Source organism: Hakea prostrata, chromosome 9, assembly GCF_041222555.1.
Source record: "Hakea prostrata isolate BN-2017 chromosome 9, UWA_Hpros_2, whole genome shotgun sequence".
In the NCBI taxonomy this organism is placed as follows: Eukaryota; Viridiplantae; Streptophyta; class Magnoliopsida; order Proteales; family Proteaceae; genus Hakea; species Hakea prostrata.
This window is the reverse complement of record NC_142608.1, coordinates 50009289-50080424: the sequence shown is the minus strand read 5'-3', so window position 1 is coordinate 50080424 and position 71136 is coordinate 50009289. Positions and strand designations below refer to the sequence as shown.

Genomic DNA, 71136 nt, shown 5'->3' with positions numbered 1-71136 from the left:
ATATGTATATGATTTAATGCGATTACATATGAGTGCATGTGTATGTGTTCTAAGTCCCGAATTCTTCTTAGTCTTGAACTTGACTTGATCTTCATATCTTCGATGCTTTGAACTTGTTGATCATCTTGACCTTGATTCCTTGTCCAAGATTACTTGATCTTGATTTGGGCTTGAGCATCCAGTCAGTTTGGTCCACTTGTTTTAGTAATGAGTTGGACAATGACAACTTAATGTAGACATTAGAAATTTGTGTTTATTATCATCAAAACTAATGGAGGTTGATGTGGCAATGTTGACATGACATTTCCCAACAATAATGAAAAATAGAAGAAGATGAAGTGCAAAAGAAAAACAGTAAGCATCACATAAGTAACGAAATAAATGCAAGGAAAGCAAAAAAGGGGTAGGAACACTTGCTAGCTTGATCACAAATGATTTGAAAATGATAAGAGTTTGAAAACAATCAAAATGAAAAGGAGAAGCTTCTAATTCTTCAGTAGCTACACCAAAACGTGCAAAGGAGAAATGAGATGAAATTGAAGAAAAAAGAAGAAAAGATGACGGGTATTTGTACCTCTCTCACTGATCCACATCCAACAGTCAGTGAAGCAAGTGTTTGGATGGCTTAGATCTAATGTCCTTTAATTACCATAAGATACACATCTGAAGGACAAGAAGGGAGACATCCGGATGGTGGAGATTGAGGGGTTGAGATCCTCGACGGCGCGTTTTGTAGCGGCCAACCAGCGGCCGCTATAGATGAGCGCCGCGTGGACCTCCTGGAAATCGTGGCCACAGGGTTTTTAAGTTTTATATAACAGTATTAATTTCAAACCGAACCGGATTAAAACAATAAAACAACTTATACCTTAAACCGAACCAACCCTTTCGTCTCTATCTCTTTTGAAGAAGTTGCAGAAGAATGCGACGACGACGAGATCGAACAGTCCTATTTTTTCAAAACCTCGCATTAAGCAGGAGCGGATTAGGCGATCTTAGCGAATCGTAAGTATAATCTTTACTGATGTTGTGATTTTTTTTTCTTGTAAGAACTGATGTTCTGATCGATTGGTAGAAATTTTACTGAATGTTATTTTCTCTGTTTTTCTTCTTTGATTCTCCTTTAGAATCCAGACTTCATATATCTCCGTGCTCTGATCTGTATATATGCAAATTCTGCTTGCCTTTCGTTTCTTCCATCTTTGATTTTCAAAATAGATTTCGGATTTGAATACTCTTTGATTACTGGTTTTTCATTTGTTTATGCTCTTCTCTGGCTGAGAAGTAAAGCAAAAGGTGAAATTTCCAATTCTTGGAGTGACCGTAGCCTTTCATTTTCAAACAAAAGGTATATCCCTTTTTGCGTGAGAAATATCCAAAGATTCTTCCCTTTTTGTTTCATGTTTAGAGTCAGGTTTCAGGGCTACTCTGTAATCTGTATCCAACTCCGCTCTAAAATGATTAGTCACGTTTAAGTAATTTAATATAGAAATTATTGAGCGTATCTGTGTACTTCAGTCTTCAGATTTTCACAGCCTGGCCTCTGCAATCTCTTTATAAACTAAGTTCTGTAAAACTAGTACTTTGTTTAGTCTCGTCGTCGTCATCGTCTTCTACAACTTCCTCAAAAGAGGTAGAGACGAGAGATGAGAGATAAGAGGATCGGTTCGGTTTTAAGGTGTAGGTTGTTTTATTGCTTTGATCCGGTTCGGTTTGAAAGTAATACGGTTTATATAACATTTAAAGAGCCAGTGGCCACGATTTCTAGGAGGTCCACACGGCGCTCATCCGTAGCGGCCGCTGAATGGCCGCCACAAAATGCGCCGTCGAGGATCTCAACCCGAGATTGAGCAATTTTGCTTCTGTAGTGCGTAATTAATGCGCACTACGGTGGAGCGAGCCGTCCGATTAGATCGGACGGCTCGCAGCATATTTCCATTAAAAAATGATAAACCCACCTATATTACTTGGTTTTTGCTGACGGTTCGGTCCAAGTGGTATTAGGCGGTCCGAGTTGGGCGGTTCGATCAAGCGTTTTATACCTGTGTCAAATACGTAGATACGAATTCAAAAACCACTGAGATTTTCAAAATATTTTGAAAAACACAAAACCCAATCTGAAACCGCCCAACCCTCATTTCGTGATTTCGATTTCGAGGTCCGACGAATCTGGAGAAGAAGAGGAAGAAGAGGAAGAAGAGGAGGAAGAGGAGGAAGCACAAGGCAATCTGGAGAAGAAGAGGAGGAAGCACAAGGCGATCCCAACAGGCTGACTCTCAGTATTATTCATGGCGCGTCCCAACAGGCTGTTTCCAGTTGAGGATTTCTCAGAAAAGAAGAAGAGAAATTGAGAAATTTAGACGGTCTTTCCCCACGTTTTCGCTCTCCCCCATTTTCTCCCCTAAATTTAGCTTCCTTCATCTGCATGTTGCTTATCTCAGAGAGAAAGAGAGGGAGAGAAGAGAAGTCTGTGCTCTGGGTCTTTTGGGTGTTCTTCGAAGGAGAAAATTTGCATAATCGTCTGATGCAAACTTAGCAAAGAAGCAAATCATAGCGAGAGAGTGAAGAAACAGAGATGGATTTTATTAAACGAAGACCAGCAGCTAAAAATTCTGTGGTTGCTGGGTCTGTTTGGGAAATTAGAATGAAGAGCGATGCAGTCAATGGTGGGATCAAGGTGTTCAGTGGGGCAGAGAATTCAGAAGGAGTTGTTGGTGAGGATAAAGGGCTTCAATTTTACAACCGGGTGAAGCGGAATCACAATGATGGAACCTCTGGGAAGAGGAGAACTTGGAATGACAGAAACCCATCTCAGATAAGGAAGACGAAATGGGAATTGAAGAGATTAAGCGATGAAGCGTCTCGGAAGGAGCTTGATGTTTCTGTTTCATTTGATTCTCCTCGAAAAATTTTGACGGATGATGAAGGTATCGATGCTGATGGTGAGTACGAAAGAGAAGATGAAGTGGGTAATTTAGAGATTGAGGTTGAGAAGAAGATTTATGATGATAAAGAAGTCAGCTTTGCAGGACAAAAACCTAAAGAAATAGGAGAAGAAACAAAGAAGGTTCTCCAGATTCATGAAAAGCCTATGACTATACCTATCTCTGTTAATGTGAACAAGAAAGTTGCGAATGAAGAGAAGAAACCCAGGAAATTTGTGAATGAAGAGAAGAAAGTTCATCATCAGAATCGAGAAAAACCCAAGCACATTTTTTCAAGGGTGAATAATAAACAGCAAAGCCCTGTTAGATTTCCTCCTCTCATCGATCCTTCTCTCAGAAAAACAGCACCTGGTAAATTATTTCTTGTACCATTTTAGAGATTTCAACTCCTGATTCTGATTGTTTCAGTATTAAATTCTTTATTATGTCTCTCCTCAGTTGCATCCCTTCAGCTTCAAAGGTGTTCGACAGTATTCCGGATACATCACACAAGTTGCAGAACATGGGTTAGTTACCAATTTCTCGGCTAAATTGATATGATTATGTTTATTTATTTACTTGAAAAGCACCATCAATTTCACAGTGGTTCTTTCAATTTTAGTGGACTTGGTGATGTGGAGAGACGTTTCAAAATCAGCTTTTGCTTTTGGAGGGGGAATGTTCTTCCTGCTCTTATCATCCTTCATAGGAGAGCTTAATTTTAGGTAAACATTACAAGCCACAGTGATTACAACTCTCCAATAATCTCTGTTGCCATCACTTCCCATCACTGAATTCTATTTTCAGTCCTGATTTTCTACAGCTTGATTTCTGGAATTTCCTACCTGGGCCTTGTCTATATTGCTACTAACTTCTTATCTAAATCAATTCTATTCAGGTAATCCTCCCAAACAACAAATCTTCTTAGTAAAAAGTTCCCATTTTTCTGTTTCTGTCTTTTTTGAAGATATATGTAAATTTTCCTGAATAAATTCTCTGGTACTTCAGTTTATTTGCTCGTTAGAACAGGGAAAAGATGCAAGGTTTTGATTTTTGGTTTTTCTTCTTCAGGTCAGGTAGTAGCAGCAAGCACTTTACAAAGCGACAAAGAAGTACTATTAGAACTGAAGACATTCCTTCAAGGTAACAATCCATTCAACAATGGTCCATATATGAAATGGAACAACAATTCTTCCCCTTGTTTCTAGCCTGGAATTACTTGCAGTGCTAAACGGGTCACCGGAATCAACCTCTCCGTTTACAATATCTCAGGCAAGATGTTTGGAAATTACTCCTCTAAGCTTTCTGAACTGGATCTCTCCAAGAACACGATTGACGGGTCGACTCTTGTATAATTGATTGTTCTTTTCTACTGATATATTAGCTATAATGATGTGCTGGGTCCAAAACAGAGGCCTGATCATTTCAATCATGCTTTGGAATGGAATAATTTGAATAAGATGATACTGTCAAAATTTTGAACTTGGGATTTTGCCATATTTGTTGAAGTCAATTTAGAAATAAAAACAGAGACTAAAGGGCTGCCTATATATATTCTCTCTGTTCAGCCCTTCTTCCTTGGATATTTGCAGGATCTCCATGTTGAATGCATGTCCGTTATTTAGTTAGTGATGCCACTGCTCTGCCAAACCCACTAAGGGGGAAGGAAAGGCTTCAGTTGGTATTTTAGTCTGTACAAATTCATGAGTGATAGGACTAAAACGCAAGGTCTCTTTAAATGGTATAGCACAGACCAACGTTTTAGGACTTCACACCTTTATTTTCTTGGGTGATCTTGATTTACTTGGCTGCAGATAGCACCTCAAGTTTCTCCTCATATTGTTCTTTTATTTGTGTGTCTTTTTCTTTTTGCATAATCAGGAAAGGAAAGAGAACCTCTTAAGAACCCCCCCCCCCCCCCCAACTAAGTGCTATTGATTACTTCTAGGTTTTAAAATAACAGATTAGAAATGTACCCTTTTGGAGCATTCTTAGGCATACCAATCCAGACAGCTAAATATTTAAGGTATTCAGGTTGCAATGAACCTGTTATTTTTCCTGTGGATTGGTGGTGTTTTGCAAATGCATTGATATACACAGTAGTGTTCTTGATAGAGTTGATCATGATGGGGAAGAAGGAAGCTTTATTTGTATATTTGATTGTTTGACTGGTTTTGTAGTTAAATTGCCTTTTAATATTTTACCTTTCTTGAGTGATATGCTAATGAATTTCTGGTGACTTCTGGAAGGAATGCATGGCAGAGTTTGGGTGCTTTGCAGCCTGAAGAAGCAATGCGGAAGTATATAGATATAGTTGACAAGCAATATCCTTGCAGCTGGGTCTACTGGGGTGAGTACTCCATTACTTTATATGAGTGCAGTTTTTGGGCTTGTATACTTTTTTTACTGAGTTCTTTAATCATCCTCTCTTTTTTGACCATGTTCTTCACTTCTTCATTTATCCTTTCTTATGGTTGTTATAACAAGAAACGTAAAGATGGAGGCCATGATATGTTGGGTTTTGACAAACACAAGTCAATTCTCTTCATACATTTACTGATTTACATGTGGGTTTCATGAAGGATAATGAATTACTTATCAAAACTGAATCATGTTTTGACTACCATATAGTATTGTAAGAAGCATTTGAGAATGCAATTCTCTCTCATACTGTGTGTTTAGAGTTCTTAGAATCATGTTTTGACTATCATATAGTATTGTAAGAAGCATTTGAGAATGCAATTATCTCTCACACCGTGTGTTCAGAGTTCTTATCATCAAGTTTGTTAGATGCATCTAACTAAATGTTTGTAAACATATGTTAGGATATCTTATTATCACTTATAAGATAACTAAATGTTTGTAAACAATTACAGAAACAAACTTTAATTTGGGAGGGTTTGAGTGCTAGAAATATATTCACCCTTACCCACCCATCCTTTATATCGTATGCTGTGGGATTGAAGCTTGGATTAATCTATGTTTCCCTATTTCCCTCTCAAAGGAAAATCTGAATTTGGTTGGATTAGTGCTTGCTAGAAGCTTTCAGTAGGTAAATATTTTCTATGTATTCATGAATGCGCATTCTCATTTTCTATGGAACTGTTTTGACTCTGTTCAAGGATAATGAGGGTCATGCATAACCAAAAGAGCAAGTGGCGCCTCAAGTTCTCGAATTTGAAGAAGATTGGAATGTGATATGAGCTCACTTGGTAACAGGCATTATTGGTACTCTTTCCACATCAACACATTGGTGCTTAGGTGTAGTGCGCAGTTGTTGGATTTATGACTAACAAGCCCAACTGGGATTCTTTGTAGTGCTGTTTCGGGTTTTGTTGTGATTCCCATATTGTTACACATTAGTAAGTGCTTCTCCTTACTTCCACAAGGGAAATGATTGTTAGGAAAAGGGAAGCAGAATTTGTTCGTGAAAAGGGGATATTCTTGTAGCTTGAAACTGTTATCAATGTGCAATTCTCTGTGTTTTTTATTCTTTTTTTTCTTTTCCCCTCGGGTTTTTTTCTTGATTTCTCATTCAGAAACTGTTAATCTGCTGTTACTAACTGGAACTTCACATGGAACAGATGGGAGTTACATACCATGAACCTGAGTATTGGAATTTTAGTGAGGGGAGAAACAAATATTTCAGCCATGCCACAAGCCAACTTACGCGATTTAAAAAGATCTATCTCTACTTGTATCTCTATAAGCCAGTAAGGGTGACTTCTCTTTATTGAACAGGTTTATGTCTATATTGTACTCGAAATTGTATAATCCATGTATATTGTTTCTCAGGCATGTGCTGGAGAAATATGCTAATGAGGATGTTTCATTGGGATCTTGGTTTATTGGCTTGGATGTGGAGCACATTGATGACAAAAGTTTCTTTTCTAGTACCCCACCTGGCAAATTCCTAGTTCCTCATGATGCTTTACTTCTGTTTGAAGATGTGCTGACAATCAACCTTTGATCCTGTTAGAAAAGAAGAAGAAGAGAAGAGGATAGCGACTGCTGAACCAATAGAAAGTGTAAATCTGTTTTATGAATTTTAATCATATCAATGCATTTGCTGATTTCGAGTGTTTGCTTTCCTCTCTTGTAAATGTTCGACAATCAATCTAGAACATTTCTTTATGGTATTGTGAAGTTTATTTCCCCCCATTTTAGGTTTTCTATATAGGATAGTGGGAAGGTGCTGTTAATGTGAATAAGTTGGTAGTTTGAATGATCATGAAATCTTTGTAATATCTGATTATCTGAAGATTGGTTTTTCCTTGAATGGTGGTGTATAGAGATTTCATTGCGTACTACTTCTGATAACCGGTCTCTAAACTTGCATCCTGTAGGAGACCTTGCTGCTTAGATTGGCTTTTCCTTGGATGGTGGTATGTAGAGATGTTCATTGTGTGCTACTTCTGATAACAAGTCTCTAAACTTGCATGATGTGGGAGACCTTGCTGCTTCTATATTCTCTTGATGGCAAGGAACATGGATAAGATGTGCTTCCATTATTGATTGGTTGGGGCATATGAGCCCTCAAGTTATTTTAACAACTGCCTACTTGAATGATGAAAGAGATCTTTCTAGTTTCCTATGCATATGTTTGGAGTATATAACTGGATTGGTTGCTTGGATTTAATGCATGACATTCGATGATTAAGGTAATTGAACTTGTTTTGTGTTTTGCATCATTAAAACACACGAAGCATTTTAATTGGAATCTTGATCCTAGAAGGCCCTAGATTAAGAGTAATGATTTATGACCTTCAACTTTTGGCCTTAATGTGCTAGTGTAATTGGATTTCAGATTCCATTTACAACAATAATAGAGTACCATATGACCTAGTGAAAACCATGACAATAGTTTTGGATGTACAATATAGATTCCAGCCTCGTTGTCCAGTAGACAGTGAACTGATTATAAGTTTCTGAAGCATGGCTATGTTTTGGTTTTTCGATCCAGGTTAACCATCACATTCCTTCCTATGCTAGTGCATCTTCATCAAGATCAACTTGATTTTCTAATCAACTTCTTTGGGGGTAAAGGATCATCAACGGAGACCGGTCTCCAAATGTGGCTCGAGGATTTTGATGAGTCAAAAATGCCTCTAGAGAAGACGATCAGTTTGGTGGGAGTGCTATCGTAGAAGAGGCATTGCTTCCTTATTTCCAGGTGGTTTTATATGTTTCTTTTTCATTGTACGGTGTACTAATTGTGCACTCTTGTTGCTTGAGAATATTGAATCATTGGTATTATGACTAGTATTTTTTGTCTATATTTGGAGTTCCAATATCCATTCCTCACATTAGTGTCATTATTTGAGTTACAAACTTACAGTTTAGGATTGTATTATCCCCATCTTCAAATATCCAAACGGTTATTGTGATTGTTGGCCTTTTGCCCTTTTCTTGCTATTTCAATTGGTTGAGCTTATTCATCGCATTACTGCATTAAACTTGCCAGTTTTGGTCTGTCATTCACAAAGTTTGTTTAATTCAGCGGTAAACCATGATATCTACTATTTGGGTAATAAGTAGGAGCATCACTTATTTTCTCCAATATATTTATTCAAGGATTAACATCGTCAAATGTCGTATTTTTAAAGGGAACCAACCCCTTTCAACCATGCCTTTCCTCCAACAATGACTTCATTATAGTTGTTACACATTGTCTTTTGTTTTCTTGCATTGATCAGGAATCCTTGTTGCCATGCAATATTGTCATCCTTCGTGGTGTGGTATTAAGAAGTAGGAACTAAAAAGCAACCTAATTATCAAATATAGAAGAAATCATTATGTTCAATGCCATAGTGAAACAATTATGATACTTCCAATATGTCTAATTTATAAAATCCAAATTTTGCTAACACATGTTGGGGTTACGAAGGGGAATCGGCCGGGTGACTATGTTCTTCTTTGATATTGTGGTGAGAATGTTCTTCTGCATTGCAGGCGTTTCTTTAATACGGACACATTCTATTCGGATGTTGGATTTTTCTATTCATTACGTGTACTAACAATTTAGTCTTGGTTACCTTGTTTCTCTATGATAGGTGGTGCATCGATGGTGACGAGACGAGAGGAGAGAAAGTTGAACCTCCATGGAAAACCTTATGTGGTTCAATATTTGTCTTGTGGATATTTGATCAGCACTTGTGTTGCACTCGTGTGGCGAGATACAACACCACGTTGAATGACCACCCCATGAAAGGCACCACAAGTGATTCTTCTATGTGTGCAATTCGTTGTTACCCCTACGAGTTAATCTAGGATCCATTTTAATATGTTCACAAAACCTCCCCCGGTTACACCGGATTCTTTTCTTTTATATCCCCGGAGTTAATGTAAATAAATTCTCTTACATGGACTTAGATGAAACAACACATTCACATTAGTATTTGACTACATTGTACGATCGGTTAATTTCTTTGTTAACAAGTGAATTGAATATTTTGCCGCACCGATGGTTCACGCATTTTTGTTACAATGCAAATAAAGCATACATTCATATGTGAACGGCATTTTCGCCTATTCAAAGTGTTATTTTTTCATATGTATGAACATGAAAATGTGCTAGTTTTTTTATTATTTCGTAACGGGAATTTGATACTTTTTGATCTCGGGATGAAATGGGAACCAACCCCATTGGTGTATGTGTTCTCATGAAGAAAGTACTTGGTTCCCTTTTAAAGTTCGTCAACGTATTTTCTCTCTGTGTTGACGGTGTGACATAAGCTGTGTTCCCCTTTAAAGGGAATCGGCCCATTTCTCTGTGTTCCTGGGGCATGAGAATGGTGGTACGGTTCCCTTTAAAAGGGAATCGGCCCATTTGTTCTCTGTGATGCACGAAACGGGTGGGTTCCATTTAAAAGGGAATTGCCCTTCCTCGGGTTGTGAGGGGAAGCAAAAGTGGCTCCCTTTAAAAGGGAATCGGCCCATTTGCTCTCTGTGTGTGACGACGATGAAACGGGCTGGTTCCATTTAAAGGGAGGGTACGCCATTTAAAAGGAATCGCCCCATTTGCTCTCTGTGACGATGCAAACGGGGTGGCTCCCTTTTAAAGGGAATCGGCCCATTTGCTCTGTGTTGTGTTGTCCCTTTAAAAGGGTGACGAAGCAGGGCCGGTTCCCTTTAAAGGGAATCGGCCCATTTGCTCTCTCGTGTTGCAGCGGGAAGGGGGGTGGTTCCCTTTAAAAGGGAATCGGCCCATTTGCTCTCTGTGTTCATCGGAAGGGGGGCCTTTGAGGCGGCCGTTTCGCCTCTGTGTTCATCGATAGGGGCTGGTTCCCTTTAACGGGGGGGGCCCTTCTGGCTTTGGCAAACGAGGCTGGTTCCCTTTAAAAGGAACCGGCCCGTTGTCGCGGCCGTGTTCATCGGTGCATGGGGTGATTCCTTTAACGATGGCCCATTTGCTCTCTGTGTTCACGAGACGAAACGGGCTGGTTCCCGGGTTGGTTCCCTTTAAAAGGGAACCGGCCCATTTGCTCTCTGTGTTCATCGATTGGAAACGGGCTGGTTTCCTTTAAAGGGAATGGCCCATTGCTCTCTGTGTTCGTGAAACGCCCATTTGCTCTCTATGTTTGGTTCCCTTTTAAAGGGAATCGGCCCATTTGCTCTCTGTGTTCATCGGGCGAAAGGGGTGGTCCCTTTAAAGGGGCTGGCTCGTTTCGCCTCTGTGTTCATCGTTGACGGGGGCTGGTTCCCCTGGCCCAAGGACAACGGGTTGGTTCCCTTTAAAAGGGACATCGCCCATGACGAAACGGGCTGGTTCCCCTTAAAAGGGAATCGGCCCATTTGCTCTCTGTCGCACCGACAACGGGCTGGTTCCCCTTAAAAGGGAATCGGCCCATTTGCTCTCTGTGTTCCCAGACGAAACGGGTTGCTGCCGTTTAAAAGAGAATCATTCCCTTTGGTATGTGTTCACATAACAAAACGGCGGTGATCCCAATTTTGTCATCGTGAATTGATTTGGGTTCGTAGTCAAATTAATATGTTCCATCACACTGTTATAGTCACTGAAATTATAAATTGAAGACTTACAGTAATGTTTAAAGCCCACGGATGTAACACTAATAAAAGGGAATCAATAATTTAAAAAAATAAAACCATATATGGGTTGAATTATTTGTTTCATCACCGCTTAACTCTCATATGGACAATATATATGAAAGATTATATAATTGATTATGTACAATATCATACATTATAGGTGAACTTGTTTTGACAACTACTTCCAACCCTTCAAATACATTGTGATTAGTGTTTGACATAGATAGAGTACATTTTTTTGAAATAAAGTACTCAACTACCCATCCACTTTACTATTGTCCTACCGTATATGTTACAGTAGTGACATTGAACGTACGGGGGTTAAATGTTTCTTGAATAAAGTACATAACAAGAAAGTAAGAATAGCCAAACACATAAGAACAAAATTACAAGATGTTCCAATGTAATTTGGTCCAACGAGTCTTTGATTTTGCCGTTGATGATTAAGGGTTCACTGCTTTAGCATCCAAATTCATCGGATTGCGATGTCGGTCCGTCAAATATTGGTGGTAATCTCACCTCATGTCCTCGACTATTCACACTTTCGTAAGACGTTGAAGTCGTAGAACGTACATACGTTGTCGCTCTCATCGCCACACATCCGATCTACCCAAATAAAAGAAAATGGATGCTTTACACCATTTGGGCACCTATAAAATCTCCGTCCTGGATTTTTTGTTGTATTTGAAGTGAGCAGCAACATCCTCCCTTGCCCGCAATAGCATAATGGAGTGGGTTGCTCCATACTTGTAGATGACCCATCTTCACAATAGCATCCACCCATTCCGGAGTTTCGTATCACCGAACCGCAAACAAAATGAAGATTTGAAAACACATTAGTTATTGAGTTTTATATAGACCTATACAAATGTTGCCCCTTTGCGAAGACAATGTATTATTTTAAACCCGGACTTTGAAGTACACATATACGTAGATATTGCGAGTAAACCAGTGTTATGCACCAGGATAGTAAGAAGTCAAACCAAATGCAACGGGAATTGGTTTACATTATTCAAAAAGCCTACAGATTCACAACGGAAAGTAAGGGAGGATTGTTTGTACCAAAAGTGGATGTGATTGGCTCGATATCGGTAGACTTATACAGCCTAATCATAAGCAATGGTAGAGTGGCCATGCATTGTTTCTAGCCATGGACAATGACCGCCTGGCATTACCGGTGTTAGTGGCTTCCCTACTTGACTCTCCGATAGGGAAGGGGTGACAAATAGGCGGGAGATTCCGAGTGGGTCCGTCTAAACAGTTGAAGGGAGTGGTACGGGAGGGATTAATGGATTTTACGGGAGGAATGGTTTGTAGTGGCATCAGGGGCCAAGGGACTAGGGAGGAACAGTTAATTGCCAGGCTTTACTAGAGCAAGCAAAAGCGGGGTGGATCAAAGACTTCATAGTAACGACAATGGGGAGGAAGGAACCATTCCGTTTCGTCTCTGTGATCACTCTGAGAATCATATATTATAGGTAAAATTGTTTTGACAAGTACTTACAACCCTTGATTACAATTTGATCAGTCTTTCACATAGATACAATATATTTTGTTAAAATAAAATTTCAGTAATACCCAACCACTTTACTCTTATCCTCTTGTCTATGTTATAGTACTGACTTTGAACGTAGGGCGTTTATATTTTTCTTGAATAAAGTACATAACAAGAAAGTAAAAAAACCCAAACACACAAGAACAAAATTACATGATACAACATTGTGATTCGGTCCAACACTGATTGATTGTGCACTTGATGAGTAAGGGCTCGCCTTGCAGCAGCCAAATTCAGCGGATTGCGTAGTGGCTCGTCATATATTTTTGGCGATCTCACCTCATGTCCTCTACAATTGACATTGTCATACGACGTTGAAGCTCTAGAATGGACGTACGTTGCTGCTTCATTGCCACACATCTGATCTACCCAAATAAAAGAATGTGGATGCCTTACACCATTTGGGCACCTATAAAATCTCCGACCTGGATTTTTTGTTGTGTTTGAAGTCAGCAGTAACATCCTCCCTTGCCCGGAGTGGGTTGCTCCATACTTGTAGATGACCTGTCTTCACAATAGCATCCACCCATTCCGGATAAATGATCACACAACTGCACCACATTCACAGGTCCACAAGCACATTAGTGAGTCAAATATGGAGATCTACAATTCTAACCCCTTTCTTAAGACCCTACCTGTAAATTGCTGTCAAATCAATTCCATATACTTCACCCCCATTAAAACATTGTGAGACCTTCACTGTTATCCACTACACCCTCATTTGACATAAACCTTTCACTAAACCACAGTCCAATAAAATCCTAACCCTAATATGACCAAATACTATTTTTTTGGCCTAGTCAAGCCCACCTGTTCATAGCAGATCTGGTCATTAACTTCTACTGGTCCCCTACCAATCTAGAACTACATCATGTAGCCACCCTATTTGCCTGGTATAAGGCTTTCTTAAGGTTGAGTACTCAATTAGGAGACAACAAATGATAGTAAAAGTTTTAGTTCACCTTCGCACTTTAATGTGCTGTATTGGACATACTAGATTGTGTAGCATTATAGATGTTTACCATGAGTGCAAAACATGACTTCAAAATTAAAGAAAATGAGTTTAAATGAGACAAGCAAAAAGCTTCAGAGGCTGCATATTTGACATGTTCCTGCAATATCCAGTAATTCATAACTAGTAGAACATGATAATTCACTGGGGAAAATCAATCTTGTGCAAAACAGTTGTATTTCATATTTATACTTCCAAGTCAAGGTACCATCTTTGTAGTGTCTAGAATTCAGACAACATAAATTATATTGCTTGCATCACTTGTCTAAGAAATAAAAAGAGCTGCTCTTCACTGACTGCTGGTGTGAAAGTTGTGGGAGTAATTCTTCCCGTTTTCTTATATTAAATAAAAAAAAAAAAAAAAAAAAAAAAAAAAAGACACTCCACGTAGAAACCCATAGACATGCATTTGAGAAAGAAAGGAGTCATCAACCATTAAAATATGAAAGTTTTCACATGCATCCAAAGAAAATTTAAATGAGCATTCACCACCACAAGATGAACTCTCATTCAATCAGTGATTTTAAACTCAAAAATTCTGCCAAGCTGAGTGGAGTAGGCAAAACAATTTAGCAAAGATGAGGGTCAATTTAAAATTGGGAAGGACAAATATTGGTATAAAGTATAACAAAAACAGGAGGAAGGGGAATAGAATGTCATACAGGGGCAAATTTAAAGGGCATTCCTACAATCAGACCAATCTAAGGTGGAAATGATTTCAAAGTTGTTTAACAACAGAGTTTTGAGAAACAAATGCTTCTCTGTATAGTTGCTCCACCTAATCCCAATTTCCCACCACTTTTTCTACGGATAAGGTTGGGGGTGTGGGGATAGGATGGCTTTGATCCCGTGCCCGAAAGCTTGAAGTCCACATGCTTTATCAGTGACCCTACCTAACACCTTTCATAAGTGTTTCAGCTATCTAAAAATAATTGCAACCCTCAAATCAATAGATAACTTCAGTTTTCAACATTAAATACGGAAAAGCAAGTGGCACAAAAGCACACCATAAATTGTACTTTGATGGGAGGACCAGAAAATGGCGGTTGCCAGTTGGATCTCCATAACAAGAACTGCAGGCATTCCAACCAGAGTGGTGTAGTTCATCATGTAAGTAAGGCACAAGTAGTCGATGGATAACTTTTGAATAAGTAGGTGAGCTTGGATCTACATCCAAGTGTGGCCAAGTAATCGGGCTTCTCTTTCCCTCGTTCTGTTCAATAATCAATCATAATTAGAAATTGTCACATCAAAAACTTGAAACAGAAAATAACTCAAATTATTGAAACATTGAGCAGGAATAGTGACTAATAAAAGACACACAAGAAAAATCCAATTGATTGTCACTAGAAATTAAATAAAACAACTTTTTTCTCAACCATATCAACTACGCAGGCCTTGTTGTTGAGAACAGTGGAACCTGATTATCTCCTTAATAATGTTTATCAGGGTTATGTGGTTGGGGTATACATTGTGATGCCATTAAGATTTTCATGCAAAGTACTGGTTGTTTCCAAATGGTTGGGAAGGGATGCAGCAGAGAGAGATGCTCCTCGGCCGAATCAGCCTCCGCAACTCATCATTGTTCACAGGGATGCAAACCCCCGACAAGGACATTTCGATGGCTTGTCTATCAAGCATCAAATTTCTAGAGACCGAAGCATCTCGAATCGATAAACCCACCGTTATTTGCAACTCGGGAAATCATCATGGAGATTATTTATTTCATCCACTTGCGAAGTTGGGAGCAAAGGATATCCATCTACTATCCGGCTTCGGCTATTAAGAATCACAAGAATCGGATAAGTGCATCCGACAACATATTTGAGGGCATCCCATCTAAAACCATAGGACTTTGATCAGCATTTTTCCGGCAATGTGTTGTTTAGAAAGTTTATCATCTGACAACTGGACAAGAAGGAAAATGTTGTGCATCATATATAACCGCTACTAAACCATTCTTTGAGGATTGAAGTCATTAGTCAATCACTTGGCAAAGAAAGAGAAAGATTAGTCACTTCAACCAGTACAAAATACTCTGGTTAATATAATGTGATTGGGGTATATTCAGAAACATGAGTTAAAGTTACACTCACAAAATTGTAACACTAAAACAGCCTTAAAACTAAATCTCTAGCTAGTTGTCATAAGCATTCCCAGTGGATCTCCCCAACAAAGATAAGACATGGGAATATTGAAATTCACTTTTCAGTTCTCTCACAAAGGGCTTATGTGCTATAATTGGTATTTTGTCACTCTCTGCATCTGTTGCTCATCAAAATAATATCAGCCTGGAATACTAAAGACACCAACTGAATAATAGCACAAGCGATGAAAGAATTTGCTGAAAAACAAAACATAAACAACAATACACATCTGGGATCATCATCCAGAATAAGAGCGTCAAAAGAAAGGATTTCAAATAGCAAAATATTTGCACTAAAATGTGTATTTATTCATAATTGAGCTAACAATCAGACATACATGGATGAATCTTATCCTGCCTTGGAACTCATTGACAACTACGATTAACTCCGATTTACTTCACACATTATCTGAAGGAAGTTGCAAAGAAGAGATTTTTTAATTTTTTTTTTTCTTTTTCTTTTTCTTTGAGGCATCCTCATCGCATCTCATCTGACCTTTTATGAGAGCTTCAATTTATAGTGATCTAGGGAGTCCTTCAAATTAATTGATTATCATTATCTGTGATTGTCATACATTTAATATCAAAAGGTCGTGCTATCATTCACAGCATATGACTTCCAATTATTGCCTAAAAACTCTCCTTTGACTCCAATAGCCTCTTTTTCGTCGGAAAGAATGCTACGGACCCCACATTCTCCCGGTGATGCAAGAAACAAGATTACCCAGGCCCTCACACAGGTATAACCACAAGGAAGCAGCTCAATTAGCAAGGACTAGGTCCCATAATTAAAAGCACTGACCGACAGAGTTATCATCATTGGGTTTGGGAAATTGGGTGTGAACCAATGAAGAGTGGGTGCATCATATCCCATTGATTAGTCTCCAGGTCTGTTCTTGACTATTGACTGGTCTGCATCAGCAGATATTATAAAGAGAGAAAAAAAAAAAAAAAAAAAAAAAGGAGGCAATAATAGAACTTCATTACCATGAGCTGTGAGTTGATAGCCATGGCAAGACCAAAGAAACCTACCCAAAGAAGAGAAAGTGAAGAATAATTAATACAGCAACAGTAAAAAGGTTCTTCTTTGGATAGTTCAACTGTAAAAGTTTTGAACAATTCAGAAATCTGATCTAACCCAGTTTGGCCATCCCCCAAATGGTTATGGAACTTCCATATCGAGCCAAAACAAACAGCAATATTGCTAGCTGCCATTATCAAAATTTTATCTTTCTTAGTAACTCTGCTTCCTTAGAGAGAGAGAGAGAGAGAGAGAGAGAGAAAGAGAAAGAGATGTTTATTTTACACTTCACCTTCATTGTAGAGGCAGGATCCCCTGATAAGAGGCCCTTGAGATTCACTAGAAACTCATTCAAGTAAGGAAGGTTTCTGTTTAATAACTTGATTGCTTCTTCTTCTTCCACTTTACAATCCTTGTTTGATATATCCACACCTATATTTCCCCTGTTACATTTGGTTTCTCGAATAAGGAATACAAAATCAAAAAGACAGAAACAGAAAAATGGGAACTTTTTACTAAGAAGATTTGTTGTTTGGGAGGATTACCTGAATAGAATTGATTTAGATAAGAAGTTAGTAGCAATATAGACAAGGCCCAGGTAGGAAATTCCAGAAATCAAGCTGTAGAAAATCAGGACTGAAAATAGAATTCAGTGATGGGAAGTGATGGCAACAGAGATTATTGGAGAGTTGTAATCACTGTGGCTTGTAATGTTTACCTAAAATTAGCTCTCCTATGAAGGATGATAAGAGCAGGAAGAACATTCCCCCTCCAAAAGCAAAAGCTGATTTTGAAACGTCTCTCCACATCACCAAGTCCACTAAAATTGAAAGAACCACTGTGAAATTGATGGTGCTTTTCAAGTAAATAAATAAACATAATCATATCAATTTAGCCGAGAAATTGGTAACTAACCCATGTTCTGCAACTTGTGTGATGTATCCGGAATACTGTCGAACACCTTTGAAGCTGAAGATGCAACTGAGGAGAGACATAATAAAGAATTTAATACTGAAACAATCAGAATCAGGAGTTGAAATCTCTAAAATGGTACAAGAAATAATTTACCAGGTGCTGTTTTTCTGAGAGAAGGATCGATGAGAGGAGGAAATCTAACAGGGCTTTGCTGTTTATTATTCACCCTTGAAAAAATGTGCTTGGGTTTTTCTCGATTCTGATGATGAACTTTCTTCTCTTCATTCACAAATTTCCTGGGTTTCTTCTCTTCATTCGCAACTTTCTTGTTCACATTAACAGAGATAGGTATAGTCATAGGCTTTTCATGAATCTGGAGAACCTTCTTTGTTTCTTCTCCTATTTCTTTAGGTTTTTGTCCTGCAAAGCTGACTTCTTTATCATCATAAATCTTCTTCTCAACCTCAATCTCTAAATTACCCACTTCATCTTCTCTTTCGTACTCACCATCAGCATCGATACCTTCATCATCCGTCAAAATTTTTCGAGGAGAATCAAATGAAACAGAAACATCAAGCTCCTTCCGAGACGCTTCATCGCTTAATCTCTTCAATTCCCATTTCGTCTTCCTTATCTGAGATGGGTTTCTGTCATTCCAAGTTCTCCTCTTCCCAGAGGTTCCATCATTGTGATTCCGCTTCACCCGGTTGTAAAATTGAAGCCCTTTATCCTCACCAACGACTCCTTCTGAATTCTCTGCCCCACTGAACACCTTGATCCCACCATTGACTGCATCGCTCTTCATTCTAATTTCCCAAACAGACCCAGCAACCACAGAATTTTTAGCTGCTGGTCTTCGTTTAATAAAATCCATCTCTGTTTCTTCACTCTCTCGCTATGATTTGCTTCTTTGCTAAGTTTGCATCAGACGATTATGCAAATTTTCTCCTTCGAAGAACACCCAAAAGACCCAGAGCACAGACTTCTCTTCTCTCCCTCTCTTTCTCTCTGAGATAAGCAACATGCAGATGAAGGAAGCTAAATTTAGGGGAGAAAATGGGGGAGAGCGAAAACGTGGGGAAAGACCGTCTAAATTTCTCAATTTCTCTTCTTCTTTTCTGAGAAATCCTCAACTGGAAACAGCCTGTTGGGACGCGCCATGAATAATACTGAGAGTCAGCCTGTTGGGATCGCCTTGTGCTTCCTCCTCTTCTTCTCCAGATTGCCTTGTGCTTCCTCCTCTTCCTCCTCTTCTTCCTCTTCTTCCTCTTCTTCTCCAGATTCGTCGGACCTCGAAATCGAAATCACGAAATGAGGGTTGGGCGGTTTCAGATTGGGTTTTGTGTTTTTCAAAATATTTTGAAAATCTCAGTGGTTTTTGAATTCGTATCTACGTATTTTTTTTTTTTTTGGTCAAGAACTAAAAGCATGTCATTAAGTAAAAGAGTGTAAGCCAGGAGACCTGGACAATAAAGAGACATCAACCATAAATAAAGGTGGGACATTCCACCATGAACGAGAAAGGGAAAGACGACAAGCTCCCTTAGCAAGAAAATCTGCAAAACCATTACTAGACCTAGGAACAAAATTGAAGATAACTACATTAAAACTCATGACAATCCGCTGAATCTCAGAAATAAGACTAATACTAGACCAATCTAAGGAAGCACTAAATCCTTGAAGTCCCAAAACAACCGGGAGACAATCAGAGTTCACTTGGATGTGAGATATCCCAAGTGAAAGTGCCAAAGTTAAACCATCTCTCACAGCCAGAAGTTCCATCAATGAAGCTGAGGGGCCAAACCCATTGGTACATTGTGCAGCGACAAAAGATCCATTGGCGTCCCATAGAATGCAGCTCCTCCCTCCCTTTCTTGTGTTGCTCTCCCACGCACCATCCACAAAAACTTGAAAACAGCAAACATCTCCTAAGTGGTTTGCAACTGAAAGTGTTTGCTGATGATCTGGAACCTGAGAAGCATTTAAGAAATTTTGGATATCTGCAAATAAGAAAGAGAAGTGATTCATCGTGTAATGAATGGAAGCATCTATACCACGAAAAATAGCTGCATTCCTAGTATTCCAAATACACCAAATCAAAGCACTCCAGATTTGGTTTACTCGGTCCATATCTCCACAACCCTTAAATTTTGATTGAATAAAAACCATCCAATCATGAAAATGGTCACCTCTAAACTCATCCACATTAATGCGAAGAGGAGAAAGTTCCCAACAACGCTTTGCATGAGGACAAAATAATAGAGCATGACCCACATTTTCAACATTATGACCACATATCAAACATAATGGAGCCAGAGTAGCTTTTCTAGCAAATAAAGAACTACCAATTGCTATTGCCTCATGAGAAGTTCTCCAAAGAAAATGCTTGATCTTAGGGAGGGTGGGAATATGCCAAATTTGATTCCAAAAAATAGAATGGGTAGATGATGAAGCAGTATTACCATGAGCATTTGCCATAACCAAACATTGGTAATATGCAGATTTAACCGAAAACTTACCATTTCTATTTTTGTACCAAATCCAAGAATCATTAGTAATTATAGACAAGAGAGGGATGGTAAGAATGGCTTCTACCTCAATGGGGTTAAAGAGGGATTGGATAAGGGGGATGTCCCATTGTGTATCTTCCCATTTAATTAACTCCCCCACCCATGTGGGGCCAGTTGTAAGAGGAGAGCTACTTATGCTCATAAATGGAAGAGAGGGCAACCAAGGATCCTTATAAATGTGTGTGTTGGCCCCATTGCCAATCTGTCTAACCAATCCATGCCTAAGAATATCTTTGCCTGTAAGGATACTACGCCAACCCCATGAACAAGAAGAAGGGGGTCTACAGTCAAGGAAAGGGGTGTCCTTTATATATTTTGCATGCATAACTTGCGCCCACAAGGAGTCAGGGTTCGTAAGCAAACGCCAGCTTTGCTTAGCCAACAGAGCCTTATTGAAACATTGAACATCCCGAAAACCCAAACCCCCTTCCCTTTTCACTTTGCATAAAGTTTCCCATTTTACCCAAAAAATACCTTTCCCATGATCGTCCTTCCACCAAAATTGCCGGATTTTCTGATTCATTTGTTGGCATAATTCATTTGGAATGAGAAAGCAAGACATAGCATAAACCGGCAGTGAAAAAGCAACCGCTTTAATCAAAGTTTCTTTCCCTGCTGGGGAAAGAAGTTTTCCCTTCCAGCCTGATAACTTTGAGGCAAGTCTATCAAGGATAAAAGAGAAAGTTTGTATTTTAGACTTGCCAATAGATGAGGAAAGACCAAGATAAGTACCATGGGATTGGACTTCTTTGATATCCAAAGTTGATATAATGTCACTCCTAGTATCTACGTATTTGACACAGGTATAAAACGCTTGATCGAACCGCCCAACTCGGACCGCCTAATACCACTTGGACCGAACCGTCAGCAAAAACCAAGTAATATAGGTGGGTTTATCATTTTTTAATGGAAATATGCTGCGAGCCGTCCGATCTAATCGGACGGCTCGCTCCACCGTAGTGCGCATTAATTACGCACTACAGAAGCAAAATTGGAGATTGAGTGCCTGTTCGAATTCCAAAAAGGCATCATGCGTGATGCGATAGGATCGCCATGCGGGATATAGAGCGCAATTTGAGGACGGCGTGCATGAGTTGTCATGCATGACAGTTGAATCGTCATAAATGCAATGTTACAGTTTTTCGAAAAGGCGATTCATATCCATCCGATAAAACTATCGATTGTTATGATAAAAAAATAAATTTAGGCCGAGCATATGAACATCCAAATACTTTGCTCGGCCCAATTAAAGTTCTATCTTCCTAAGCATAGTCTCTTGGACCAAGCATAAAGCCATCGAGTCCAGGCGACTATGGGGCTTATGATATGGTCGAGCGAATGATGAATGGTTCGACCATGGGCAACCAGGGAAGCCTTGTTCGAACAGAATGGTGGCATTGTTTGAGGCATCATCAGTCTCTAAAAGTTCAACATTGGGTAATACAAGGAGTCCTAGATTTAACCGATGGGATCTAAATTTAATTCTACAACTATGAGTCTGGGATGAGCTCAAACAACTATCGAACAACGTAACTTGAGTAAGATCTATAAATACCCATATCTCTCCCAAGAAAAGGTATGCATTCTTAAGTTATACCCACTGACATTGTGATCTACACCCTGTTTTCTTCATCCAAAGTGGTGTACTCCACTAACTTGATTGGATACATTACTCGACCAACCTGGTCGAGCACATTTTGCAGTTTCATTTGCTTGTACTGTCGACCAGAATTTTGGAGCAACAGTATGAAAGGAGGACATACCTATATGTATAACGCATGTGGATCTATACATAAGGTTAAAATATGTATACATTTTCCTTTTTTTTTTTTTTTATTGGTGGGTAAGCCAAAATATGTATACACGGGTACCTATATATGTGGAGACACTGTTGTACATGTACGAGCACTTGGTCAAGAAAACTAGCAAGAAGAAGACATTTGCTTCATCCCCATTGCGGACTAGTAACTCATCAGAGCCCTGTGGTAGTAATCCAGACATCGTGTAGTTAAACTTACTATTTCTCCAACACTATCGAGGAGACAAGGCAGTAAGTGAAATTTCATTTATCGACTTTGTTTCTGACCGATTTGTAGATGGACCTGAAGATTCACCCAATTTGCGAGCCCTACCCATTACAAAAGCTGCAGAGGTAGGATGTGGGAGACCGGCAGAGTTGCCATTGAGCATGAGAACAACAGTGGCCATGGTGGGTCTATTTGATACATTTTCTTGAACACTTTACAGTCCAATGTGAATGCATCTAATCACTTCAGATCTATCATAATTTCCTTTCAGATTTGGATCAATCAATAACAACTTCACCCTTCGTCCATTTCATCCAAACCTACAACCATATATAAACATATATACATTAATTAAAACAAATTATTCGTATTTGCATATAATTAGTTTTAGAGTTAAGATTTGCTCAATGGTTGACAAGTGTTATGACTTACATAGCTGAGAAGGCCACCCTCCATGCTTGCAGTTAGTTGATCTGAATTTTGGTTTGTTCGGCCAGTCACGATCTCTAATAGCAAGACTCCAAAACTGAACACATCTGTTTTATCTGAGACTCGCCCATGCATTATGTACTCTGGTGCCATATATCCACTATATTTTTTTGGGTATGAATGAGTTCAAGACAACAAATATGTTAAGCCTAAGTATGATCTGTAATCAAATATTCTCAAATTTTCATCTGAAAAATCTTGAACAAAAGTACGACCAATGGGTTCAAAGAACTTGAACTCACTATGTTCCAACAACCCTTCTGGTAATGGTTTGAGATTGGTCAGTTACAAAGAACTTTGCCATGCCAAAATCTGCAATTTTCGGATTCATCTCCTCATCTAATAAAATATTACTGGCTTTTAGATCTCAATGAATAATCTTTATTTGAGAGTCTAAACCCCCCCACCCCAATCGATGAGAGAAAATATAGAAGCCTCTCGAGCCCCCCTTTGAAATTCTAATTCCCTTCACCCATGATATTTTAACGTTTTCCCCAGCTGAATTGCAAACTTTCAATTGGATCTATATATATATGTAGATGAGAAGAAAAAAAATATAAAGTTAAAAACTCAAATCATGCTGTATAAGCTCATCAATGTCAAGATATAGTCGTTTATGCTATTTGGGCAAAAAAAAAAAAAAAAAACACCACCAAAAAAAAAAAAAAAAAAAAAAAAAAAAAAAAAAAAAAAAAAAAAAAAAAAAAAAAAAAAAAAAAAAACTTCTTGATGTCCACGAAGATTCAAGATCAAAGAAAGGAGGAAGAGAGCCAAACCAAAAATAAAGTGATCAAGACTTTTATTAGGCACGAATTCATAGATGAGCAGTTTTTCTTCTCCTTCAAGGGAGAAGCCAAGAATCCTGACAAGATTCCTATGCTGCAATTTGGCTGCCAGTTTCGCCTCATTACGAATTCTATTTCACCCTGAGTAGAAGTTTTTGAGAGCCTCTTCACAGCCACTATTTGTCCATTTAAAAGGATTCCCTGAGAGTTGAGTATAAATTTTAGCAACATAAATTTTAAATTACTTCCTTGTATTTGAAATCTGAACACTATATACTCTAATGTAGAGTATTAAATAAGAGATACCAAGTAACCTTGTAAACAGATCCAAATCCTCCGTCTGGGAGCTTATTTTCAGCTGAGAAGTTGTTTGTTGCAGCTTTTATTTTATCAAAGTTGAATTGTATGCACTCACCACTTGTAATCTAAACTGATCACCTACATTTAAGCAGAATATGTTAATCTATTAAGTAGATTTATCGCAACCAATAGCAATTCAATGTAAATGGATGCAAAGAAGGGCGTTATGAATAAAACTCAATTTTACCAAAAACGCTAGACTTGATAATGGAGATGATAATGAGCGAAACCTAGTTGCACCCTGGTTACTTGGTATTTAAAAGGTGAGAATGAATTTGGAAAAGCTTATCATATGTAGAAATTTCCCACACATGCTATGTTAATGAATTTTCAAAGTATGAATGCAAAACTATAAATCAAATTTTCTTACCTTCAACTTTCAGCTTCAGCCTTTGAACACGTCGATAGAGTATGAAGATAATAATGATTATAATAAATGTCACAAAATTAACAACAACAAAGATAATGGTAATTGAAGTTGAATGTCTCCTTGTACCTGCAAAATAAAAGTCTTCTTTATGTTATTTTAATATCTGTCTTCATTGTAGCTATGCCTTGGTTTAAACAGTTAAACCCTCTGATTTGTGTGGTTGTAGCTGGGTATGTCTTGTATCAAGTGAGTTTGTAGTTGTAATTGGATGGGTTTTGGGACTATTTCATGTAGGGAGATCGAATCGTAAATGTGTATAGATTAGGCTACCGAGGTTCCCTTTATACTGCATTTATGTGAAAACCTTGGATTAGTCAGAGCATTTGGGAGGTGTGGAGGTGAAAAATGTACTCTTAGCTCCTTGGTTCGTTCCTGATATGGACTGGTTCCTGAGACCAAAACAATGGTGAGAGTGGGCCGCCTCTGGGGATAGGAAGCCACCTCCAATGATTAAGTCAATTCAAGTAAGAAAACCAAAAACTCCTCTTGAGGAATAAATGCTCAAAGAGATGAATGAGAGAATGTTCTTCAGGAGTAATTGTAGGAGAGTAATGACTGGAGTATCCAAGTCTTACCGTTGATCAGGCAGAGTGATGGGTTATATAATTGGCCCCATACCTCAGGAGATAGTGGATGCCTCATTGCCCTTGGATGCGCATCTGATCAGATGGAGGGTGGAGATGACTTCTAGAAGAGGCTTGAGAGACAAGCTAAATTGTCAGATAATCCTGCCGTTGAATGATCTTGTTGGTGAATCAAAGGTCAGCGTCATACTCATACTGACGTGACAATAGCCCACCAATGGGAGGACAAATAAGGTGTCGGTTCAGGGCTCGAGAAGAGCTTTGAGTGAGTCAGAAGCTTCCTTACCCGCAGCGGGATATCAAGGATCCGTAATGCATTAAATGCTGAAATGAATATTATATCGAATTCCTCGTTCTCGCCATCTTTGCCGAGAAGTCACATGAGGGTAGTGGTGTGTCATTGATATATCATTCATTATACAACTTCTTTGAGGGAAAGTTTTCCGAGAAGTGCCTTATCCGAGAAGCACCTGTTGAACCGCCCCTGGCCAAGCTTGAACCCTGACTTTGGTTCAATTGGCTTATTCCGGTTCAGAGATTATGGTTGGAAATGTTGAAAAAAGGAGGTGAAAAGAGAAACATTGTAAGTACTTAATTTCTATGATTGTTTATTTGAATTCTCCTTTGCCATCTTAATTTCTATGATTGTTTATTTGAATTCTTCTTTGCCATAGGACATTTGTTCGAACCATCAGCAAAATAATATGATGAAAATGAGAAATAGATGAGACACAAATTGCATACCATAAAAGGAATTTATGTACTTCACTTGAAGTCTGCATCAATAGTTGATTGCAATGGTGCTAGTTTTTACTATAGTTAAAGAAGATGACGAATGCACGACACAACACTAATTTTGTTCTACCCAGTGAAAATGATAACATCTATTTATAACAAAATAAAAAAAAATCAAAATCAAAATCAAAATTGATCAAGTCACCATTTTGTAAACTGCCACTTTCTACATTTTAACTTTAGTGAGCCCGAAAGATTATAAACTGTTGGCATTTATTAATATGCCCAAGGGCAAAAGTAGAAGTTCACTTATTGGGCGGTTACAAAATATAGGGATATACTTTGCTAACCGTCTCATTACTTCACACAATTTTGGATTACGGTATTCAGCTTTTGGAAACGACTCTTGACACTCTCTCTCTCTCTCTCTCTCCAAGAAATGCAAAAACAAAAGGAAAGCTCCGTGAAAGGTTTTTCTCTCCTTGGTTTGATCTTGTTTTTCATCCATCCACAACGGCATTTGGGTTGTGGACTTTTTTCCATTTCCTTGAGATTGTGGAGAATTTTCCAGTAACAATTTTGTGGAGGAACGAGGACGTGAATTCGAGTTTTCTTCCACCGCAAATCTTTCTAATTTGGGATAAGCAAATCCAAGTAAAGAACTATCTCCCATTGTTTATTGAATAAAAAGATAACCAACACTGACATTAGAGCCAGGTTCCCACGATTCTTAGTTCCTCCCAATTGTTTGTTATTCCTTGGATTGGATCCAATGGAGGATCCAGGGTTTAATAGAAACCCTAATTTTTAATAAATGTTTTATTGGGATCCAAATGGGAGGATCTTTGTGATTTCCTTTCTGTAAAAACACCCATGAATTGATAATCCATAAGAATAAGTTTTCTTTGATGTTTTTTGGATTTTTTATGAGTTTTTTGGGATCTTTTTTGGAGAAAAAATAAATTTTTTCCGTCCAGATAGAGACCATTCATACAAGGTGTACAGAACGTTGTTTGGTCCACAGAGGACCAGACGGACATCTGTATGGTCATACGGACATCTGTCTAATCACAGGGGACCAGACGGAATTTTTGTCTGGTGAGACAGTCTGTCTAAGCAGATGAACTCCCAAATGGTGAGTTGTCTTAGAATCTGTCTTAGACGGATTGCAAGATGGCGATATGTCTTAGAATCCGTTTGACATTCTGTCTGGGTTCATAAGGTGTTTCGACTTTCTAGACACAAGTAGCCCGACACTCTAAGTAATATTTTGGCATTGAGAGCCTAATGTGTCACATCGACCTAGCCGGTACCCTATCTGGAATACCCAAGTGTGTGATCCACAGTCCTAAAGATCCAGTATTTGAGAAATCATCCTCCCACATTCACAACAATATATCCAAAACAAGATTAAATCAAATGTTTACTTTATTAATCAAAATATCAAGATAAGGTTCAAGAATACAATCAGAGTGCGGAAAATGATCCCAATAGAATAAATCAAAATGTAGGATGAGGCGGAAACCCACTCCACAGCTGCAACGGAAAAGTAGATAAAAAAGGAAGGTTACAACCGGTTCCCAAAAATAAAAAGGGGAACGAACAACTAAGGTCTCAACGAAGCTAATAAAAGTCAAAAAGAGGATGGAACGATATCCCATTGCTGGCACACAAGTGCTAAAGCTGAACTACTCCTGATAAGTATCAGTCTCGTACTGATAGTCTTCACCGACGTAGTCATCGTAACCAGTATTGTATGAGTCATCAACTTGGTCTTCATAGTACTGACCATCATAGTCAACAGTAGTAGTATTACTTGCAGAAAAGTTTAATAAAAGATGTTGCAAAAAGGAGTGAGTTCAAAAGAATTCAACAAGGCAGTTCAATCCATAATAACATAATAACACATGGAAGCAAATCATACAAAATGCAAAATGATATGAAACGGACAATGTAGATATGCTTCTAACTCTATGTATGCTGGTCTCTATTGGCACCCATTAAGATAGAACACATACTCCTCTCGGTAGTCTCAGTCACTCTTCCCTCACGGCTCTGATGCACATCTGTTGGGTTCTCCATGGTAATTGGGTTAAGGCATCCCTCACGGACATTCCATGGCTGGGGTTTAGGTCAACACTCTCTCACGCCTCCATTGGTATGAACTGGCTCATGTCAGGGTTAAGCCTAGCCATATGCAAGTCTTCTACTTAGTTATATCAACTTAGATCCAGATACTTCCATTCCTCCCATCACTGGATCCTTTTCGGTATCCTTCTCCCTAGAGTTAGCGTATCTTCATGATAGCCATCAAGTCGGACTACGGATTCATCAACCCTATTGGTCAGTTACATCAAGCTAACATGTAGTTCTTGTTTCCTCTCACAGATCATTTCACCGGTCTTGATTTCAGGGGCCCATGTTCCACTTCTGCAACCGTACCAATGAATGGCCTCTCACGGATATTATGCACCGGTATTGATTATCCACAATTGGATCATGTTCTCCTCACGGATATTACTCATCGCTATTAAGTAACCACTGTCACATCCTCCCAGCTGGTACCCTAACTGGCATACCCGAGAGTGTGATCCACAGCCCGAAGATCAGGTATCGAGTAATCAACCTCCCACATAAACAATAACATAATCATGAACAATAATAATCGATGTGCGAAAGATAAACCATAGATCCAAATAAGGAAAGAATGAATCATATATAAATCAGAGTACTAAATATAATAAGAGTGTCTAAATCAAATAAGTAAAGTGAGGCGAAATCCCACTCTACAACCAGCGGAAATGTAGTTCTAAATGAGAAGAAACAGAATGAAATCTAATCCCAATAGCAGGTACAATAGGTAACTAAATTGTTCTCAATCTTATAGACAATATCCCTATAAGTATAAATCTCATAAATGGCACAAGGGCGCTTCCACTCTATGGTCGGGCTAAGCATCGTACGGAGCATAACCACTCGCGGAATCTTCAGTGTAATTGTCGTAACCGCAATCACTTTCCTGGAGATATGCCTCTTCTCCTTGCGCTTCTTCATACGAGCAGTCATGATACTCATAACTTGTAGAGTAGTCTAACAAACATTGTACAAAAGGAATGAGTTTCAAAGAAACTCAGTAAGGCAGTTAAAATCCATAATAACATAAATGGCAGGATTACAAAACAAACATAAATGCAATATGGTATGAAACAAACAATGAATGTATGAATCTAACTCTATGTATGCTGGTCTCTAATGGCAGACATGCTTTAAGTCATAGCACCGTACTTCTTTAGGAAAGTCTCATTCACTCATCATCAATTGGTAATGGGTCCTTCATCCCTCAGGATATTCCATGGCTGGGGTATAGGTCACCACTCTCTCACATCACCATTGGTCTAAGTACCGGCGCATGTCAGGGTTAAAGCCTAGCCAAATGCAAGTCCTCTACTCAGCTACATCAAGTCAGATCCAGATACGTCCATTCCTCGCCCCTGGCGATCCTTTCCGGAATCCTTCACACTAGAGTCCTCATAGTCCCTGACTACGGACTCATCAACCCTATTGGTCATCCACATATGGTAAACGGGAAGCTCTCACGTCCTCTCACGGGTTGGTTACCGGTCTTAAGCGCCCGTGAGCCCAAGTCTAACCATATGCAACCCTACCAATAAATGGTCCCCACAATGTGATTCCTGTCCTCTCACGGGTTGGTTACCGGTCTTGAGCGCCCATGAATCCCCATTGCTACCACGGGTCGTTCGGTCTCAATACCCCTCCGATTAGGGTCTGACATAACGGGACATCCTAGCCAAACACTACTAGACAGTCCTAAATATGTCATCCAACAGTTTAGGAAGGTGTCCAGAGGGCATCTCCGGAAACATCCCATACTATTCCCGTAGTAGTCCTAGGACAGAAGTGTCAAAAGGAACACCTCTCCTTTCCAAACCATACTTAAGCATACACAAGCATCAATCCATAACATCACATATATGGTAACTTCATATATGGAAAGAAATCAATAATTACATTCAACTTGTGTATAACTGGTAAGTAAATCATACATGAGTCAAATTAATATAAACAAGTAATGCTACTGATATCAAGACAGTACCACAGTAGTATAACATTATAAGAATCTAATTAAAAAAATAAATTAACAAGATTCAAATATAGAAACTAAGATATGCAATTTATGTTGTTAAAGAAGTAACCATCCTTACCTTTTATAACTTGCAAAGGAATCTTAAGAAATCAAGTAACATCTTGACAAACTTGAGAAGAAGGTCCTAGACAAGTGTATACAACATATTAGGAAAGATCCCTAAAAGAAAAGATATCAAAACATCCAAAACAGACCAAATCTGGAGTTGCTGTACTCATTGGTCGATTGGATTGGTCTACTATCCCAGTCGACCAATGGAGACAGTGGCCTACAAAATCAGAGTTTTAAGAATAAATAACCGAATTTGGTGGTTCAAAAGGGTACTAAACAAGGGGTAAACTACATTGGTAGTATCCTAACATATAGAGGACCTCAAAACACTAATCGAATCAAGTTTTCAAGTTACAAATTAGGAAACAAAAAGTTACCATAATTAGATTAATCATGGTTCTTGAAGAATTAAGAATACAAATCATAGACACAAACAATAGGAGAATGAATCATTGATTTTGATAAAGATATCATGGAAGGCGTACTTAGATCTTCAAGAAAATAGATCTAAGAACATGAATCTAAATAAGGAAACAAAACTTACCATAGATGTATCAGTAATGATTCTTGAAGAAAGCATGGTATGATAGAAGAGGAACAACTAGAGATTGATAGATCACGGATTATGTAAAGAAAACACAGCGATTGACTACTAATATGATCAATATAATAGATCTAAGATCATCAGAATCTAAATCAAAGATAAACGAAGACGAGATCATGATTTAGATCATGATTCCTTCAAAAGCTTGCAATGATCATGATTACGGACATTGCTTTAGCCTTTAATCCTTAGGAAGATCATGAGAGATAAGTTCAGAGATGTTTGCAATAGAGAATGCAGCATCTCCTCTACTGTCTCAACTCAAAAAGGAAAGAAAACAAGGATGAAGAAGAAGAAGAGAGTGTAAACATACCTTTTTGTGTAAGAACACGAGTTTTGACGAAGATCCGTCAAGATAAACACCAAGGACACAAGGGAGATGACTTGCAGAGGTCTTTGGTTCGTTCCAAAGAGTTTGGAGGTAGAAAATACGAAGTAGACTCGAGATTGGACTTAAATAGAGCAAGCAAGACCTAATTACCAAAGACAGAACCCATTGGTCGATTGGATTGGTCGACTGGTCCAATCGACCAATCGGTCAAACAATCAACTCGAAACAGGGAATTGAAGGCCCAGATCAAATCCAAACCTAAAGGGGTTTTGCACACACACCAAGTGACTTACCTAATAGGTAGAAATGCCTTCAAACCATGATAGAGAGCACTCCAAGTCCATCAACTAATCCGATCTTCATCAAGATTCAGTTTCCATAAATAGAACCTCATCATCAACACTCATGGATTCAAAGCCAAACACCAAGTCCTCCACTGGGATGGCCCAAAGCTAACTTCTTGCTTTACTTCGGGTCATTGGACCTACAAATAACAAAGTTTCTGGGTCAAGGTTAGGGTTGAGTTTCACAACCACAAACCCACATTGCAACCATGGGTTGCTCGGACTCAATTCTCTTCTGATCGGGTCTAATATAACAGGGACATCCTAGCCAAACACTTCTAGACATTCCCTAGGTATGTCAACCAGTAATCGGGGAGAGCGCCAAGGGGCACCATAGGAAAATGTCCCATACCACCTCCACTGGTGTTGTCTTCCTTTAGCTACTTGGGTGTGAAGACAAGTTTAGAGGCATGGCTGCTACTTGGTCTTTAGGTGTTGAGAGGCTTTGGATTGAGATAGATTTGGTGTCATTGGTGTTAGAAATGGAAGAACTTCACATTCTTAGGTCTGTGTTGCAGCTCTAGTATGGAGTAAGACTTTACATTGAGTGGATAGTTTGGAGGATTACCCATTGTTACGGGAAGGCAAATTCCATTGCTGACTTTATTTGAAAAATTAGTGACAAAGGATCAAACTTATTCCCCTATAGGGGAGTGGCTAGAACATGTCATGTGATAAGCATGCATTTATTATTACTTATTTATTTTAATTTCTCACACTTAGTTAATTAAAAGAGAGCTAATTGAGTATTTTTGTGTCTTTTTCAAGAATAAGGTGATTCTGGTTATTACAGATAATGTGGAGCAAAGTTGGCAAATATATTAGAGGATCTTAATTAAAATAAAATCATGGGATTCAATCTTGCTGCTTAAGAAATCATGAATGCTAACACCAACTCAATTAATGCAAGGAGAGCATGAATATTAGCCAAATTGGAAACAAGTGGAACTCCAAGGAACAAAATTGGTAATAAGATCTGAAAATCATATTAACAGACCCACCTTGAATATTTTGGAAATATCTCTCTCGTTTGAACTTGGATTGTGGTGATCCAAGATACTATGGAAAGATAACAAAAATATCTACAACTTTTTAGATTTGAGTTTTCCCAGAATTCGAATGAATAAAGGTCAAATTGATGGATAAAAAGGACGCATTCATTGTGTCCGGGATACATTAAAGAGATGCCAACCACATAGAAAAAGGAGAAGACGGCGAACATAGATCTTGGCTCTCATCTCTCTCTCTCTCTTTAAATTTCATTTTTATTTATTTTATGAGCTTTGTTATAATGAGTAGCTAGTTTCTTTTTTTTTGGGATGTAGATGAATCATTGATTGTTTCATTAATTTGATTGTTCTATGTCTTCTAGTTGACCTTTTTAATTGTGTTTGACTCTGGCTAAAGATGTTCTATAGCTAAGCAAACTAAGCGTGCCAAGCTTCGGCGAAGGACGATAATCTTGCGAAGATAGGGCATATCGAGGAAAGACCTTCATTTGTTCTGAAGCGTAAAGTTATATCGGTTAGTGAAAAGCATTGGGGATTCGAAATTCCAAAGATCCTCACGTATTCATAGTTTAAGTTTTTGCATTGATTAATAGTATAATTTCTTTGTGTTTTTCTTAGTAGAATAAAAACAATTTAGTTTATTTTAAATTAGGTTTTGTTGAATTCAATCTTAGTAACTTAGCCTTTTAGTTCCCCATAGTTTCACCTCGTAGTTTTTGCTGGGTAGATTAGTATAGGATTTTATTTTTTATTGGTTATCGACACTATCAAATTTTGGTGCCGTTGCTAGGGAACCAAAGCATGGGTGCTAGGATTGATTTTATCAATTAGGCATAATTTTTAGAGTAAATTTTAGTGTTTTTAATTTCTAATTTTTTGTTCTTTGGTTATTTAACTTATCTCTTTTTCTTTTGTTTTATAAGTAACTGCAAGAGTAGCAATTTGATAATTAGTTTAGGTTGTTATCTTTTATTTCTTAGATATAATTGTATTTAAGACATTTCAATTGTAATATTTGCATTAGATTGGGTTGTTTAGGTAAATTTTTTAAAAATCCCCATTCCACTGATTCCAAATGTGTAATTTTTGTTTGAAATATTACGTGGATTGCGCTTTAGGTACGTCCTAAACTCTCTCTTTGGCTGCAGTTATTTTCTTTTGATTTTCTTTCTTTAGCTATTTTTTTTCTGTGTACGCATGGTCGTCAATCCCTAAACTCTGAGTTGACCCCGCTTGACTTAGAATTAAAACAAACCTTGGCCAACCTTAGAAGGCAAAGAATCATGGCAAACAATAAGCCTCCAATGAGGCCCTTGAGTGAGCATTTCATTCCTATGACATATACTCCGGATTCTGTATTAAGTTCCCTAACATAGAGGTGGCTCAATATGAGATCAAGTCTAGTGTGATTCAAATGCTACCATCTTTTTATGGATTCGCCAATGAAGAGCCTTATAAGCACTTAGATGAGTTTTTAGAGGTGTCCTCCATGGTTAAAATTCAAAACCTCTCAATCAATGCTTTAAGGTTACTTCTTTTCCCTTTCTCCCTTAAAGATAAAGCCAAGCATTGGCTTCATTCCTTAGACAATGTTAAAATTTCCACTTGGATAGAAATGAAACAAGAGTTCCTTAAAAAATATATTCCCCATTGGCCATACCAATAGCCTTAGGAGAACAATAACGAGTCTCTCCCAACAAGAAGGAGAACAATTTCATGAGGCATGGGAAAGACTTAAAGAATTACTTAGGAAGTGCCCCCACCATGCCGTTCCTAAATGGCAATTAGTTCAATGCTTTTATGATGGTCTTAGAGACCGACATAGGCAAATGGTTGATTCTTCTTATGGTGGGACTTTCATGCACAAAGATGAGAATGAGGCATGAGAACTTTTTGAGATCCTTAGTGAAAACTCCCAACATCATGCTTCAGCGGCTAGGACTAAGATTCCATCCACCGGGCAACTAAAGAAGAGCGATCGCTATGAGATCAATCCTACCATTGAGATGAGCACTAAGGTTGACTTGCTATCAAAGAAATTGGACTATCTCTTGTCATTAGGACAACAAACCCTAAATCTGTTTCCTACAAGTCTCTCTCCACCTAATCAGACTAAAGCATGTGCTTTATGTTCTAGCCTTTCCCTCAATGTCACTTATTGCTATTTGGCTACTTAATACCTTAAGTTCATTCAAGAGCATCACATTTGGCCCAGGAGTTTCTAAATTGAGCAATGACCCATTTTCCAATACCTACAACCCAGGATGGAGAAACCACCCTAATTTTTCATGGCGAAACCCAATGCCCAATCCCTCTAATCAAATACCTTATAAGCCACCTCCATTTAATATGCAACAAAATGCCTATAGGAATGAGCAAGCATCAGCTCTGCAACCCTCACAAAATTCATCATTTGAGGATTAGGTACTACATGCGCTTAGTGAACTACAACAAAACACTCAATTGTTGCATTCCCATTCTCAGTCCATTGACAAATTGGACCCAACTTGGTCAACTAATTGATGCCATCAGTAGGAGGGAGGTTGGCTAGTTACCTAGTCAACCAATAGGTAACCCTAATCATCAAATTGGGTCTAGGAAAGAACTCCAAGCAGTCTCTGTTGTGACACGTAGTTGAAAGGAATATTATACACCTTTGCCTACTCCTAAGCCATTGCCCATTGATCTTGAGAGTTGAGAAGAGGTTGATTTGACCCATGAGACTGGTGATGATGCACACAAGCCTAGTAAAGAAACACCACCTGTGAGTATTCCCTCTCAATTTAATCATAAGGGGTTGCACATTCCAATTGTGGAGGGTCTACTCTTAAGTCTTACGCTCCAAAAGCCCCCTTCCCTAAAGCTCTTGAGTCCTCAATTCCAGATTCTAGAAAGAATGCTAAGATGCAAGAGATGATTGATTTATTCCAACAAGTTCGTATCAATCTCCCACTATTGGATGCTATCAAGTAAATCCCAGCTTATGCTAAGTTTCTACAAGATTTATGCACCCAAAAGCGTAAGTTGAGAACTCAAACTCCTAAAACTGTGCACCTAACTAAACAAGTCAGCTTGGTAATTTCCAACCGACTGCCCCCTAAACTTAAAGATCCAACCTTTAATTTCATGTGTCATTGGAGATCTATCCATAACTAAAGCATTGCTTGATTTGGGAGCTAGTGTGAATATTTTACCCGGTTCAGTTTATGATAGATTTGGTCTAGGAGATTTGAAACCCACTTATGTGATTCTACAATTAGCAGACCGCTCAATCAAATGACCCCGTGGGCAACTTGAAAACGTTTTGGTAATGGTTGAGGATCAATATTTTCCTATAGATTTTCAGATCCTAGATATGGACAATACAACTACCGATAAGTTATCACCAGTCATTCTTGGACGGCCCTTTTTATCCACTGCGAGTGCTTGCATCAATTGTAGATTGGGTGTCATGGACATATCATTTGGCAATAAGAAACTTAGAGTCAACATCATCAATGCGTCCTTAAGCCCAAATAGGGATGAAGAGTGCTTTGCGATTAACCTTATTGATGAGGTAGTGGTTGATTATACTCCACACATGATTATTGATGATCCACTACAGCATTACTTGACATTTAGGAATTTGACTTGAATATTGAGTACGTCAACACATTGTTGGACACTTTCACTTCTTTGGAGCAGTCACCATTCACATTTAGATTTGAGCCTCCACCTCTATTGGCTGCATCTCCCCAACCCTCATTCCTCATATCTCCCCCTAAGTTGGATCTTAAACCTCCCCCTTCCAATATAAAGTATGCATTCTTAAGACAAAATGAAACCTTGCCTATCATTATTTCTTCTGATCTATCATCTAGGCAAGAGGACCAACTTTTAGGAGTGCTTTTTGAATTCAAGGTAGCCATTGGCTGGTCCTTAGCTGATCTTAAGGGCATAAACCCTTCTATATGTATGCCTAGGAGAAATTGTGAAGATAGAGCGAAACCCCGTAGGGATCCTCAATGTCGTTTGAATCCTAACATGAGAAAGGTAATGGAAATTTTGGTAATTGACTGGTTATATGACAATGTTGTCTACCCAATCTCTAATAGTAAACGGGTCAGTCCTACCCAAGTTGTCCCTACAAAATCCGACATCAATGTGGTTCCAAATGACAATGATGATCTTGTCCCAATTTGAACTGCTATGGGTTGGCATGTTTGCGTTAATTACCAAAAGTTGAACAATGTTACCAAGAAGGATCACTTCCCCATGCCATTTATTGACCAGATTTGGAACTCACATACTAGACATACTTGTGAAGTTAACAGTCAGCGAATTAAGCTTTATATTGATGGCCTAGCTGAGGCCCAACTTATTGAGGAGTTGGACCTAGAAAATACCTCAAGACTCTTCATGAGTCTCTCACTGAGTATGGCTGAAGACTCCAAACTTAGTGCTTTATGGGAAGCAACCCATTTGTTTAGATGTTATTTCTTGTTCTTTTCTTTGTTTGGTTGTTAGGTTTTATTGTTGCATGCTCTATCACAATTTCAAGCATCAGGTACACTCTTTCCTCTATTTACTTCTATTATGTTCTTCTTTTCCTTTATATCTTGGTGCATTGAGGTCACCGCATAATTTAAGTGTGTGTGTGGGGGGGGGGGGGTGTCAACTCGAGTAGGACTTGTTGATAGTTGCTAGAGCATTGTCACAAAGACTAAAAGTGCATAATTTTTTTTCTTGGCTTTGGTAAGAATTACATTTTAATAATTTGCTTCGATACAAAATGAGAGTTTAGGGTTTTAGAAATTCCATCTGCTGTGATGAACACCCTCTTGAGAGAATAGTAATGAGTTTTACATTTTGAGATTGAGGTTGAATCGGAAATAGGAACTCCAGGTAGTCCAAAAGGTCTGACCATCTAGTGGTCTTGTATTGCCTTGTGCTTATGGTGACAAGTTTGAGACTGATTTTAGACTATTTAAATGTGAATTGAATTGAAGTATAATGTGAAAATAAATAAATAAATACAAGAAAAAAAATCTACTGAAGTTTAAAGTTTAGACTTTCTTCTTAGTAACCGGGTCTCGATGTACATCCTACCTCATGTCAAACAGTTGGGGTGTCTTTGGTCCAGTCTTGGCATGTAGCTTAGTTAGTTTGAGTAAGTAAGTTCGAGGGGTGTTCTACACCTAGTCCCTTAAGGCCATCTGGCTTGAGAGAGGTTGACCCAACACTCGTTACATAGGCCATCTAGAAAGCTTACAAGGCAAGACATTGCACGGACTATAATTTTGAGCATTAAAGAAATAAGTGAATTAATGTGCTTAGAAAGGTGAAATGTCTAAGAAGTTCAAAATTGCTCAGATCCTAAGTTCTTGGTATTACTTGGTACCTATACTAGACTTATCTGAGGGTGAACTGGTGGGCTGAAGATAAGAGGAGACTTCTCAATTGAATCACTTGCCTAGAGCTAGATTCAAGAAAGGGTGTAAAGAGCTTAAGTGTGGGGGTATGTATACTCCCTTTAATATTTAATGGAGTGTCTTTGTTTTAAAATCTATCTTTTTACTCTTACTATTATTGCCAGAACGACTAGAAAAGCACTTAAGAATTTTGTGTGTATATTCTCTGCAAACACTCACGAGACACAACTCGTCCACTAGGGTAACCTAGGGGTTTAAAGGCTTGTTGCACATGCTAAATGCAGCCGTGATTCCTACGAAAGTGAGTTAGTTTTTCTTTATTTATTCTCAGTATTGTTTTTATTGTTTCATTTTGCTCAAAGACTAGCAACACTTAAATGTGGGAGTATTTGATGAGCATGCATTTATCATTATTTATTTATTTTAATTTCTCACACTTAGTTAATTAAAAGAGAGCTAATTGAGTATTTTTGTGTCTTTTTCAAGAATAATGTGATTTTGGTTATTACAGATAATGTGGAGCAAAGTTGACAAATATATTAGAGGAATTATATATTAGTGGATTTAATTAAAATAAAATCATGGGATTCAATCTTGCTGCCCAAGAAATCATGAATGCTGACACCAACTCAATTAATGCAAAGAGAGCATGAATATTAGCCAAATTGGAAACAGGTGGAGGTCTAATGAACAAAATTGGTAATAAGATCTGAAAATCATATAAACAGACCCAACTTGAGTATTTTGGGAATATCTCTCTCGTTTGAACTTGGATTGCGGTGATCCAAGATACCATGGAAAGATTACAAAAATATCTACAACTTTTTAGTTTTGAGTTTTCCCAGAATTTCAACGAATAAAGGTAGAATTAGTGGATAAAAAGGATGCATTCATTGTGTCAGGGATACATTAAAGAGAAGCCAATCATAGAGAAAAAGGAGAAGACGGCAAACACGGATCTTGGCTCTCATCTCTCTCATTGCTGAAGAAGAAGACCACAACTCTCTCTCTCTCTCTCTCTCTCTCTCTCTCTCTCTCTCTCTCTCTTTAAAAATTGTGTTTGACTCTGACCAAAGATGTTCTTTAGCTAAGCAAACTAAGCATGTTAAGCTTCAGCATATCTAGCAAAGACCATCATTTGTTTTGAAGCATAGAGTTATATCAGTTAGTGAAAAACATTGAGGATTCGAAATCCCAAAGTTCCTCACATATCATAGTTAAAGTTTTTGCATTGATTAATAGTTTAATTTCTTTGTGTTTTTCTTAAGTAGAATAAAAACAATTTAGATTTACTTTAAATTAGGTTTTGTTGAATTCAATCTTAATAACTTAGCCATTTAGTTCCCCATAGTTCAACCCCGTACTTTCTATTGGCCAAATTAGTATAAGATTTTAATTTGGATTGGTTAGTGGCACAATCATCATAAAAGAGTTGCATTGGGATGCTTTAAAGCTCCCAAGGTTCAAGTTTTAGGCATACAATATGTAACTTTGTCCTTTGTTTTCTTTGAAAGTTCTGTTGGAACCAGTGAGTTTGGGTGTAGGTGGGACAACTAATGTTGCAGATATGAATATCTTTGGTTCCTGAATATATGTATTTTAATAAAAGTTTGATCTTGTATTTAAAAAAATCATGAAAATAATTTCTATGTGAATTATAGTGAAACTAAGCATCATAATCAATATACTAAACATCAGATTTAACATCTTTAGATGCAGATAAACATAAATCATGTGCACCTCATCATCTGTGGTTACCATGTTCACATCTTTCTCATCTGCTTGCTTCCCTTTTTCTTCATTCTTTTTGCCACTCCAATAGTCCTTCATATGCCCCGTCTTTCTGCAGTTCCAACACTTTCTGGTGATTTTGCCTTTAAAATTTTCCTTTCCTCTAGATAGCAATTTGCCTTGACTTTGACTTCCTTCCACCCGAACTTTTACCCTTTTCTTGTTGTCTCCCCCTTGTGTCTGCTGATAATATAGTTCTAAATGAGGCCTTAGAACTTTTTCTTTGCATTTCATCACTAAGTATAAAACTGACAACATCATTGAAGACTAACTTCCCTGTAATTGTCTATCAACCATAACCCAGGTTTTTTTCAAAACATAAAAACAACAGAGTTCTATGTTTTCATCAAAAGTCACATTCACATATTGCAATTGTAGAAACCATATTAAACTCATTCAAATGATCAACAACAGGTCTAAAATTAGGCATGGTCATATAAAACAATTTTTTTCATTAGAAATACTTATTTAGAGGTAGAGGGTTTTTCGTATAACTGAGTGAGTCTTCCATCACTTTTGACATACGTTGCAGTCTCTTTTGTGATGTTGAAGGCAACCTGTCACATGTGCGACAACCGCATCGTAGCCAATGCCTTTCGATAAAAATCCTCCATTCATCTTTCTTTATAGGGTAATTTTCATCTGGACCCCCTGAGGTTTGATCCATGTCATTTTTAGTCCAAATAAATGGACACTTTGCATCTGCCTCCCTGAGGTATCCAATAAGATTAATTAAGGACAAATTGTGATTTTATGACCAAAATACCCTCATATCTATTCTATCTTAAGATTTGCATCATTTTTTTTATTTTTACATTTTTACATTTTAAGAATTTAAAGTTTCTTAATTTACGAAATCAAACCCTTATTTACCGGACTCTTAAATCCCTCTTGAACTTGAACTGTCCCAGTGGAAGCGATTCTTCAACTACAACAATCGGCAATAACTCTGCCGCTTCTTCAGCCGTTCAGTAGGCAATGGAATCTCCGGTGGGATCTTTCTTCTTCACTCACCACCATCATAGAGTCTTCTTGGCTTCCACTTACTTGCGTCGCTGATTTGTGGAAGAACCTGAGGAAAGATTACATGATTGGTTTTCTGGAAATATAGTTCGAAACACTATGCCCATCTTTAGTTTTTAATCAGGTTTACATTTTGCCTCATATAGGTTTCAGTTGACAGTTTCGAGTAGAATGATTGATGTTTGTGATGTCAGTTCATTCAGAAAGTTTCTGTGTTAATCGTTTATTTAACTTGATTTGATTCTACTTAGTCAAATTTATTTGTGATGATTGTTTGGACACCCATTAGCTGTTTGGTGGAATGTTTGTAAGAAACATTAATTCCATCTATATCAAGGATCTATAATACCAAATATTTGAGATTCAGTTTTAGTTCCTGCTACTTATTTGATACATTCTCACATCTTATGGGTGGTTTTCAATCCTATCTTTCTTTTATTGTTGATATTCTAACCCTTGGGTTGACTTCATATTTGATTTTTTATTCACGCCCATCCTTGATAACTGATTTAGCATCAAGGAAAGCAGAGGAAGCAGTATATGCGCTTTTTAATTCTATAGTTTCTCTTTGGAAGATTTTCCCTAACAGAATCATGATAAAGTTCGTCTACTGAAACGGCTCAAGTAGTGGAAGCCAAGATGACTCTGTGATGGTGGTGAGTGAAGAAGAAAGATACCCGCCGGAGATTCTATTGCCTCTAAAACGGCTCAAGAGGCGGCAGAGTTACTGCTGATCGTTGTAGTTGAAGAATCACCTCCACCAGGACCATTCAAGTTCAAGAGGGATTTGAGAGTCGAATAAATATGGGTTTGATTTTGTAAATTAAGAAACTTTAGATTCTTAAAATGTAAAAATAAAAAAATGATGCAAATTTAAGGTAGAATAGATATGAGGGTATTTTGGTCATAAAAATCATAATTTGTCCTTAATTGATCTTATTGGATACCTCAGGGGAGGCAAATGCAAAGTGTCAATTTATTTGGACTAAAAATGACATAGATCAAACCTCAGGGGGTCCAGATGAAAATTACCCTTCTTTATATTGATTGGTTTCTTTCTAGATAATAGGAGATAGAGTTGTTTTTTATATAAAGGTATTCCATCTGTGATTGCCACCACGTAAAATTATGCCCATTGAAATTCTCAATCTTTGTATTTCCGTATCTGCCATTACTCCACTCAATCTAAAATCTCCTTTTAGCTCTACTCTTGAGACCAAGTTGTGATGCCACTTGTTAAAAAAATAAAATAAAATAAAATAAAATAAACTAAAATAAAATAAAATAAAATAAAGTAAAAAAGAAGAAGAAGAAAAAGAAGAAGAACAATTACATAGTTCACCCGAAGATTACATCCATGGTCAAGCAGTATGGTGTTTCATTATGAGGAACATACGTAGTTAGATTTTCTCTACCCACTCTTGGCCCCTCTTAACCCAATTAAGAGACTATAATTAGTCACAAAAAAAAAAAAAAAAAAAGGGACAACGACATAGTACCCTGTACCCAAAAGGTATGTCGAAATTAATATAGAAATTTCAAAAATCTCTAAGATCCATTGCAACAACTTCCTTGTATGCACCGTCTATGAAATCCAAAATAAACACAATTTTCTCTGTATAATATAATAGGATTCTTAATTACCCATTGGACTTCTGTTATTCAATTTCACAACCCAAAATTAGTCTATTTCAACTGCACGAATGACCTTATAAATTGCACAAGGTTCTCCAGTTATGACTGTTTCACTGTGGTACTAGTTGTTTTGTTGAATTTGCTCATCAATAGGCAATAGATTCGACTTTGATCGTTATGGACTGATACCAAAGTCGAGTCCTATACAAGCGGATCTTATCTAGTAGCCATCAAGGTAACAATGTATCCCAAACTTGTTTGTATTTTGAAATTTTAAAAGAAATGCCGTATACAAATAAGAAATATAGATGTGAATCATTGACCTTGCAGTGAGGTGTGATGAATTCAAGTGAAGATGCACCTTGGAGTAGCATGAATTCAATTCAGTTTGACTTCCCATTTGCAGATCAGTAACTCACCGCCCTGTAATATTGATACCAGACACATTAATTGTAGTAAACTTCACTTTTCACCACTCTATCGAGGAGATAAATCAGTAATTGACATTTTATTTATCGATTTTCCTTCTGACGGCTCTGTTGATTGACTCGATTCTGTTAGCCTTGAACTATCTGCAGAAAATTCATACAAGTTGAGATTGCTGCCCATTTGAGAAGCTGAGGATGCAGGTTGTGGGAGGGAGACAGAATAGCTATTGAGCATCAGAACAACAGTGGCCATGGTGGGTCTGTTTGATACATCTTCTTGAATACATAGTAGTCCAATGTGAATGCATCTGATCACTTCAGATCTATTGTAATGTTCCCCCAGATTTGGATCTACCAAAGACAAAGCTTCACCTTCCCTCCATTTTCTCCAAGCCTAAAACAATATAGCAGCATACACATATTAACTTACACAAATATTTTGAACTTCCGTTTGAATAGCACCACCTTTCTATGGTTTTAGAATTCAGATTTCTCAATGGATGATAAGTGTCTTCTACTCACATGATTGAGAAGGTTTTCCTCGCTGCTCCCAGATAGTTGATTTAAACTGTTGTTTCTTTGGCCACTCACAATTTCTAGCAGTAAAACTCCAAAACTATACACGTCTGTTTTGACTGAAACTTGTCCATGCATTACATACTCTGGCGCCATATATCCACTGCATTTCATCTCAATATAATTAATTAGTTTCAAGTAAAGAGGATGAGTTTAAGATTACATGCAATCAATAACAAATATGTTTCATTCAAGAACTAATCTTAAACTAAGTATATCAACTCTCCTCTGGTGGAAAATATAAATAGATTAAAATACAGAATGGCTTGAAAATTATTTAAGCCATATTTGGTTAGACATGACGTCTGGTGAAAAAATGGATTCAAAGAGATTAAACTTACTATGTTCCGACAACCCTGTTAGTATGGGATTGAGATTGGTCAGCTATGAAGAGTCTTGCCATGCCAAAATCAGCAATTTTTGGATTCATCTCCTCATCTAACAAAATATTGCTGGCTTTTAGATCTCGGTGAATAATCTTCAATCGAGAGTCTTCATGAAGATAAAGAATCCCTCGAGCAATTCCTTCAATGATATTGTAACGATTTTCCCAATTCAATTGTGAGCTTTTGGATGGATCTGCGTATACATGACCCATAACAAAGTACTAAGTCGAGATTCAAGTCATTCATATAAGCTCATGAAGGTCATAATATAAAAGCAGTTAGATATATTTAGCTGGGCACACCCCAAACAACATATTCAAGTTTTTTTATTGGAAGGAGAAAGAGAGCCAAACCAAAAATATAGCGATCAAGGCTTTTATTTGGAACAAATTCATAGACGATCAGCTTTTCCAGTCCTTTAAAGCAGAAGCCAAGGATCCTAACAAGATTTCTGTGTTGCAATTTGGCGGCTAATTTAACCTCATTCTTGAATTCTATTTCACCTTGTACAGAATTTCTTGACAGCCTCTTTACAGCCACTGTTTGGCCATTTGAAAGGTTACCCTGAGCATAAAATCTAAATTAGGAGATACAAAAGATTGCAATTTCATCAAAAATTGTTTTAAACTATCTTCTTTGATTTGAATATACTTAACCGAAAATATTAAGTACCTTGTATACCGCTCCAAACCCTCCTTCTCCAAGCTTATTTTCATCTGAGAAATTGTCTGTGGCAGCTTTTATCGTATCAAAGTTGAATTGTATGAAGTCAACACTTGTAATATCAATAACATCATCTCCATCTAAACAGAGTATGTTTATCTAGTAAGTAATAATAATTGCAGATGCAGATCTAAGCATTTAAACTTAAACATGGAGATAATAATAAGGAGCCAAACATCGGCACAAATGGATCAATGCAAATGGACTTGAAAAGGTTCATCAACATAATTTTTCCAGCATGTCTCACAAAATTACAAGCCAGATTCTCTTACCTTCAGCTTTGAGCTTCCTCCTTTGAACACGTCGGTAGAGGATAAAGATTATTACGACCATAATAAAAGTCACACCATTAGCAACAGCAAGGATAGTGATAACTTTAGCTGAATTTCTCCCTTTACCTACAGCAGTCGAAAATAATTTTTTTTATTAATTAAATCCTTTTTTCACTGCAAAATTTCATACTTAAATTTTCTTGTATTATGCAGAGAGTCCATAAATTATAATTTTATCGTAACTCAATTAAATACATAACATACCAGGTGTGATTGATGAGTTTGTGGATGGAGGAGTTGCAGGAGGTGATGCCACGATTTCATAGAAAGGACTGTTGAACTCGAACCGTATATTACAACTCGGTTTAAGAATTCTCCCACCTTGTCTCGGATAGATTAACTTGGGAACATCAAGATTAACACTCCCAGTTAAGCAATTATTGCACTCATTCGAAGTTATATCAGGAGTGCATTGAACTAACCCATAAATAGTATCGAAGCCTGTATAGTAGATCTCTTCACCTGCTGCATAGTGCTTAGGAGTAACAGCAAAAGAACCATTAACAGCTTGATTCACAAGCCGATGCAACAAATCTGCTACAGTTTGGTTATACTTATCCAGTTTGGTGAAATTATTTGGGGCAAGAGCTTGCAAGAATGGTTCTTGTTGCAAAACCGAGAAGATGGATTGGTTTGCGTACCTTAACATACATTTATCATAATACGCCACCGCTGCAGTGTTGTTGGGACAAATTGGCTTGATCTCTGCACTGGCTGTCTCTATGCAAGTTTGACAATCATTGGAAGTAAAATCGCCTCTACAGAGGAAGAGACCATAGACCTTATCTGAACCATCGCCGATGGTGGTGTTATAGAATCCGGTACCGGAGGTAGCATTAGCATTATACGATAGAGATTGAAGGAGGAGATCGAGATTAGCTAAGTATTTGCTGCTGTTTGAAGTGTGATTAGCATATGAAAGATACGTACAAGAGTATGCAACTGGGTCGGCGGTGATGGTGCTGCCCAGCATGAGAAAGAGCATGGAAGAGATGAAAAGGGAGAGTGATGGTGTGTTAGCCATCACCGCTTTGGAGACTGAGAGCTATTTAATTTGACTAAGGACATTAAACTAATGAAGCCTATTGGGATTTTTATATAACATAAGCAGAACTGGAGTTTTCAAGGAAAAAAATAGAGAAGAAAAAGTGAAAGAAACAGACACAGGAGTTTCACTTTTTAGTCTTTCAGATTTCTTGCTACCTTTTGGGTGGATAGCAAATAGACACGTTGGTCCAACGATTGATTTTAGCTGGTCCATCTTCTGCAATTAACGTGTTGATTGGCTTCAAGTAGACATGACGTCAACTGCACCAACGAGGCTGCAAGTCATTGATTAGCTCTCAAATGTAGTACTGTGCTGCGATCAGCCCATCTGTGCTCCCCAACCAATTTACGACCCCACAATATAGTGGAGCCTACTTCAACCAATAGACGCCGAGCTAGATCTCCATCTCAACCATCCATTTTACAAAAATATGAATACACTTTTTAAAAATGGTTAGGTCAAGATCAAAAAATCGATCCTTCGCTGTAAGTGCTGCACATGTTGCGCACCGCCCAAGTAACTTTTCTCTCATCAAGGGTACATGAAAGTCAGTGGCGTCTAAGACTCGGTAGGTTGTGGTCTGTTTGTTTTTGCAAGTTGCAACCCTTTTGTCTGAATTTGTTCAAAAAGTAAAAAAGTCCTAAATCTTTTTACCTGTGAAAATTAAAGACTATTTTTTCACACTTTTTCTTTATTAAAAGACTTGCTTCTGTTGTTGAAGTAATTTACTTGATTGCTTTCAAGTTACAAGTTGTGTTTATATACATTAGAGAAAGAGTTTTAACTCTATTGGAGACTACAGTGGTTACAAGGTAGATTGTGTTTAGAGTTGGAATCGATAAGTGTTACAAGGTAGATTGGATAAAGTAGAACTGGTCAAGAGAGGTTTGAGTCAGGTGAAACTCAATAGTTGAGATAAGGTAAAACTCAAGAAGACTAGGTAAGGTTGGATATAAAAACCCAGTGCTTCACGTTTCATTAAGTTGGTTAATATACCCTATCTCAAACTGATGGGACTATCTGTCACATTGAGTTTGGCTAGTAACTTCTTGAACCGTGGTGCAGTTAAGCCTTTGGTGAATAAATTGTCAATTTGATCATGAGTGGAGACGTACTGCACCTGCAAATCCTTGCGAGTCACATGGTCTTGAATAAAATGATAATCCACTTCAATGTGCTTTGTTCGTGCATGAAAAACAGGATTGTTGCAAGACTGGCAGCACCTATATTATCACACCAAATGAGCGGTACATTGCAGATGAAGATGCATAAATCCTTAAGAAGTTGGCAGATCCAGGATAATTCGGCAGCAGTGACAGCAAGGGCACGATACTCAGACTCTGTACTTGAGCGTGAAACGACAGGTTGTTTCTTTACTGCCCAAGAAATTAGGTTTGGCCCTAAGTAAATACAGTATCCAGTGACAGATCGTTTGTCATCAACATCGCCCGCCCAATCGGCATCAGAATAAGCAGTAATGGGGAAGGACGAGCCCTTGGTGATTTGATTGATGGTCCCTTTAAGATATCGTAGTATCCTTTTAATAGCCTCCCAATGAGGAATGCGTGGAGAGTGCATATGTTGGCATACTTGATTAACCGAGTAAGTAATATCTGGCCATATGAGACTCAAATATTGTAGAGCACCAACTGTGCTTCTATAAAGAGTAACATCATCATAGAGATCACCATCATGGGCAGATAACTTGGAACCAGCAGTCGTAGGAGAAGCTATTGGTTTTGCTTCAGTCATTTTTGTTCTTGTTAATATATCTGAAATATATTTTGACTGAGAGAGATGAAGACTGGTAGAGGTACGTGTTGCATGAACTCCCAAAAAATAATGGATGTTGCCAAGATTCTTCATAGCAAATTTAGTCCCTAAGTTGTGGAGGAGAGATGCTATAGATACATATGAGTTACCTGTGAGTATTATATCATCAACATAGAGGAGAAGGTACATCCGAATATTGGCTTGCTTGTAGACAAACAAGGATGAGTTTGCTGTAGATGCATAGAATCCTAGCCCTAAGAGAAATGTGGTGAACCGTTGGAACCAAGCATGTGGTGCTTGTTTGAGACCATAAATCGCCTTGTGTAAGCGGCATCATGATTGGGGTATTGTGAATCAATGAATCCTTGTGGTTGGGTCATAAATACCTCTTCATCTAAGACACCGTGGAGAAAAGCATTTGTAACGTCTAGTTGATTAATTTGCCAATTGTTGCTCACTGCAATTGATAAGATGGTGCGAACAGTGGTTGGTTTGACAACAGGGCTGAATGTATCATCATAATCAACACCAGCTTGTTGATGAAAACCCTTTGCCACTAACCCATTTGCACCCTACCACATTATATGTTGGCTTTCGTGGGACAAGAGACCACATCCCATTACGAAGAAGAGCAGCAAATTCTGTGGACATTGCAAGACACCAATCTGGGATTTATTTGCCTCTGAAAAACAACTTGGTGCTGCCGATACAGATGCATTCAAGGCCATTATAAGAGGATACTTTGAAGCACATAGCACCTTGGCTTTCCTTGTTCCATCCTTTGACCGAGTAATCATGGAGTGGGTGTTGGTGGTGGTCGTGGAGTGGTTCAGAAGCAATGGTGGATGAGAGAATGGTGGACTTCAAAACTCTAATCATATCAAGTCTTCAAGTTACAAATTAGGAAACAGAAACTTACCATAATTAGATCAATCATGGTTCTTGAAGAATTCATAGCAAAAATCATGGACGAGAAACTATAGGATGATGGATCACTAATCTGATAAAGAAATCATGAAAAGCATGCATAGATCCTCTAGAAAAATAGATCTAAGACTGAAGAACATCAATCTAAATAAGGAAAGAGAATAGATATATGTTTTCCTTCAAAAGAGAGTGATGATCTTGATGAAGATCATCCACCAAGGTTTAGATCCTTAGGAAAAGAGAGGGAATGAGTAAAGTGGTAGTTGCAACAGAGATGCAACATCATCTCTACTGTCCTCAAACATAAAAGGAAATAAAAGTAATGAAGAATCAAAGACGAAACATAGAAGAGGATGATCACATACCTTTTTGTGTAAATGCAAGAGATTTGACGAAGATCCGTCAAGAGAATCACCAAGGATGCAGAGGAGATGACTTGTAGAGGGCTCTGGTTCGTTCCAAAGAGTTTGGAGGTAGAAAATACGAAGTAGACTCGAGATTGGACTTAAATAGAGCAAGCAAAGACCTAATCAGCAAAATCAGATCTCATTGGTCGATTGATTGGTCGACTGGCCCAGTCGACCAAGCAAGATAGCAAGTCCAAAATAGGGAATTGAAGGCTCAGATCAAATCCAAACATAAAGGGGTTTTGCACACACACCAAGTGACTTACCTAGTAGGTAGAAATGCCTTCGAACCAAGTCAGAGAGTACTCCAAGTCCATCAACTAATTCCTTCTTCATCAGGGTGCAGTTTCCATAAATGGAACACTGTCATCAACACTCATGGATTCTATGCCAAACACCAAGTCTTCCACTGAGATGGCCCATAGTTGACTTCTTGCCTTACTTCGGGTTGTCGGATCTACAAACAACAGGGTTTCCGGGTCAAGGTTAGGGCTGGGTTTCACATTGGATGTCCGGCCCATAGTTGACTTCTTGCCTTACTTCGGGTTGTCGGATCTACAAACAACAGGGTTTCCGGGTCAAGGTTAGGGCTGGGTTTCACATTGGATGTCCATACCTCCTCGATTCTCAACACACCGAGTTCTTATACCATACTTCCTTCGAGAGTTCCCCCATTGAGTATAGGAGGCTAGTCATCATAAAGGATATGGCCTTCAAGATAGAGGAGAGGTTTTGGGTTCTTGATTGGGCGCGTATGTTGTACGTTGATGAGCCGGTCTACCTAGAGCTAGTAATGTATTTCTTCAGCAACTTGACATACGAGGAGGAGGATAGACATGGCGGTTGGCAGCATGTGGTCTCTATTAGAGTGTGAGAGACTCCTATCCACTTCTCCACTAGGGTTTTGGCACCGCACATCCTACGCATACCATACATCCCATATTAGCATTGGTGGGTTCCTTACGTTGCAGAGGATGGATATATCTTACCCTTCAAGAGTTGTACCATTAGCTACATTTTATGCAATGACGAGGATTGTGACTACTTCGACAGTGCTATAGACATGGTTCCATCTGTTCGCATCCTTGCTAGTTTCTCACTGGTAGAAACATAGTGCCTAAGGGAGGGCACCATGGTAGGGTCTCACTGATGCAAGCCTTTGTGGCATTTTCTCTTTATGTAAGTTATTGCATTGACTTAGCCTACATCATCTAGAGGGCCTTCGAACAACTTTTTACTTGCATCTTCCGACACTTCAACGTCAGCTTCAATGATATTGAGGTACTGTACACTGTCTTGGGTGAGGTTATGACGAGACAATTGATTTCCATGATGGGTCTCCAGGGAGAGGTAGCATCACCAGGGCCTATGGATGTGGAGGCTCAGGATGCAGAGGATGATGATGATGAGGAGGAGGATCAGGATGTAGAGGATGACCCGAATGAGGAGAATGATCAGGTCGATGATGAAGTTCAGGCCGATGATTAGGAGGATGAGCATGAGGAGAAGGATGAGGTTCAAGAGGAGGAGACTCAGAACAAGGAGGTTCAAGAGGATGATCATGATGATGTTGCACCTCAGCACTCAGATTAAGGAAGCCATGGATCTATTGAGACATATTCAATGTGTGTGGTGTTAGTCATACGGTCTCATCAAATCCCTTGTTTGGTGCTTGAACAATGGCATAGCTTGTTGAGCTACTTCGAGGGTATAGAATGGAGGATCCTTATTGTTTTCGTGAGGCAAATTAAATAGCCTATTACCGTGCTAAGTAAGCGGCTAACGATCATACTTTGGTCCCCATTCGAGACTGCTAGAGCATATGTAAAGGAAAGTGAACTATGATATTATGTAGCTCCCTAGCTTTAGGTTTGTTCGAGTCTTTGGTCCAAGTGCATTGGGGTCTTGGATAGCCTTTTCCTTTTTTTGTTGTTGTTGAAAGTCATACTAGTGAGGTTCGGTTTAAAAAAGGCAATTGTTCTTGCAGGGATGAATGTTTAAGGTTCCAATATTGGAGTGCCTCTTCCCTATTTTTAATCAATAAAAAGTCCAATCCTTTATTTGCAAAAAAGAAAAACTTGTATTATTCACGTTTCATATATCAGAAGCAATACAAAAGTATAGGTAATCAAAATTTGAAAAAATAGAAAAGGAAAAGAGGAGGCTAGAAAAGAAATTTAAACCATCAACAAGAACTGCCTTGGAATCCATTTTCTTTAGCTTTCCGGAATGTAGATTAGTAATTCAAGAACTACCAACGAGTTGGTTCAGTTCACAAAGACCAAATTCTCTTAATGAGGTAAAACTCTTCTCAGGGTATATTAATTTCCCCCACCCTCCTACGAAAAGAAAGACTTGATCGTGTCGCTAACCAATCAAAAATAAAATCCTATACTAATCTAGCAAGCAGAAAGTACGGAGTTGAACTATGGGGAACTAAAAGGCTAAGTTACTAAGATTGAATTTAACAAAACTAATTTAAACTAAATCTATTAATTAATGCAAACACGTTAACTATGAATATGTGAAGATCTTTGGGATTTCGAATCCCCAATGCTTTTCCCTAATCGATATAACTCTACACTTCAAAGTAAATTAGGGATGGTCTTCCTAGGTATTCCCTATCTTCGCAAGACTATCGTCCTTCGCGGAAGCTTGGCATGCTTAGTTCGCTGAGCTATAAAACATCTTTGGCCAAACTCAAACACAATCGACTAGAAGAGATAGAACAATCAAATTAATGAAATAAGCATGGTTCATCTACATCCCAAAGAAAAGGAACTAGCTACTCATTATCACAAAGTTCACAAGAAAAATAAATATGAAACATAAGGAGAGAGAGAGAAATGTGGTCTTCTTCTTCAGCAATGAGAGAGATGAGAGCCGCATTCGTTGTCTTCTTTTCTGTGGTTGGCTTCTCTTTTATGTCTCCTGCACACAATGAATCCCCTCTCTTTACCCGTCGATTTGACATTTATTCTTTCGGAATTTGGAAAACTAAAAACTAAAAAATTGTAGATATTTTCAATATCGTTCCATAGCATCTTGAATCATCGAAATCCAAGCTCATACGAGAGAGATATGCCCAAAATACTGAAGGTAGGTCTGTTTACCCGATTTTCAGATTTATTACCAATTTTGTTCATTGGACCTCCACCTATTTCCAATTTGGCTAAGATCTCATTTTCCATGATTTCTTGAGCAGCAATATTGAATGCGATGATTTAAAATCCACCAATATCTAATATATTTGTCAACATTACTCCATATTATCTCTAATATCCAAAATCTCCTTATTCCTAAAAAATACACAAAAATACTCAATTAGCTCTCTTTAATTAAATAAGTATGGGGAATTAAATCAAATAAATAATGGTAAATGCATGCTTATCAAGAATAAAATTATAGAGGTCAAATACAGTTGAATAATAAAAATTTTGAAATTCAAAGCTTAACACAGAGTTGTGCTTCCTAATACCAGAAACCTTGTAGTGAAGTTCTTTTTTCCACCAACAGCATTATCGAGCAAAAAGCTCACTGACTGACATTTCATTCACCGATCTTGTTCTTGCTAATGTAGGCAGTGGGAGAGAGGCAGAGTAGCTATTGAGCATGAGAACAACAGTGGCCATGGTGGGTCTGCTTGATACATTTTCTTGAACACATAACAATCCAATATGAACGCATCTCATCGCTTCACATTTATCATAATTTCCTCCCAAATTTGGATCCATCAATGACAAAGCTGTGCCTTCTGTCCATTTTTTCCGAGCCTACAGCAATATATCAAACATATACACATAATTAATGGACAAAAAGGAATGAGCAGTATGAGAATATGGGAGGTTTAGGATTTGGGGGGATGGAATGAAGTATAACTATTGATGTGATCTCTAAATCTAGTCTTGGATTCTACACAATCTGATCAATGGTTGTGCTTCACCAAACTACAATCGTTTCTAGAATTCAGACTTCCTCAATGTTTGATAAGCATTGTTCTTTACCTGGTTGAGAAGGCCACCCTCCAGGCTCCCTGTTTGCTGATCTAAATTGTTGTTTTTCTGGCCACTCAGGATCTCTAATAGTAAGACTCCAAAACTAAATACGTCTGTCTTAACTGAGACCTGCCCATGCGCTACATACTCTGGTGCCATATATCCACTGGACATTTCATTTCAGTATAATTAATCAGTTTCAAGCTTAGAGGATGAGTATAAGATGACAATTATGTTCAAAGGGCAAGAACTTACTATGTTCCAACAACCGTTTTAGTATTGGTTTGAGATTGGTCGGCTACAAAGAGCCTTGCCATGCCAAAGTCTGATATTTTTGGATTCATTTCCTCATCGAGTAAAATATTACTGGCTTTTAGATCTCGATGAATAATTTTTAATTGGGAGTCTTCATGAAGATAGAGAAGCCCTCGAGCAATTCCTTCAATAATATTATAACGCTCCTCCCAATTTAATTGTGAGCTTTTGACCGGATCTGTATACATGATTCAAAAAGTACCAAGTTATATAAGACTCAGATTGTGCAACATAAGCTCATTAAAGTTTAAATTTAATATTAATTATATTTAGATGGGCACCCTGAAAAAAAGATTTAAGTTCAAAGAGAGAAGAAGAGAGCCAAACCAAAAATATAGTGGTCAAGACTTTTATTCAGCAAAAATTCATAGACGAGCAGTTTTTCTTCCCCTCGCAAACTAAAGCCAAGAATTCTGACAAGATTTCTATGCTGCAACTTCGCGGCTAATTTAACTTCATTCTTAAATTCTATTTCACCCTGTTCAGAATACTTGGAGAGCCTTTTCACAGCCACTATTAGTCCATTCAAGAGGGTTCCCTGATGAAAATAAAATACTATTTAGGAAACACAGAAGATTGCAATAAAACTTAAACACCATATAGGAAAAGTTATATATTTGATGAAAATATTAGGTACCTTGTAAACAGTCCCAAATCCTCCTTCTCCAAGCTTATTCTCATCTGAGAAGTTGTCTGTTGCAACTTTTACTTTATCAAAGTTGAATTTTATGAAGTCAACACTTGAAATCTCAGTCTGATCATCATCATCATCTAAACAAAGTAATAAATCTAATCAGTAAACGTTTCATAGCCAATAGCACATAACTCAATAACTAATATACATAAATCCCTGAATAGCTTTCATAATGGAGCTAATGTGTTATTAAACCTTTTCATACCCAGTTTGATTTGGAAAGGTTCATTATATATAGGGGGAAAATAATTCCTAATATAATATAATGTCTAAAAGAAGTCTGAAAGAACAACAAATTAAAAAATACAAATTTCTTGCCTTCAAATCTGACTTTCTTCCTTTGAGCACGTCGATAGATGATAGAGATTATTACAACTGCAATAAATGTCACAACATTGACAACAACGAGAATAATGATAGTCGATGTTGAATATCTCCCCTTACCTGCATAAATGAAGAATTAACATTTATATTTATTTAATCTCTTATTTCATTGCTAGATTTCTTACTTTCCTGTAGGTGTATGTCCATACAGCTTTGGCTTAAACATTTCAAATTATATGAATGTTTGACCTACCTTCACATAAATATAATATGTATAACATTATAGATAAAACCTTTAACTTTAGGATGACCAAAATACCCTAAACAAAACTGCATCATATCATATCTTTAATGGTAGGAGGACCATACCATGTCAATTCGAAGATTTGGGAGTAAAGATTCTCTCCTCCCAACCTGCCCTTGTTTTCATTTTCTTACACTCACATAAGGCCTGACACAGGCCCGTCCGTAAGTGTGACGGGATGGGAGCACGGACAAGTTGGGTGGAGAGGATCTAGATTCGGATCTAGACCATCTTAATGTATTGACAATGATGGCGCTGATGTTCACTTTATTTTCACAATCAAAACGTGTTTAGATCTCCAAATGGGCTCTACAACATTTAAGTTTAGAATTGGGGGTTCACAAATAACGACCCCAGAAAGTATAACAAAATTATCTGAATAAAATTTCATTGTAACAATACATACCAGTTGTTACTGTTGTGGAATTTGCAGGAGGTGATGGAGTTACTTCATAGAAAGGACTGTTGAACTCGAACCTTATATTACAACTTGGTTTAAGAATTCTCCCACCTTGTTTCGGATAGAGTAACCTTGGAACGTCAAGACTAATGCTCCCAGTTAAGCAATAATTGCAATCATTCGAAATTATGTCAGGGGTGCACTGTACTAACGCATAAATAGTATCAAAGCCCGTATAGTAGCTTGCATGACCAGCTGCATAGTACTTTGGAGTAGCTGCAAAAGAACCATTAATAGCTTGATTCGCAAGCTGATTTAACAAACCTGACACTGATTGATTGTATTGATCCAATTTGGTGACATTTTTCGGACCAGGAGCATAACGGAATGGTTCTTGCTGCAAAACTGAGAAGATGGATTGGTTTGCATAGCGTAAAACACAATTATCATAATAAGCCACCGCTGCAGTGTTGTTGGGACAAAGTGGTTTGATCTCTGCACTGGCTGTCTCTATGCAGGTTTGACATTCTTTAGATGTGAGATCGCCTCTGCAAAGAAAGAGACCATAGACCTTATCTGCACCATCGCCGACGGTAGTGTTATAGAATCCTGTGCCAGAGGTAGCATTAGCATTAGATGATAAAGATTGTAGGAGAAGATCGAGGTTGGCTAAGTATCTGCTGCTATTTGCAGTGCGATTAGCATATGAAAGCAATTCACAAGAGTATGCAATAGGACTGGCAGTGATGGTTCTGCCCAGCATGAGAAAGAGAATAGAGGAGATAAAAAGGGAGAGTAGTCGTGTGTAAGCCATTTCTTGTAGCCAAGGCACTGAAGATGGTGGAAATGACTTGGAGACAGACGAGTCTTTAAAGAGGCAAAGGCTGCTAAGGCTGGAATTGTAATTTGTAGGTTATTTTCTATACCAATTTAACAAAGGTATGAAAGATACTGGTCATGGTCAAAGAGTAGAAATTGTCAATGGTTTTAGTCAGTTAAACCTGAGTCTTCGATATATTCTGCAATACAATATGAATGATCTTTTATAAGAAACGTTCACCACCCACCCCGGCCTCAATTAATCAACCTTTGATTAATTATTTGTATATTGTTTTAGAGAAGAAATCCATTAGGAGATTTCTTAGCAAGGATAGCAGAAATTTGACACTCATTTGAACAGGTTGAAAGGGGTCCCATATAAAAATGCTTCTCGACCAATGAGGTTGGTTGACACTCAGTGTGGAACTTAGGTTAGCAAAGGGCGTCTCCCCCCCCCTTGAAAACTTGGATTGACAACCCAAAAAAAAAAAAGAAATGCCTTCTCTGTTTATGGTTCCTTAGGAAGGGTCTTTCTCCTCTTGATGGCAATGCCAAAAGGTGGGGTATATGTTTCTTCTAGAGGGTTTAATGCTTACTGTGTAGTCTTGCGTTCTCTTCTTCTTCATTTCCATTCATATTTCCCATCTTATTTGTGACGTTGTTCATTGGGAAAAGACACGGTTGTAGATTCTTAAATAAAATTAGATAGAAGGAACAGAAAAATTGAGTGATCTTAAGGATTCAGTGGAAAATACATTACGTGACCTTCATTTTCTGACTTTGAGTTTTCTGACTTTGAGTTGTACTTGATCTTTCTTCATCTTCATCTCCATATTTGAGTTAACCATTTTCTTTTAAGATAAAATAGAGGGTTTTAAGGCTAATTCTTTTCTATAGTTAACTATAGAGTGGTACTGTATTGTGGCAAAAGGGTAATTTAGTACAGAGAATTTCAAGTAGGTTATTTTAGGATTTTAGAGAAATATAAAAATACCATATCATCAATTAACGAATAGAAATTAACAGCAGAGGGCTTGGTAACTATAGACAACTTAAAGGTTAGACTAAATAAATAAATAAATAAAAAGAAAAAGAGATAAAATAGTAATTAAACGATATTACAAGAGGCTAATAGTAATAAATCCTTAGATTTAAATTATACTAAAAAGAGTTGAAAACAATTAAGATTATGTGATTTAAGTTTATCTTCTTTTTTTTTGGTAATTTTCATTTAGATCCTTAAGGGTTGGTCCAAGTCACTTTTAATCAAGAAAAAAATTTTGCATTTGCCTCGTGGTATCAAAAATAAAATAAAATAAAAACAATTAAAGATACAATGTTAACTACCAAATGGTTTTCGTTCGTTTTATAATTTTTATGATCAAATGCCCTCATATCCTTTTACTTTTATTTATTCAACTAACTAAATAAATATTACTAAAAAATAATTATAACTTTCAACAAAAAGTTAAAAGAAATAATAAAAATGGTTTATTTATAAAAAAAAATTTTACCAAATTTATTTATTTTTATTAATTTTTTTTTATGAGGTTCATCCGAGCAAGCTTGCGCTTGCCTTATGGGTGCGAACCCAAGACCTTCCCGTGGGAGGTAGAGCCTTTAACCGCTTTACTAACCCATTATTGGCTTATAAAGTTTAGTTTAATCATAATGTATTTTATAATATAAATTTTTTATTGTCTTAAATATTTATAGGCATCTAATAGTTCAAATCAGGAAATTTAGAAATGGGACTAAACGTTAATCTTTCAATTTACTATAAGTCAAAGTATTAGAGAGGAGATAAATAATATGAAATAAAATATTATTTAATCAAATTATAGAAGATAATTCTAATTATGTTTCTAAGATTTTATTTAAAGAATTTTTTTCTTATTTTTTCTTCTTGTTAATACTTACTTTGCTAAGTTGGAGAAAAGTCAAACGAGTACACAGTCATTTTGATCATAAACATGACTACACTAACGAATAGTATTTGATCATTTAACGGTGTGCCCTTGGATGGTCCTTTTACATACACAAGGGAGGCAAAACAAACTATCACATTTTTGAGATTAAAAATGACTTGGCCAAACTTCAAGGGATCTAAATGAAAATTACCTTTTCTTTTTTTTTTTGGAGAAACACAAAACTATACCTAACACTCAAAAGGTTAATTCATTTTTATGGTTGATATGGGTCAAATATACCGAACTCGATTCAACCGGGTTTGGGTCTCCAACCCAGGACGAACCATGTTCAAAACTGGTTTGACCAAATCTCAGCAGTTACACGTGAAGAACTGTTACAAGGGATGCACGTGATCCCGAAGATTGTGAGATACGTAATCGAGTCACAATAGGTAACTTCCATTGATGCCGAGTGGGGATCGTGCCAAGGAAGGTAACTACTCGCAACTTCGAATAAGCAAGGTAAAGCCCTAATGATCTAACGGCCACCAAGAAGGATCACGAACGAATCCAACGGTCAGGAATTAAAGGTAAAATCTATATAAACAAGACACCTACATACGGTGGAGGGATCTGAATCGTTTCCTTTACTATTATATTCAATTTATGCTTTGCAACTAGCCAGAGCCTTGTGATCATTTCCTTAACTAACTTAGCCTTCGAAGGTGGCCTCCCAACCCCACGGTCGGGCAACATCTAACACTGTTTTGCAAGTTCGTCCTTAAAGATCCAAGGGCTGAGCAGATTTTGGACGCATCATTTGGCGTCGTCTGTGGGAAACGCTTCAGAAAGCCATGCTTACCAGATTAGAGGCAGCAACAGCCCTAAGACTCCAAGATATTCCTCCCCCTCCAGGATGAGGAATTCCTGAAGGAAGTAACACTCGAAAAGTTCATGAAGATCAACATCTAAATGGAGATGAACATCTCAATAACCCATAATCTTCAAGAATAGATGAATCAGATGCAGTTGCAATTCCTGGAAATGCAGCTAGCAAACGCTTCATACAATAGCAAGACAGGTAGTAGCTCCACAAGCTTCCAATCCTCATGATCAAGAAGAAGCCTGAAGGCGTATGCGAAGAATGCGTAGACATCTGTCTCCTGCTCGAGGACGTTCTCAACAAGGAGATAGGCAACCGCTCGAGTATCAGAATTATAAGCAAAGTCCCCGGGAAGGTCGTAGAGGTCGATTCCGAGAGTGTAGAACAAGTGAATTACCAAGAAGAGAGGGTCAGCACGATCGACCGCAAGTGAGTCGAATTGGGACTGCTACCAGATCAGAGCGAGGGGTTAGCACCCATACACCAACTTCCCAACGTTCGAGCAAAGATAGCGTCCGACCAAATGATTGTCGAAGGGTGCACATTGGTCAAGAACTGGCAAACATAAATTTAAGGTTAGGGCAACTCTCACAAGGGAAAAGGACTAATGACATCTATTCGATCATAAAAAAAACTCTGTTCATAGATGCCATAGCCAGTTCGAGTTCCCCCACAACTTTAGACTTCTGACTTTTTCTTTGTTTGATGGTTCAGGAGATCCAATTGCCCACATCAGTTACTACTAGCAAACCATGGCCATAGCTGGAAATTCTGATGAAATTCTTTATAGAGTATTTGGGTCATCCCTTACAGGGGCAGCTCAGAAATGGTTCTCGAACCTTCCTTCAGGAAGAATAGTAGACTTTGAAGAGCTGACTCGAAAATTCATCAGTCGATTCCAAAGTGGAATTCAAACCAAAAAGATAGAAGAAACATTGTTCACTGTCAAGCAAGGAAAGAATGAGTCAATTCGGGATTATCTAAAGAGGTTCAATAAAGTCAGCATGGAGATCAAGAATTTGGACGGATAGGTAGCCAAGATAGCTCTTTTCACCAAACTCACCAACAGAAGACTCTTGGAGTTGTTACTTCATGATATGCCTACCACGTATTCTGAGTTGGCGCAAAGATACCAAAAACAAGTTGAAGTGATGGAGATCCTTGATGCACATCAAAAGGCACCTGAGAAAGGTCAGGGGTCGAAACCTCCAAATCACAATTGAGGAAAGAAGCAACGTTCGGGATGGAGGCAGAGATCCCCCGACTAGGGTGAGTATAAACCTTTGAATGCTCGACGGTCAGAGATTTTGATGCAGATCAAAGACCGAGATATCCTGAAGTGGCCACCGAAGCAGACTGCCAGGCCTAGGGAGCGAAATATGGAAAAATATTACCGCTTTCACAAAGATTATGGGCATTACACGAATGAATGTCGTCATTTAAAAGTAGATATTGAAAGGCTAATAACCCAGGCCATCTTTCAAACTATGTCAAGGGTCGGGGAGATGATCGAGAAAGAAGGGCAGCTACTGAAAAAAGAAGGAAGCATTCAGGAAGGAAAGAACACCGAACCAAAGACCCTCTTTCAAAAAAGGGAAAGGAAGTTGTTGGAGCAAACCGATCCCCAATAATTACCATATTCGGGGGGCCGGAGCCCAAATCCCTTAGAAAACTAAAAGCCAAGGCTAAATTCGTGGGATTAGGAGAGATACAAAAGTGAAAGAGACCGAATGTGGAGGAAAGCATCACATTCAGCGAAGAAGACGAAAGAGGCATTTGCACTCCTCATTATGACACAATTGTAATCAAGGTGGAGGTCGGTCGCCGAGAGGTACATAGAGTATTAGTTGATATGGGATCGTCAGCCGATCTTTTATCATTAGAGGCATACCAGAAGCTAAGGATGGAGCCATCCTCGACTCATTTATACAGGTTTGCTGTATCGTCAATAGTTGCAGAAGGATCGGTGCAGCTGGATCTCACGGTGGGGAGCTTCCCGAAGGAAGCAACCATTCGGGTAACTTTTCTAGTCGTTCGGGAATTGCCAGCATGTAACGTCATACTCAGGAGGCCTTCCTTGACAAAGCTAGGGGCAATGGTTTCGACCAAGAACATGAAGATCAAATACCCAACCGATCAAGGAATTGGTGAGGTAACTTTCAATCAAAAAACCTCACGCCAGTGTTATGTTTCTTACTTAAAGCATAAGGCTGGTCCAAAAAAGGCCATGACTCTATCAATTGAGGTTCGGGATGATCGGGACAAATAAGAAATGCAAAGGCCCAAACTTATGGAGAAATTGGAGCGAATCCAATTGGATCCTAAGGACGAACGAAGAACAACCTTCATAGGATCCAAACAGGCAGCAAAATTCAAAGAACAATTAAAGAGTTTTCTTCAAGAAAGCATCGATGTATTCGCATGTTCATCTGACGACATGCTAGGCACTGATCATTCAGTAGTTGAACATAAACTTTGGGTAGATAGGCTAAGCATGTGATTCAAAGGAGGAGAAACTTTTCGATCAAAAGCACGAAGCTGTCAGGGAAGAGGTCGAGAAGCTGAAGAGATCAGGCTTCATTGAGACGATCAAGTGCCCAACTTGGTTGGCCAACGTAGTAATGATCAAAAAATCAAATGTCAAGTGGAGAATGTGCACCGATTACACATATAACAACAAGGCATGCCCGAAGGACTGCTATCATTTGCCCGGAATAGATCTCTTGATCGACACAACAGCTGGATATGAAACTTTAAGTTTCATGGATGCCTATTCGGGCTACAACCAGATCCTAATGAATCAAGATGATGAGAGGTTTACAGCCTTCATGATCGATCGCGAAAGCTTCTACTACAAGGTTATGCCGTTCAGGCTGAAAAATGAGGGAGCAACCTACCAGAGGGCTGTGAACAAGATTTTTAAAGATCTGATCGGGAAAAATATAGAAGCATATGTGGATGATATGCTAGTAAAAAGCCTCAAGCGTTCTGGACATATTGCAGACTTGGCACAGGTATTTTTAGTTTTGCGAAAATATCAAATGAAGTTGAACCTAGAAAAATGCGCTTTCGGGGTATCTTCGGGAAAATTGCTAGGATTTATTGTCTCTCAAAGAGGAATTGAGGCTAACCCATCCAAAATTCAAGCCTTGATCGATATGGAGCCTTCGAAGACTGTTTGGATGTACAATGTCTAACGGGAAGAATTGCAGCACTAAACCGATTCATTTCACAATCGGAAGAAAAGTACCTAACATTTTTCAAAGCATTGAAAGATCTGAAAGGAAGTAAAGAAGCCTGATGGACGAACGACTGCCAGAAAGCCGTCGAGAATTTGAAGGAAATGCTCGGGAAACCACCTCTTTTGTCCCGACTGGAGAAGGGTGAGATTTTACAAGTCTACATGGCAACTTCACTTTCAGCAGTTAGTGCAATCCTTGTTTGGGAAAAGGAGAAAAAGCAATGGCCCATATACTATGTCAGCCATGTACTCCTGGATGTAGAAACCAGATATTCAATGATCGAGAAGCAAGCGCTCGCTCTTATGATAGCAGCCCGAAAGCGAAGACCTTACTACTTCCAGGCTCACTCAATAGAGGTACTGACTACTTTTCCTCTAAAAAAGTTCTTTATGAACCTGATTTATCTAGAAAAATGGTTGCATGGTTGGTAGAGCTTGGGGAATTTCAGATAGGCATCAAACCCCAAACAACCATAAAGGTTTAGGCCTTGGTAGATTTCGTAGTGGAAGCTACAACCCCGTTAGAAGAAGAAACCAAACCAACTCTCCCGACCATGTGGGACATTTACGTGGATGGTTCAAGCAACAAGCAGGGGGCTGGAGTACGAGTCCTATTGAAGAGTCCGGGAGGCTTTATCATAAGATACACCTTACGGTTCGGATTCGAAGCAAGCAATAACGAAGTAGAATATGAAGCCTTCATAGTTGGTCTTCAGTTGGCAAAGGCTCTAGCAATAGCCGAGATTACTATTCACAGTGATTCTCAACTTATTCTTAATCAAATACAGGGAGAATATGGGATCAAAGAACCTAGACTACAAAAGTATCAAGAGGTGATAAGGATCCTTAGAAAAGATTTCAAAGATGTTAAAGTCTGTCAAATCCCGAGAAAGGAGAACACCATGGCGTACGAACTCTCCAAGCTGGCTAATGCCAAAGAAAGAACTCTTGAACCTTCGGTCTACATTGAAGAATTAAGTTTCCCAAGTGGCCAAGAGAAAGAAGTTTCTTCCATTGAAGATGAAAGGTGCTGGATGGACTTGATCATTGAATACATCTAGGATGATAAACTGCCCGAAGATCCAAAGGATGCTAGAATCATTCGAGTTCGAGCAACCAGGTTCACAATGCAGAATGGAAGACTATACCGAAGATCTTTTGCTGGACCATTGCTCAGATGCCTGGGACCAGATTGATTGAGAATTGCCTTGGCAGAGGTGCACAAAAGAATCTGTGGAGCACATATGGGCGGTCAGGCACTGGCACACAAGATTTTGAGGCTCGGGTTATACTAGCCAAAAATTCAAGAGGATGCTATGGAGTACGTTCGCCACTACAACAACTGTCAACTTCATTCAACTGTATCAAAGCAGCCTGCAACAAACCTAACATCGATTCTTAATCCAATCCCATTTGCAATGTGGAGAATTGACCTAATGGGAAAATTCACAAAGGCATTAGGCGGTCAGGAATTCTTGATCATAGCAATTGATTACTTCACCAAATGGGTTGAGGCAGTCCCCTTGGCAACTATCATTGAGAAAAGAATCAAGAAGTTCATACTGGAATCAATCATCCACAGATTCGAGATTCCAAAGATTATCGTAACAGATCATGGAATGCAATTTGACAACCCACAGTTTGATCGATTCTACAATACATACATGATCGAGCACCACATGTCTTTGGTAGCATATCCTCAAAGCAACGGTCAGGTAGAAGTCACCAACAGAACCTTGCTAGAAGGAGTTAAAAAGAGACTAGAATTTGACAAAGCCTTATGGGTTGAGGAACTCCCCAATGTCTTATGGGCATACGGAACTATGGTTCGAAAATCAACAGAAGAGACTCTATTCAAGTTAGCTTATGAGTCAGAAGCCTTATCTCTGGTAGAAGTAATGGTAGGGACTCTCAGAGATCGAGAATTCGAAGAAAAGGCAAATTAGCAAGGATTACTAGACAGTCTCGATCTGTTGGATGAAGTTCGAACATTACCAAAGAAGGATAGCCTCTCATTACAACACCTAAGTGAAGCACCGACAATATCGATCGGGAGATCTAGTCCTCAGAAACACTCTAGCATCTGATCTGTGTCATCAAAGAAAATTGGATCCTTCCTGGGAAGGACCATACATGATCGTGAAACTAGTTGGTTTGGGAGCTTATAAGCTGAAGGATCCATAAACCAATCGGGAGTTAAATCGATCTTGGAATGCAAGCATCTTAAGAGGTTTTATCCTTGAGATCTCATTTCTATTTTGAGATGTAACACACGTCAAATTTGATTCAAGATATCAATTCACGTTTTTCAAAGCACCGAATCTCTTTTGAATGGGGTGCATACAGGAATAATCGCTTAAGTGAATTCCAATTCAAAAGGCTTTAGTTACAAATGGGGTATTGGTTTAAAACCTGAATGAGACCTCTGAAAGCTTAAGAATTCTTAGGAATTCATTAAGTATGGGGCATCGGTTTAAAACCCGAATGAGACGTCTGAAAGCTTAAGAATTCTCAGGAATTCATTAAGTATGGGGCATCGATATAAAACCTGAATGAAACCTCCCGAAAGCTTAAGAATTCTCAAGAAGTCATTAAGTATGGGGCATCAGTTTAAAACCCGAATGAGACATCTGAAAACTTAAGAATTCTTAGGAATTCATTAAGTATGGGGCATTGGTTTAAAACCCGAATGAGACCTCTAAAAGCTAAAGAATTCTCAGGAATTCATTAACTATGAGGAATCGAAAAACCTAAATGAGACCTTTGAAAGCTCAGGAATTCATCAAGTATGGGGCAGTAGTTTAAAACCCGAATGAGACCCCTGAAAGCTTAGGGATTCTTAGGAATTCATTGAGTACAAAATTTCAGTTTTATTTCAAAGCCCGAACAAAAGAAGTCAAATCAAGACGAACGTACAAAAAAGGATATTTTGATATAAAGGCTCAAAAGGGGAGCCAACTCTTCCCCCCCCCCCCCAAAAAAAAAAAAAAAAAGGAGAAGAGAGCACTTGTTCTGAAATACAAAAAAAGAGATGTTTATAATTCGGCAAGAGGGTCAAAGGTCTGGTCATGAGCTGGATCGGGGGTCTGATTTTGAATGGCTGGTTCGGTAGTCTCTTTAGGAGCAGCATCGTTCTCTTCCACAATCTCGAGCTCGAGAGACATTGGAGGCTCGTCGCTAAGGTAACCTTCAATGTTCAGGTTCACCGGAGGAGGATTGTCCTTGGCCGAGACCCATTCCGCGACTGCCATTTCCAGATCACCAACGATCTCATCGTTAATGAGATCTTCGTATTGCTCGATCAGGAAAGAGGAGTCCCTGTACAGAATGGATTTCTAGACCTCATTGAGACCAGCCCGATAAGCCAGCAAATTGTAACGAGCCAACAACCGATCGAAGGGTTGGCTGTTCAAATACTTAGCAGTGTAGGCTTTACGACTCAAGGATTCGGGACCTGAAGGAGCAACAAATATCAGCTTGTTTTCCAACTCCTCTTTCTCCTGAATGAGATTCTCGATCTTGGACTCAGAAGAAGAAAGGGCAGTCCTCAGTTGGCCCATCTCTTTCTCCATCTCCTCCATTCAGGACTTGGCCACCATTAAATCCCCCGAAGCCTTTCGCAGACAGGAGCCTTCCTCCTTCAGCTTTGAGACCTCTTGTAGCTTGGTCTCAGCCAGCGCTTCGTTGCCCTTGGATTGGGCACTAAGACGACCCACTCTTAGGAGAACCTCCATCTGACGATGGAAATGCTCCGTGAGGACCCTGTATTCAAGATACATTCGGGAACAGGTCAGAAAAAGTCAAAGAAAAGATCACATACTCACAGAAGTAAATACCTGATTGAAGAATTCACCAATTCTTCTTCGGACGTAGAGTCCAAGGCCGACCAATCACCTGGCACCCGAGCCTTTACGGCCCAATCAATGGCCAAGTCAGTGTTTCGGGAGACTAGGTGCCGAGCTTCAACTTCTAGTTAGGGATGAAAATCCCCTCCTGGTCGACTTTGCTTCTCTTGGAAGCAGCATTGTCGGCCAACTCCCGTTTCCTCTGAACGAGAGTGGTGTCGTCCTGAGTGGACTCAGCAATGTCCACAGGCTCTTTTCCTTTGGCAGTAGAATCCTGCCTTATCTTCAGAAGCCCCTTTGGGGCGAGATCCCCTCCTTCAGGATGGGGGAATCTTCAGGAGCTTTCTCTTTCCCCTTGGAACGGGGTACCCTTTCCTCAGCAGCCTCAAAGCCTTGTTTGGCCAGAGCCTTCACTGTAGCTGAGTTGAATCGGTTAGTATCATCACAGGAGAAACAAGAGAATGTAAGCAATAGTGATCGGGGGCTCACCATGGGCCAGATCCCAGTAGCAGAGAACCACCTCATATTCCATGGTGTGCCCATGGATTTATTGATGAGGTTGGATGGCTTTGATAGCCTGAATCGTCTCGTCTTCGGTAGTAGAGAGAGGAAGAGGACTATTAAGCTGTGTATAGGAGTTCGGGCGACTCTAGGAAATTCGAAAATTAAGTTCGGATTGGGGAGCATGGCAGAACACATACCGAAGGCGCCATCCCTTATGATTAGAGGGGCAGGTGCCTTCGGCAAGGATTCCACATTGCCAACCTAAATCACCCTTAGGCGTTTGGAAAGAAAAACCCAACCGGGAGGATTAGATTTGGTTAGAAAATAAAATTGAGAAAACAATGCAAGAGAAGGGGCTATCTTAAGTTTGAGAATAGCCTGATGAAGCCAATGATATGTCTCTAGCTGTTCGGGAGGAGCATACCAGGGCAGATTTCCCATTGATTGAGGACTTCGGCAAAAAGAGGAGAGAAAAAGGGAAGCCGAACCCCACTCCTAAAAGTATCAACATAAATAGAAAACTCTTCAGGAGGGTATATGCAGAAGGAAGAGAAAAATTAGAATTCATCTCGACGAGATCGGATGGACAAACGTGAGATACATAAAAGGATGGGCTAGTGGAAGGTCTTTTGATGGTCGGGAGCTCCTAGCTAGTGACTGCTTAGGAGCCTTCCTCTTCTTGGAAGAAACTTTTTGAACTCTAGCTACATTAGCTGAAGGCTCTCTAGGATTTGTTGGGACAAAGGGCAACCAGCGATCGGTAATCGTTTCATCCCGATCGCTAGACAACTCCACAAAGATTGAAGGACTTGCTTGGTCAGCAGAGCCCTCTCCATCGATCAAACGATCAACAGAGTCTCCACTAGAGGTTTTGTCACTACCCATGGAAAGAAATGAGAAACAGGAAGAATTTGAACTAGATTTTCTAAGAAGAAAAAGAAAGGCAAATAAAGAACAAGCTAATTACCCAAATGGAAAAGCAAGGATTTGAAAAGGCAAGGAAAAGATGAGAGAACTTACTCGTTGTTTAAATGCTTGAGGTTGAAGAGCTTGAATTGCAAGAACAGGGGTTTCAAATCTTTAGAGCAAAGGCAAGGTTTCGTAAGCAAAATCAAATGCGCAGAGAAGTGAAGAGTGAAAGTGAAAGAGGAGAAGTCCTTTTATAGGCTCAAGGGAGAAAATGGACGAATGAGATCAAACTTGATCAACGAACAAGATGTCGTGACGGTTCGAGTGGAGTTGATCAGTGAGTTAGATTAAAGATCATTAACGGTTGTCAATCATTGTCGATTCGAACGAAAAAGTGATGATGGTGTCATTTCCCAAAGATTACGTGGCATACGACGTGCGAGTAACTAGGAGTTCAGACGGCTTGATGGCACACCGCTAGATGAAGACGTCAAAAGCAATAAATGCAATCTTATCCAAACCGAAAAGACATTTCAGCTTCATTCACGATCGAGATGGAGAACACGAAGCCAAGCATTCGGGCAGGGGGCTCCTCCTGAACACTCTGACTGGGGGGCTAATGATATGGGTCAAATAATACCGAACCCGATTCAACCGGGTTCAGATCTCCAACCCATGATAAACAACGATCAACCGGGTTTGGGTCTCCAACCCAGGACGAACCACGTTCGAAACCGGTTTCACCAAATCTCAGCAGTTACGCATGGATGAACGTGATCCCAAAGATTGTGGGATAGATAATTGAGTCACAAAAGGTAACTTCCATTGATGCCGAGTGGGGATCGTGCCAAGGAAGTTAACTACTCGCAGCTCTGAATAAGCAGGGTAAAACCCTAGTGATCTAACGGCCACCAAGAAAGATCACGAACGAATCCAACGGTCGGGAATTAAAGGTAAGATCTATATAAACAAGACCTACATACGGTGGAGGGATCTGAATCATTTCCTTTACTATTATATTCAATTTATGCCCTGCAACTAGCCAAAGCCTTGTGATCAGTTCCTTAACTGACTTAGCCTTCGGAGGTGGCTTCCCGACCCCACGGTGCCACATCTAACACTGTTTTGCAAGTTTGTTCTCCAAGATCCAAAGGCTGAGCACATTTTGGACTCATCAATGGTCAGAATGAAAGTTGACATAACATAATGAAAAAGTAGACTCGATATTGTACTGAAACTACTCATACACTATGCACAACATTCTTACAGTTTAATTAGTGAATATTTACTTTACTTTTTTGTTTTTCCGTAGAAAACTCATTATTCCAAAATCCAAGACGAAAACAAGGAATCCGATGTTTACTTTACTTTAAGGACAGTAGAATAACTAAACCAAAAGAATTTTCATCATTTACCAACATCCTTAATTGCTTTGTAGTTCATTGATCAAATGGTGTCATATGCTTTACAAAATAATTGGACAATCACTTGTGAGATTTTAAAAATTTACCAACAAACCAATAGTATAGTAGATTGTTTTTCGAAATCTAGGTTGCAATGTAGGTGATAAACAACAAACCCAGCAAATGTGTCATGCAATAGACAATCAAAGTCTCCAAGTACAGGTTTGAATAATGCATTGAAATTATATGGTCTTGTTAATGGTAGCATTGAAGGTGTGAATAGATGATCTACTTGTTGCTCTACCTATGATAAATTATCTAGTTTAATTATAAAATTTCCTTCTCTCTACGAACAGAGAATTTATATTTTCTTTAAACAAATAATTGATGATGAAATATATTCACCAAAATCAACATTTTTTTTATTAGTAACACACTCACCCCTAGAATCCTTCCAATGTAAAAAATAAAATAAAATAAATACTTAAAATATGGAGAAAAAAAATTGTTCTAAATGTTTATTTTATTTTTTAGGGGGGCATGCTTGATGTTAGTAAAAGTGACTGAAGGCCGATAAGCTTGATGAGAATGAGATAGGAGAAGGAAAAGATGTGGATGAAACGGAAGATTGGACCACACCTCCTTGAACTTTATGCTCTATATTAGTAATATTCCCCCCACTCTATATATAAACTCTTCGAAAAAAAAAAAAAAAAAAAAAAAAAAAACTACTTTATGCTCTAAATAAAGGCTGCCATCCAATTTGTTCTAGATCTTTACTTGAATGACATTTAAGAATTGACCGGTATCAATGAAAATTGAAAATTATCTTTCTTTAATTATTTTTTATATTTAAAGTCAAAGTCGTTCCAAGAAAATTATGCAAGTCAATGGCGGCCAAGATGCTTACTTTTCATCTTTCTTGAAAGACTGAAGTAAATATAGAGAATTGAATCTACCAAAAATGATAATTGCATTTGATGAGATTCGGATGAAAAAGAAAATATATAAAATGAATCCATTTTGATCGATCATGACCTTCTTTTTTTTAACAGTGAGATTCATTTTATTAAATCAAATAAAGAAAGTGAAATTTAATTTAAGTTAAACAAATTATTATTTTTTTAAATTAATAATTTTATAATAGGGAGTGGGACGTGTTACATATACCACACAAAGGGTCTATGAACTCATCAATAAAAAGTATTGATGATGACTCATCTCCAATTAAACTACCATGCCATAGGGGATTGACTAAACTTCTCTAGTTAGATTAGTTGAATTCAAATTTTTTTTTTTTTTTTGGTAAAATTGAATTCAAATTTAAATGATCCAAATTGGATAGTTTTTTCTTCTTTGTTTTTCTGCTCAAGATCAAATAGGATAATGACATGGATTTAATTCAAAAATCTGTTACATCAATTAGCTGGAAAAATTATTTTATAACTCTTATCTTTTTTTAGTATTATAATCTTCAACGCCCGTGATATATGCTCCTTGACTTGACCCAAAGATTCCAAAACACTGATGGCTAACTTTGATAATCATGAGGAAGAAATGTAGATAACAATTATCAACATGATGCACAGTGCATTTAAAATGATAGAATTTTCCATGTGTGGTCCCTCACTACCCCCTCAATCCAACTAAATGTGTTTACTAAAAATTAAGGGGAAAATTTTAGAGTTGTTTCAAAATAATCAGTGAAAAGTTGACAAACTCCAAAATTATGTTAAAAATTGGCAACGGTCTCTCTTTTTGTTGTTAGAATCAATAATTGGTTAGAAGGAATGACGAATATACCTTTAGTTGTATTGAAGTAGTGATGATGATGTCATCATCTAATAATTAAAGAATTCGTAATAATCTTTTGAAAATTATATTTATCAATCCTTAAATTTTCTAATTTACAAAACAAGCCCCTCTTGAAGAACTTACAAGATCCGTGGTCAGTTTACTTTCTTTGTTTGTCTTTAAACTTTTCTGATTGCATGTACGTCAGGAGATTTTCCTTTACTGGTCTTGCAGTTGCTTCTTTCTCTCTCTCTCTCTCTCTCTCTCTCACTCCCCGCTCCCCCACACCCACACACCTATAAGGTGAAGTAAAATTCCTGGAATGAAATTGATATCCATTAGTCTTCTAAAATTGTTGATTCTCAAGAAATTACCAAATTGTATCCTGGTTTAATAATGAACTTGAGATAAGAACCAGTCTCAAATTGATTATATCATGAGAGGCTAACTTATTGGGTCAAAGGAGAATCTAGTTCAACACATTTGGATGACGTTGAGAAACTATGGTAGCTGTTGGAATTTATTAATATAATTAATAAATTAAATGCCCAATGGCAAATTGGAAACTCACTATTAGGGCGGTTACAAAATACGGTTATATATTTTGGTAACCACCGCATAAGTGAGTGTATTTACATTACGTAAGTTTTCAAAGAAAAAGATGCGGCTCCCATCTCTCTCCCTCTCTCCAAGAAACGCAGGAAGGATAAACCTAGTGGAGGTTTCCTTCCTTTGCCTTAGATCTCTCTTCCATCTTTTTTACACACGGCATTTGGGTTGTGGAAATAATTCCCTTTCCTAGTGATGCGTCCAAAATCTGCTCAGCCCTTAGATCTCCTCGTGATGACCTGCAAAACAAAAGCATCAGATGTGGCCCGACCGCGGGGGTCGGGAGTCCACCTCCGAAGGCTAAGTCAGTTGATGAACTTAATCACAAATGGCTTTGCTAGAAGCACAGAGCTAAGGAATGAAGAACTGGAAAAGGTGATCTAGATCATAAGCCTCTGATAGTTTATCTCTACCAATGTGTGTGTGAATCTGAGTCCCTCACCTCGTATGGCAGTGAGGTTTATATAGAGTGTACCTTCGAATCTCCTTCGTTGGATGCACTTGAGCCTTCTTCGGGTAGCCGTTGGATCTTAACAGTTAGATTCGTTGAGCGATAGACTTCTACTAGTTTGGACTAGTAGAGGACTCCTGAGATAACCTCTAGGTTATGCGATGATTAT

The 71136-nt window shown here is 38.4% G+C and overlaps 5 protein-coding genes and 1 non-coding gene across 12 annotated transcripts; 2 read left to right on the top strand and 4 right to left on the bottom strand.

Moving 5' to 3' along the window:
* Positions 1–2043: 2043 nt before the first annotated feature.
* On the top strand, positions 2044–3348 carry LOC149005436 (uncharacterized). The gene has a single exon (XM_089168535.1). The coding sequence runs from the start codon at positions 2576–2578 to the stop codon at positions 3320–3322; it is 747 nt and encodes a 248-aa protein (XP_089024661.1). The 5' UTR covers positions 2044–2575; the 3' UTR covers positions 3323–3348.
* A 21-nt stretch (positions 3349–3369) lies between these two features.
* LOC149005435 (reticulon-like protein B17) lies at positions 3370–7974 on the top strand. The gene is made up of 8 exons (XM_089135897.1): positions 3370–3451; positions 3529–3649; positions 3748–3822; positions 3996–4067; positions 5174–5274; positions 6509–6637; positions 6720–6952; positions 7271–7974. Exons 1-6 carry the CDS (start codon positions 3370–3372, stop codon positions 6526–6528), a joined length of 471 nt encoding a protein of 156 aa, XP_088992023.1. The 3' UTR covers positions 6529–6637; positions 6720–6952; positions 7271–7974.
* Positions 7975–16400: 8426 nt separating this feature from the next.
* LOC149005434 (uncharacterized) lies at positions 16401–19004 on the bottom strand. Of its 6 annotated transcripts, XR_016175717.1 has the most exons (6): positions 17776–19004; positions 17623–17688; positions 17253–17545; positions 17000–17150; positions 16825–16894; positions 16403–16714 (listed from the first exon to the last, which is right to left on the bottom strand). XR_016175717.1 is itself a non-coding variant. In XM_089169669.1 (3 exons), exons 1-3 carry the CDS (start codon positions 18494–18496, stop codon positions 17403–17405), a joined length of 930 nt encoding a protein of 309 aa, XP_089025795.1. In that variant the 5' UTR covers positions 18497–19004; the 3' UTR covers positions 17198–17402. The 6 variants fall into 6 exon arrangements, 1 of the variants encoding a protein (XP_089025795.1); XR_016175716.1 differs by having other exon boundaries at positions 16402–16894; XR_016175718.1 differs by lacking the exon at positions 16825–16894 and having other exon boundaries at positions 16404–16714.
* Positions 19005–33771: 14767 nt separating this feature from the next.
* On the bottom strand, positions 33772–33878 carry LOC149005433 (small nucleolar RNA R71). Its single transcript, XR_016170022.1, has one exon. It is a non-coding gene; the product is annotated as a small nucleolar RNA R71 (small nucleolar RNA).
* Positions 33879–42174: 8296 nt separating this feature from the next.
* LOC149005432 (cysteine-rich receptor-like protein kinase 15) lies at positions 42175–45463 on the bottom strand. The gene is made up of 7 exons (XM_089169188.1): positions 44617–45463; positions 44353–44478; positions 44030–44160; positions 43711–43921; positions 43313–43550; positions 42918–43074; positions 42175–42789 (listed from the first exon to the last, which is right to left on the bottom strand). The coding sequence occupies exons 1-7, from the start codon at positions 45434–45436 to the stop codon at positions 42445–42447; spliced, it is 2028 nt and encodes a 675-aa protein (XP_089025314.1). The 5' UTR covers positions 45437–45463; the 3' UTR covers positions 42175–42444.
* Positions 45464–51156: 5693 nt separating this feature from the next.
* On the bottom strand, positions 51157–55413 carry LOC149005431 (cysteine-rich receptor-like protein kinase 25). 2 transcript variants are annotated; one of them, XM_089168246.1, is made up of 8 exons: positions 54606–55413; positions 53890–54015; positions 53515–53648; positions 53205–53415; positions 52818–53055; positions 52572–52728; positions 52046–52340; positions 51157–51866 (listed from the first exon to the last, which is right to left on the bottom strand). In XM_089168246.1, exons 1-7 carry the CDS (start codon positions 55411–55413, stop codon positions 52086–52088), a joined length of 1929 nt encoding a protein of 642 aa, XP_089024372.1. In that variant the 3' UTR covers positions 51157–51866; positions 52046–52085. The 2 variants fall into 2 exon arrangements, with proteins under 2 accessions (XP_089024372.1, XP_089024371.1); XM_089168245.1 differs by having other exon boundaries at positions 52053–52340.
* Between the last annotated feature and the right edge of the window lie 15723 nt (positions 55414–71136).

Bases quoted from the DNA above. Each gene is read 5' to 3' on its own strand.
- LOC149005432 (XM_089169188.1), bottom strand. From the start codon at position 45,436: ATGGCTAACACACCATCACTCTCCCTTTTCATCTCTTCCATGCTCTTT. The intron at 44,479-44,616 runs GTATGTTATGTA...CGACTGCTGTAG, and splicing joins AAACTCATCAATCACACCTG to GTAAAGGGAGAAATTCAGCT. The intron at 44,161-44,352 runs GTAAGAGAATCT...TACTCTGTTTAG, and splicing joins GAGGAAGCTCAAAGCTGAAG to ATGGAGATGATGTTATTGAT.
- LOC149005434 (XM_089169669.1), bottom strand. From the start codon at position 18,496: ATGGATTTTATTAAACGAAGACCAGCAGCTAAAAATTCTGTGGTTGCT. The intron at 17,689-17,775 runs GTAAATTATTTC...GTCTCTCCTCAG, and splicing joins TCTCAGAAAAACAGCACCTG to TTGCATCTTCAGCTTCAAAG. The intron at 17,546-17,622 runs GTTAGTTACCAA...TCAATTTCACAG, and splicing joins ACACAAGTTGCAGAACATGG to TGGTTCTTTCAATTTTAGTG.
- LOC149005431 (XM_089168246.1), bottom strand. From the start codon at position 55,413: ATGGCTTACACACGACTACTCTCCCTTTTTATCTCCTCTATTCTCTTT. The intron at 53,416-53,514 runs GTACCTAATATT...TATTTTCATCAG, and splicing joins GATTTGGGACTGTTTACAAG to GGAACCCTCTTGAATGGACT. The intron at 52,729-52,817 runs GTAAGTTCTTGC...TGAAATGTCCAG, and splicing joins AAAACGGTTGTTGGAACATA to TGGATATATGGCACCAGAGT.
- LOC149005435 (XM_089135897.1), top strand. From the start codon at position 3,370: ATGTCTCTCCTCAGTTGCATCCCTTCAGCTTCAAAGGTGTTCGACAGT. The intron at 3,650-3,747 runs GTAAACATTACA...GATTTTCTACAG, and splicing joins ATAGGAGAGCTTAATTTTAG to CTTGATTTCTGGAATTTCCT. The intron at 5,275-6,508 runs GTGAGTACTCCA...CACATGGAACAG, and splicing joins TTGCAGCTGGGTCTACTGGG to ATGGGAGTTACATACCATGA.
- LOC149005436 (XM_089168535.1), top strand. From the start codon at position 2,576: ATGGATTTTATTAAACGAAGACCAGCAGCTAAAAATTCTGTGGTTGCT.